Here is a 60604-nt window from a genome sequence, read left to right as displayed (position 1 = left end):
GCAGTTTGAAGATGTAGCAGAGGGACTGCATGGAAACTGCAGGGAATCATCCAGAGGCCTGTGCTCTCAGTTTATTAGGAGCACGTCTAGCAACAGCTGGAAGACAGATGAGCAAAAAGGTACTTGGTTTCATCTCCATCCAGAGGCCGTAACACTTTAACGATAGCGGAAGGGGTCAGCAGCCTGACACGGACTCGGCTACATAGGAACGTGCCGCACCTGTGGAGTTAGCACCGTGCTGGAGGGAGGATAAGCTATTTTGTATAGAAATACACTGATAAATACAATCCCATCCTGGCCGTCACAGCACGCAGGTTCGCCCCGATGAACGGTTATGTTGGTGCCAGCTGGGGATGGAGCTGCGCTGGCAGAAAACAATTCCTCCTGATACACGCTGCATCTCGGCAGGGGATGCAGCTGCGCCATCGAGCTGAGATGGCTGGAGAGCTTCTCCCTTCTTCTGCCCGAGGTCCAGGCAAGACACGTGCCAGACAGGCTCAGTTTGGTGCCGGCAGCACATCTGCAGATGGCGCATCCGTGCAGCGTGGACCACCTATGCCCACCCCATGCCCTGTATCGCAGAACATAGTAATGCCACCTACTTGCTCATGTAAAAGGGATAGGAGCACAATCCTGAGTGGGGTCTGGGGTCATTCTCAGGATAAGTCCTTAGCACACACCGTGTCTCAGCAGGCTGCCTCTGCAGTGTCTGCTCCGACTCCATCTCTGGTTCATGTGTTCGCAATTTTGCTACCCAGAGCAAGCCTGTTCATAGGCAAGTGCCCAAGGATGGCAAGGAGAAGAGGCATGGACCGATCACTTGCAAGGGGGTCAGGACACTTGGTAGCCGTAAGGGTGGTTTTTTTTAAGTAAGGCTCCTTCCTGCTTGTACCCAATTCCTGGTCCTTTTGTTTCTGAGACATGGCAGCGTCCTTTCCCTCCGCAGCCCCTGCCCAGGATGAAGACAAGGGGCCCAGCCTTGCACCAACCAACTTCAATAGGCAGGCAGGGCACTCAGCACCGCACCCACCAAGCTTCTTGGAGGATGGATGCTGGACTAATGACCTCCTGAGGTCCCTCCAACCCTCATTTCCCATGATTGTCTATGTCCTAGCTCCTTTGTGAAGGTGCTGATGGTCTACACCAAACTTTTCTTATTGCATGCCCACTTCCAGATTTACCGGCTGCTCGCACACCCCTACCAGCATATGTTTTATATTTGCACCCCATAACGGCCATTTATTATTATACTGAAAATTAAATCCACCGTTACACAATTTCTCCCCAGAGATGTCTTGTGTATACCGAGGGATATGCATACCATGGTTTGGGAACTCTGGTCTCCACCATGTGAACTAATGAGCCATCCTACTAATGAGACTGGCGACTACCCAAGACCCTCCGGCTCCGATTCCTGTAGCAGCAGTGTCAGGAAAACACGGGGCAGGAGGGAACTGCCCAAAGAAACAAAGCTTAAGAGAAGGTTTGCAGGTCGGGCTCAAGGCCTTGACCCCCTGCAATGCAACTTTGAGCATTTCAGCTGCAGACCCAGCTCTGTGCCCGAGCTGCCCTGGTTTGCACCATCCTCCTTTGGGCTGTCCAGGAGGTTGAGCCATCACCTGACACTCTCAAGTCTCCTTCCTCCCTTCTCTGCTACCTTTTCCCTACCGGGAGGGGTTCTTGAGCTCAGGCCCCTGCCACACATTACAAATATTATGCAACTAACTGGTTACTTGTGCAATACAAAACCAGCCACATGTGCAATGATCACGCCATCCAGCTATAAAAAGAGCCAACTAGCTACAAAGCCAGTGTTGGAAAATGGGTAACAACTCTATAGCTGGTTTCTACCCAGCTTTCATCTGAAGATGCGGCACAGCCCTTGGGAAGTTTCAATTAGACAATTGAGAAAATGATAAACTGCAACAAAGGAAAGATAAGGGAAAAAAAAGAGCCAAAGAGAGAGCGAGTGAGAAAGAGAAGCGTCCGCCCTTGCAAATAATTACACTGCTTTATTTGTCAGGAGCACGTCTCAGCAAGTGAAAACCGTCCAGATTTCTTCCAGGACGTGTCACAGCCCTGTCTGAACGTGGTACAATCGAGTTAAAATATAAACCACTCTTTTGCTACATCTAGTAGAACTGGAAGAACATCATTATTGGTATAATGAGCTAAGCACCCAAAAAAATAAAATCAAATTAAAAGATGAGGATGAACGGAGCTAGGATGGAGAAGCCAGCGGATGCGGTGGATAATGAGCGACTATGATTTATTGAACAAGGCGGGCGAGGCGGTGCTCCCTTTACATTCAATGGATTCAAGAAGATGAAGCAAAGCAGGCTCTACACAAGCACACAGGATGCTTTGGTTACACATCCTCCCAAAGTCCTATGTTAAACCTGATTAACATGACAGGATGAACAGTCAAAACAGAACAGGTTTGCATAGAGGGATCACAATCAGTGTGCAATATACAGTCAGCCATCGTGATGCGGGGGAACCTTGCAGCTCGGAGGAAGCGCCCACGGGATGGAGCAACCCCCATGGCACGGCTCACCCCTCCATGCACCAGGCTGGAAGTTGACCCCGGCAGGGCTACATTAGACCCCCGGTATTTCCTGGAAGGGTCGGCTGTATTGCAGTGCACGGGTACAGTCGGAGACACGCGGAGGAGTCTACTTATAGTGAACACTGATACAGTGAAAACTCGCTTTTAGCGTGAAGTAGAAAATACGAGTGAGCTGGCTGGTTGTGCCAATGTGCCTTGCTGGATTAACCTGAACTGGGTGTTGTATGGTAGTGAACAGGAACACCTTGAAAGCCAGGGCAGGGCATGAGCAGCTGTGTCCTAGGCCTGTTGGACCATCGCTACAGCCACCCTGAAGGGACCAGAAAGCCACGCACTCGGGGTGGTGTCTCTGCAAAAAATAAACCGATGGCCTGGGGATTAAAAACACCTCTTGCGAGCACCCGGCTGCCCAGTCTTGAACCTCCTGTTAAAGAATAAAACCCATCAGTGCTGCCCATGCATCTCCCTCCGCAGCAGCGACATTCAGAGAGAGCAAGAGCCGTTGCATGCTGGATGCCCCGGGGAGCTTGCAGCTCTGGGCAAAGCGGGGCCCGTCCGCAGGTCTGCGGAAACCCATCCCTGCTTGGTGCAACTCTGCTTGGAGAGAGCCAGCGGCACGCAGGGCCCATGGACCAAAGCAAAATGCAGCCCCCCATCTAATCTGGGCCGTCCTCTGCAATACTTCAGCACAGCCACAGCTGCGCTGGCTCTGCCGGCGCCCGGGGGGATGCACCGCACGAGGAGGTGGCCCTTCTTGTGAGCCAGCGATCTGCAAACCTCGATTCGACTGCCTGCAAGGTAGCCTTCGCTACGCATTGAACCCTTAATAAAATATTAACACAAGTAACAGCAGCAGCAACACGCATGTCCATCGGACGAACGCCCCGTGCTGTAACCGCTGGTCTTGTTTGGCACAAAACAAAATTCACCAAGGTCTCAGCCGGTAAAAAAAAAAAAGTCATTTGCTTTTTCCTATGAAAAGTGAAGGATATACCCGAATCCAGTGCCAGGAGGCAGGAAAGCGGCGATGGAAAAAATACTGTAGTACGAGGTCCTTTGAGAGCACTAAGCAAGCAAACAGCAGCATCTGCCGCTTCTTCCTTCCCCAGGAGAGAAATCCAGCGATAAAAAAAGAACCGAGCCATTAAAAACAGACCCCCCTGCCCCGAAAGTCCTTTAAAAGCCATGAGGTCAAACCCACAGGCCCCATCTCCTGCCGACATCCTCGGTTCCCTCTGCTCCCGGCAGCTGTGCAGCCCGTGGATCGAGACGGCAGATCCGATGCGTTTCCCAGCGAGGCGACTTGGACCGGACGGTGGAAGGAAACGGAGGACCCCTGGGTTTAAGGCACAGTTCCTCCCTCGGAGAGCGCTGGGACTGCCGTGCTTCGGCCGGGAGATGGAGAGAGCATCGCGGTGCGAGCCCTGCGAATAGCAGTCGTGGGCAGCACGGGGGACGCAGGTTGGCGATGGGCTTCTTGGTCGTGGAGCGGAGGTGGGAACCAAAAGTCATTGGCTTTTTCGAAGGGGGCACTGGCTGGCACGCTTCAATCCTGAGCAAGCCGCAAGCCCAGCGGCTCCGGCTGGGTGAGAGAAAAGGGCATCTGGTGGCTTTCCAGGAGCACACTGCTCTGGGTGCATCTTTTTTAAATCAATTAAAAATTAATAATAATAAAAACCCTAAACTTGCACACTAGGATCCCTAATGCTGGTGCTCACGTTGCCTCTGGCATCTGTGTTGTCTGCTCTGTCGGCAAAACAGAGCCAGGATGCCGAGTCCCGCAGCAAAGGAAAGCCTTGCCCCTCCATGAAATCAGGACCTACCCAACTCCTATGGACATCGGCAGGAGCAGGGCCGGGTCCTTGGACCTCAGGCAGCCTCGACTCGTGCTGGAAGGAGGAGGAAGGTGGGAAGGACTTTGGCACTTGACATTGAGCCCACGTGAAGACAGCTTTGGGCATGGACACGCTGAGTGGGGCAGGCAAAATGCGGTGTAGACCAGGCCAAAGCCCGCTGGAGGCCGTCGGGACTTGCCCACGTGCTGGAGCGCCCAGCTCTACGTTGTATTTTCTCATATATCACACTTTCCCCACCCGAGAAATCAGGCTCCCTCCAAAACTGGGCTGCGTGCATTAAGCAGGGAAGCTGATTTTCTGCCCCAGGGTTGGAAGCACCCTGATTAGATCCTGCCCCACAGCGCAGCAGGTGTGGCATTACTATTTGGACAACTGAGGAAGTCAATTTTGTTGATGGCCCGTTGTTCTCCACTCGACAGATGTTATTAATGACCATCACTTCCTTTTTAATGTTCTTGATGTTCCACGGATTGAGATAACCATTCCTGGGGCAATTTTGCTGTCCGCTATCTGCTCCCGGTTTAAATCACAGCCTCTTTAGTTCAGACTTATCAGCTCTTTTCAGGAATCATAGATCCATGCATGGAGACCGATCTTCAACAGCAACTAGAGATTCAGCCTTAGTTAAGCTGGAAAAGGAGGGTGGATCAGCCAAAGATGAGGCTCTGCCCTTGCTCTAGGCAGCTATAACTCCTGGAAAAATCTTTTTCTCTTCGTTCTGCCTTTCAAAAACAAGGCATGTGTATTATATCCAAGGGTGCGTTGTATGCAAGGAAGTATGTTCATTTGGGTCTTTGCCTCTGAGCAGCCTCAGTCCCTCCAAGCCTTTCCTAAATCGGGATGAGATCAAGTTCCAGCATCAGTTGAGGCACGGGACACAACTTCCCCCTGTCCTGGTCCATCTCACAGCCGGACGGATTATGCACGGAAACAAAAAGGCAGCAGAAATGGCCTTTCCAGAAGTAAAACTATTGCCTGTTCCACGAAGTAGAAAAATAAACATTTATAACACGCTCCTTGCAAAGGACACCGGCATGCTGGCCCAAAGGCTCAAATTAAAACGGACTGTGCGTCTTGGGATTCCTCCCCTCACCCCTGTAAAATAACACGGATGCTGCTGGATGGACAGACCTGGGGAAATTCAAGAGGATGAAGCCAGGGCAGTAAAATTGAGCCATGGGCTGGGGGATCTCCTGAGAAAAAGAAAGCAAGAAAGAGCTCATATACTTCAGAGTCCCTTCAGAGAGGCGGGGGGGGTTGCCCTGGAGGCATGCATCCGCGACTCCCTTGCACGCGGGATACCGACAATGCAGAAAACCCCACGGCGTGATGCTGCAACGAGGGGACGAGTTACGTTTTCTCGTGTGCTAGCAGGTGGGGACACCCAAGCGGAGGCAAAGACAGCCTGTAGCTCTCCCATATCGATCAACTACCCTGAATTCACGCAGCTTTTTCCCTGGGGAAGGTGCGGCCTGGGGGGCAAGGTGCAATGGAAGAGCCATAATTACGCCTTTCCCCATGGCCTAGCTCGGGGCATAGGGAAGCCAGCTTTGCAGAGCTCCTGTGGGCTGCACCCCTCAGGCAGGCGAGCGGGAGGATTGGGGAGTGAATTGAGCCTAGACTCTGCTTCCTTGATGTGCCCAGTTACCCTGGCCGTCGGGCAGTGCCGCTGGCAGGGGTTCGGTGCAGAGCACCCCTGCCTTGGACTGTAACATCAGGACCCTCCTCCAGCTGCCTGCAATGGCTGGGCTGCCCGTAAGACCCCGAAGGCTGGCCAGGGTCCGAAGTAGCGCCGAGCACCTCTGCTCAGCTTCGGAGGGATGTTGTCGCTGCCACGGCCCATTCAAAACAGTCCTTTTGGAGGTGCTGCCTTTGAAAGCCTGTCCAAACCTATGCCAATCCTGCAGTGGGTCCAAAAGAAGACTTCGCCCACCAAAACCCCAAGCTTTCTGCTCACTGAAAAACCACTGGTGAAAACACAAGTGCCAGGGAAGGTGTGTAAGGAGAGGAGGCAGGAAAGCACACTCCTTTCGGGGGCTTCATAGGCAGGGGGAAAAGCAAGTCTTGATAAGGAAGTTGTCCTCACGGGTGCCTTATATCTACACAAGACACGTCTAACCCCGGCAAGAGAAGCCGTCAGTATGTCTTGGGAGTCTTTCAGAGATGGGGTATCTCTCCGGACATGTGTTTGAGTCCAGCTGGGCTCAAGCGTCCTAGCGAGAACGAACAACTGCCCCTGTGATGGGTGACAAAGACTGGCCCGCTCTGTGCAGGGTCAGACTAGATGATCACCTTCATAGCTACAAAGGTGCCACCTTTCCGGCTCTGCCGCTCACTCCTGCACCCAGAAATGGGGAGGTCCTTCAATGCAATGTGCATGAGGCTTATAGATACCACCTCATACGCAGGCATTGCTCTTGGACCTGATACGATGTTGTGCGCTTCACCCAAACAGAGCTTAGGGCATCCAGAAGCAAGAGCAGAGCCGGGACTTAAACATAAAACAGGGGTCTCCCCAAAAGGCTCAAGCCCAAGCTTGCTGCTGGTGCATTTCCAAAACCCTGCTCTCCTTCCTGTTAATGCATATGGACAATTTCACTTGCTTTCTATAGGTTTGGCCTGGGCTTCTCACACATGCACATGGACAATTTCACTTGCTTTATAGAGGGCTGGCCTGGGCTTCTCACGCAGGGCACAGAGAGGTGATCGCTGCTTAGAAGAGAAAGCTAAAGGTCATCTTTGCCTTGCACACATCGAAAGGGCTCCTATGTGGTGGCGTTGCTGCATTGTCGTAACCCGCCTCGCACCTGGGATCTTTCCCCAGCTGCATTCGTCTCGGAAAGAGAGACCTGCAAGAGCAGCAGCTTCATGCAACGAGGGACATGAGAGACTCTGGAGAGCTAGCAGATCGGCTAGCTGAGCACAGCACGAACCGCCGGTCCATGGGGTAGCAAGTACATTGTGCTGCGGTGCTGCAGCTGGGAGCCCGGCAGGGAGAGACGCGAGATACTAATGTGATGACACGTGAGACGGAGGGATCCTGGGGACAGGGCTCTAGGGCAGCCTCCTGGGACTCCAGCCATGCTTGCTGCAGAAGGAAACCGGTACCAATGCGAAGTCACGCTCGTCACTGCCTGTGATGGGGACCTGCAAAACAAACAGAGCAGCCGGTCACTCGGGAGCAAAGCGAGGAGCGCTCGAATGACGGCCACCCGCCGGGCCCGGGGGATGCTTCCTGGAGCTGGCGTGTGCACAACCGCCGAAGCTGGAACGCACTTTATTGGGGGCAGTGAATGGGTACAGAAAGACAAAACTGGGTCCATGGCAAGGGCTTCCCTTCCTCTGCATCCCAGACTGGCATCAGCGGTCGTGTACTCACCAGCCCTGGTGTGACCAGATCATGCGGCAAGCAGCTAGGCGACTAGAAGAGTCGCCGGCACTTTCCTGCACCAAGTGTCTCAGGGGCTGTGCATTCCCACACCCTCCCTGCACCAACTCCCATCAGATGGGTACCGTCCTTGGGGCTGCTTATTCGTGCCAAGTCACCTACGCCAAGCTGAGTGCAGAAGCAGCTGCTGCAACCTCCCCTACCTTTATGAGACTGCTCGGGTTTGCAAAGCTGATGCCCGGCGCTGGGTTGGCTTGGGAAACAAGCCTGGTCGAAGTCCTCCAGGGGAGGGGGGGGCCTGCCAAGCAGGGAGAGAAAGAAATATCAGGTCAAAGGGCCGGGCATGACAAGCGTGTCGGCGTCCTTTGCAAGGAGCATGTTATACATGTTTTATTTCTATACTGCGTGGAAAAGGCAACGGTTTGACTTCTGGAAAGGGGCTAAAAGCAGCCCACAGAGTATCCGGGAGCCAGAGTTTGCCGGGTGTGGACTGGGCTGTGGAGCCCAGCTTTTGCTCTTCATCGTCTCCTTGGAAGAGGCCTGGGCAAAACTTCTGGGCGGAGAGATCCCATCACCATCCCTCAAACTCTAAATGTGGCACCAAAAAAAGCCAATGGGATAAAATTCAAGAACCGATTTTTGATTTCTGGGGTGTATTTTTTTATTGAATCTGTTTGCTGAATTGTCGTTGTAAACACTTGCCGGTGAACAAGACGTTTCACTTCAGAAGTTGGATGAAAAACAAACCAGACAGAAATCTTCCCATGAAAAAATCAGCTTTTTGGAGTCTGAACCTTGCAATACCAATGGTTTCCCTGACCGTGGCCAGCTCGGCCTTCTTAACGAGTCTTGATCAGACTCCCAGCACCAATGGGGCGAGAGCCACCAAACTCATCTCCAAACTGGCCTTTCCATCTGTGAGGGATCAGGGCATAGCATGGCTGGAGAGCGCAGACAAGCAGTGCGATACCCTCCGATGCAAAGGATTCAGGACTTGTAGAGAGAGTATGAGCAGGGGCAATGAAAGGAGGTGCTAGCGCACACGTGCCTCAGTTTACCAGCTCTTGGATGACTGCTGAACTTAGCCATTTGCAAGCAGTGACCCCGACCTTGGGAGATGTTTGGCCCCTCAAGGCTGCTCTAACAACACCAGCTCACAGAACCAGAGTCATAGAGAAGTGGGGCTGGAAGGGAGCTCCAGAGGTCACATCTGGAGCAGGATCATCATCAATGACATCACTGTGAGGTAATGTGTCGCGGGTTCATTTAAGCAAGCACTGCACGTTGCTGCACACCTTGCATGGCCTTGCACCCACCTCGGTGCTCCCCAGTCTGGTCCTACAGCGGCTAAAGTTTCTCTGTAAAGATCCAGAGTGAGCTCAAGCCTCTATGTACGTCCAACCAGGAGACCCAGCTACAGACACCTGTCTGGTCACCGCGGCTCAGCACAGATGATGCTGGCCACAGGCTGCTGGCTACATGTGCCTTGGCCGATGTGGCGGATGGGCTGCTAGGCTCCAGGTGGAGTCCGGACTCCCGGGCTTCATGCATCTGCTCCGTAGGGACACTTCGAAGGGTTTTTCTCCCTGTTCCCCTGACTCCGCATTGAGCTTACCGTGCAGTCTTGTGCCTCTGGGCTTCGTGGCCTTCTCTCGATCTTGGCCGCACAGATTCGCTGGGATCCTGTTGAGAGGAAGAAGAGAGGGAGCCGGTCACTGGAGCAGCCCAGCATAAATACTCTTCCCTTTGCAGCCACTCTATGCTACTGCAAGAGATGGGACCCTGGACTGGTGGGCTGAGCATTTCTCATGCTCGTACCACCTTTCTGGATGAAATCTAAGTTGTGCACTAACCTCAGTGCACAGAAATTCAGTAGAGATGTGCAGCCAGGGTCCCCAGCACCCATCCCCAGGCTCCCTGCACCAAACCCCCTTACCTGTAAACCTGGGCAGAGGACACCATCCGAAGCTGTAAGTGCTTTGCAGACAGGATTTCTGTCTGGCAGCTTGTGATACTATGTGATTTGCCACCTATCTTGGGCCATCGATCCCAGAACAGGGATGTTTGCTATGCGATGCCATCCTGCAACCCCTACGCTGATGGGGGAAAGCTTCTGCCCGCTCTCAGCAAGGGTTGGTTTCTGCACAGACCGAATGCAGCTGTGCCTTCCCTCCTGCCTAGCATGACTGCAGCCCCCCTTTGTCATTGCAACCCCCTCTTTCCAAACCCCTTCAGCTATATCTTCTTAGGAGCTGTGTCACTGCAGGCACGACACCATCGCTGCACATCCCCAGCCATTTGCCTGCAAACTGACTCAGGAACGCAGCAGACGCAGCGCACGGCTCGTGGAGGTCCAGTTCAATGCCAGCGAACGGGGAGGCCAGACTAACCCCTGGCTCTGCAGACCCCCTGGGTCACACTGCGATATGCTCGGAGAATCGATGAGCTTAGGCATTAACCAGCTCCTGACACCCCCCGTGCCCCTTCTGCTCATGCGGTGGAAAGGGCAGAGTCCCCATCTCACAGCACAGTGGCCAGAAGAGCCTCGTGGCTGGTGCTGATGCCAAGAAAGGCCATGAATCTCTGCAGGAGCCTGGTGACACCCTATAGGATCTTCTCAGGGCCCCGGGACCCGATCCTAAACGAGGCGCTCGGGTTTGCACTCAGCAAGAGCTCAGCAAGCTGCTAACTCGTGCTTGGCAGCTTTCAGGATCAGGTCCTTTATTTGGCCCCTACCTACATCTCCCTATTTCACCCCTCTGGATCCAGGCCTCTGCAGCCCCTCGAGCAATCAGGACATAGCAGTCCGAACAATGCTCCTTTCATCTCTGCGTGCCTCAGTTTCCCCACCTGGGAGAGGGGCGGTGATGACACCTTCTTAGCAGGCAGGGGCGATTGCAGGTTGAACCTACCTTCCAGTCTTGGTCTTGCCTTTTCTTCTCGTAAGAGGGTTTCTCTCTCTCCCTTGATTTCCTGTAGACCTTCTTCTTCTCCTCAGCCATCAGCAGACGGGCGATTTCCTAGCGGGGAAAAGACGTTGCAGCCTGTCTCCGAGAGCATCTGGGCTATTGCAGGTCAAAGGCACACCAGTGCCTTCCCACTGCAGCAATCGGAGAGCCTGGGCTCGAGACGGCGATGTACGTGTCACCGGGAGCCCATTCGTTGCCATCAAATGGCTGCAGAAGGACATAGATGCAAAGCCCATGGGTTTGGAGGTTTCCCCCTACAACACACTACCTCACCCATCTCCTTGGTCTTCTAACAGCTAGATTTAGCTGGGAACAGAGCCAGGCACAGCCTACAGCCAAGCCGCTGGTTTCTGTTAACTTTACTGACATACAGCTGTTGTCCACAGCTGGCAATGGAAGAAGCAGCCTATGGGAAAGCCACCTCCTTCCAGCAGCTGGCTTGCAACAGACTGCTTTGAGGCCTTGGAGAGAGTGAAAAGACTCGAAAGCAAACTGGAGGTCTCTGTATTGCCTTTGCAAGGCAGGGGAGTGGCACGGTGCGGGCCCCAGAGGGGGAGGGCGAAGGGTTAAACAGGTCTCCCACACTGGTTCTCCAAGGCTCACCCCTCTAAGCATTCAAACCTTTACCTTACTCACCTCATCTTGGGCTACTTGAGCTGCCCTCTGATCCACCCGGTTGGCCTGGAAAGAAGGAGAGGTACATTTGAGAAGTCTACATTCAATCCCACAACGGCACAAAACTTGCTGAAGCGACTGGCATGTGAAACTTTTGACGAATCCCTCAATGCAAAAGCAATGTCCTGTGACCAAAGAGCAAGCACAGCACCGTATTCAGCAGAGGTGACCTGGACAACAACGCTGACACTTCTTTGGCCTCCGCGCTGTATAAAGTATCAGAACAGACTTTGCAGGAAGAAGCATTTCCGAACACGAAGGTAAGCGAAAACCAGGATAAACTGTGCCGTGGCTTCATTAACGGTAGATCGCATCAAGCTAACTTAACACCTCTCCTGGATGAGACAAGCATCTATTTAGATAAGGGATCTTAATCAGTCTAGGTTTGAACCAGGCATTTGAGAGACTCAGGGTGAAGATAACGATTCATCATCTGCTCTCAGTGGCGGCAGACGACGGAAGGAGCAATGGGCTCACGTTGCAGCAAGGGAAGTTGAGGTTGGATATTAGGAAAAACTCTCTCACTAGGAGGGCAGTTAAAGGCTGAAAAATGTTACCTAGAGGGGTTGTGGACTCTCCATCCTTGGAGGTTTTCAAGACCCAGACAAAGCCTTGGCTGGGATGATGTAGTTGGGGCTGGTCCTGCTTGGAGCAAGGGGTTGGATTAGATGTGACCTCCTGAAGTCCCTTCAACCTTCATTTTCTATGATTTGATAACTGCATCTACACATGCACACCCTTAATGCACCTTAAAAAAGGTGATTTTAGGCTATTTGCACTTAAGTTTGATTTAAGTGCATCTAGTCCAGCCCCTTGCTTAAATTTTAGCAGGGATTGGACTAGATATGACCTCCTGAGGTCCCTTCCAGCCCTAATAAAAGATATCAGTTGGTCCAATAAAAGATATCAGATTCACCCAAAGATCCTTGTCTTCCAGCCCCCATTGTCTATGATCCTATATACTGGAACCACTGCAGAGATGGGCTCCTAGGATAATTAGGGGAAATGGAGAATCTATGTTGGGAAAGAATATAAAAGACTGTCTCTACCTGCCAAAAAGAAAGCTAAGATGGCTAAGACTACCCTTCCTCTACCATTACCTCAAATACATCTGGGGGGGTCAGAGCCAGGGGGAGAACAACTGTTTAATTAAAGGATGCTGATGTTGCAAGAGCAAATGGGTATAAAGTGGGCCAGGGATACACATAGGAGGGGAATGAGAAGCAGGTTCTTAGCTGTCAGGAGTGAAACAGGCTCCTGAACCAAGTCATAGGAGCAAGGACCCTCATAGGTGTAACGATGGACCCTGGGGTACCCTGGCAGACACCGCAGGGCTGACCCTGGAGCTGTCAGCGTGTTTTGGGAATTGCATTTGGAGGAGGGGCTGAAAGGACGCGAGGTCCCTGTGGGCTGCCCACAGGTCTCAATGGTCTTGACCCTGCTGAGGGTATGGCAGGGACCGGTGCAGAGGTGATACTAGAGAAACTGGTCTCAAAGAGACATGTGGTTCCTTGGTGAGAAAGGGGGGTTGCACCTGGCTGAGATGTGAACGATGGGGTGATGGGTCGTTACATCTCAGGTCCTGGAGAGAAGTACAAAGACCTTTCAAAGACGGCCTTTAGTTTCTAGACCAACCTTTTCAGACTCAAGGCACCCCTCGTTTAGCTTGAGGCCTCCATGGGACGCTGGCTCTTACCTGTCCTACTTTTTTTTTGACTATGGAAACACAGCAGAGCAAGTTTTCTGTTTCAAAAAACTCAGCTGGCCCACAACAGGGCAGATGTTTGTGATGCTCTGCATTGCTATGGGAGATCTTTGGGTTTATCTGGTGCATCGCGTCAGCACACCGAGCAGTACCAGCATTGCGTGGCAGGCTTGAAAGGATCTCAAGGCACCCCAAGTAGCCTCATCTTCCCAGCTGAGAATCGCTGCTCCTGACCCTAGCAAAGCCAATGGCTTAAGTACATAAGGAAGGCAGGCTGGGTATGCTGCCCGTGCCCATTTGTCCCCTCCTTGGAGCTCTCAATGCGTTCACACTATTAGCTGCACACTATTTATACTGCATTTAATTAACCCCATGTGGCAGGGTTCCTCCAGGGGATCTTCCCAAGCCCTCAAAGCATTACTCAGACCCTTTTTTCCTCACTTGTTTTTAAAATCCTCTGTTGCTCCAGCTTGTTTTCTCAGCTCTTCCCATCCCACCCGTGCCCGTGTCCCTTCCCCATGACCGCAAGCCTGCCCCACTGCTCGCAGCTGCCCAGCTTGTTGCATGGGTCTCATCAGCTCCCCTGCTCATCCCGTCTCATCTCTCTCCCTTTGGATGACCTGCTGTCGATGCTGCCAGATGTTCTGCGCAATAAGCTCTGCAGAGTACAGCAGACAAGGTTCCTTGGGTGAATTTGATCTTTTATTAGACCAACCCAAATGGTTGGAGAATAGTTATTAAGCAAGCTTTCGGGTTCAAAAATCCTTTGTCAAGCTAAGGAAGCTTCAGCAGAATACAGCTGCATTTACTGAGCACGCTCTGTGGCCCCAGTGCAGGTGACGATTCAAACACAGCAGATAGTTTGGAGCCCAACTACCTGCAATGGGCTCTGGGCAGAAACCACCGCTGGTTAATACCCACCCCCAGCTCTGCTCGTACCGTCAGCTCCTGCCGTCTCGACTTACCAGGAGTTCCTCTTCTTGCAGCTTCCTCGCGATCTCGGCATCGTACAGCTCCTGTTCCCTGGGATCCAGCCGGGGCTTGTCGTAGGTTGCCTGTTTCGTCCCTCTCGGCTTCATTCCTATATGAGAGGAGGGGGAAAAAAAAACCCATCAGCCTCCTGTTTGGCCAAATGCTTTGGGAAGGAAACCCCCATCCTCTTCTGAGCGTGCAGACCCTCCACTCCACCCACTGCAGACGATGCTCTGCCCCGAGTGGGCTGGAGATCTGCTGCAGGAAAGGCAGATATTGTGAACGCTGTATAAAGCCATGAGGACCCTGTGAGATGTCTGGCACTTTCTGATTCAGCAGGATCAGCTTTCACACAGGGAGCAATGAGGCAAGCCAAAATCCTGCAGCTCCCTCGAGGCTCTGCTCTTGCTTTCAGGAGGGGATGAGGGGGGGGTCTGTGTGTTTAATCCAACCGTCCTTTATCGGTGCATTTCTAGACCCAGTTGAGATTTCATCTGTGCTGGGGGATGAGGAGCCCGGTAGACGCTCTGTGGACACGTTAGAGAGGAGATAAGCGGGTTGCACGGAAGCAATTCCTTTACATGTTGATCCTGATCCGCTGAGCCGTGGAGATAATCTGCCAGTGAGATCATTTCCCTCTACCCTCAATCCAGCGGCGAGGCTGAGTTCCAAAAATTAAATATCCTCCCACCTAAACGGCTTACGCCCTTTAGAAGAGGGTGCTAAATGGGCCACATTGCAGCTTTCCTTAATCACGCAGGGCTGGGCAGCAAGGGGAGGTAGGGACTGAGCATGTACCAAACACCACGCAGAGATGCTCCAAACTACAGCAGGCCAGAGATGCACCGAAAAGCAGACACACAACTGGACCCCTTGCTCTTCAAGCTGTTGCCTACAGTGGAGTGAATTCACGACCCAATAAACTCCAAGGCGGTTACCACTTTTGTCAAGGCTGATTTCAGGACAACCAAAGAGAGGAGGACTGCAAGTCGATGGTGGCCTGGAAGGAGGGAACAGCCTACCACCGGAGGTGGTTCAAGCGCCTTCATTGAACACCTTCAAGATGAAACTGGATGCTTATCTTGCTGGGATCCTATGACCCCAGCTGACTTCCTGCCCTTTGGGCGGGGGCTGGACTCAATGATCTTCCGAGGTCTCTTCCAGCCCTAATGTCTATGAATCTATGAGGGACTGGAGAGTCCCCACACTAGCTTGGCATAGGTGTTAATTAGTGCTAAGTGGCTCTAAGAGAGACTCTCATGGACCCAGAAAAACAGATATCCATCTTCTGTGCAAACTCAAGTTTATTTTTCTACCTACGGAGACTTGTACCATCTTTAATTTTACCTAAGCCTGAGGAAGGGCGTGTGAGCCCAAAAGCATGCAAAGAAAGATATTTTTTTGGTGTGATTTCTTAGTTGGTCTAATAAAAGGTATCATCTCTGAACCAAGAGTTTTGCACATCCATTAAGGCTCCACACTCGAGCAGTGTGAGCTGGCACAGACACGCTGGTGGTGAAACCCACCATGGCTGGGGGGTTCCTTCTTTTATGCCTCCGATATACTTGTAGAGGCATCACTCTTTCCAAAGATGCCTTGATTTCCTGGCATAAAGGTGGCAGGGAACTTGGCTGGGCTGATTGTGCTCAGACAACAAAAAGGTTAGGGTTCGGGTTCATTTCTATGTTATGCCTCCCCACATGTCCAGAAGCACGGAGAACCAGCCACGGTCAAGACCCACAAGGATGAGTGCATGAGCCTCAGCGTGGCTATCAATTTAGCTGTTGTACAGTCACCCTCCAGTGAGAGAGATGCTGCACACAGATACGGACACAACCACAGTGGGCACGCCTACACGAGACACTTTACTACGCAGTAGAGCAGATTACTGTATAGTCAGCATCACTGTCTACGTGTGCAGACCCTTACTGAGCAGTAATCTGCTCTACTCAGCAGTTAATCTGCTACCTGCAAATGCAAGTAGCAGTTTAACGGCTGAGTAATTATCGTGCAGTAAGACACGTGTAGGTGGCCCACCGGAAGAAAATTTGCTTCTAGGCAGCAGGGGGTGGGAGATTGCTCCTGGCCTCTGGGGAGCTGCCTGCGGCAGGTCCTAGCCCCGCAGCTTTCTCCCAGTCCCATGCCCAACGGGGTGATCGAGGTATGGGGCTTGGAAAGAGCTGTGGGGGAGGTCCCAGTGGGAGCAAATCGGCTCCCAAATGCATGTGTGTTGTAGACACCTGCTCAGGGTGGGCTTACTCCAGAGTAAATTACTCTGGAGTAAACCCATCCTGCAGCATGTGCACGTGTGGACGCACCCAGTATCTTTTAGGTATCTCAGGGTGCGTTTACACATCACCCTATGGCAACATAGCAGCACACTACAGTGACGTAGAGATCATGTGGGTCTACACGTGATCGCCAGCTATGCTGCCATAGCGGCGCTCTCCCCAGATGTAGCGTGCCACTATGGCAACACAGCTGGGAAATGTAAGCGTGCACCACCGCATGGCGCAGCGATTGCCCAAAAGGAAGTATTATAGCACAGTGCTGTAGCAACATCACACCCTTGAGGTACATCACTTGCCTCTGAGACCCCCCCGTGCTATTATGCTCATATTCTAAATCTCTTCTCCTGGTTACTTATAACAAAGACCTGTACAAATAAAAAAAGACTACACGACTAACTGAATACACACCAAAAAATGGTGAGATTACCTCTATACCTACTCCTACTAAATGCACCAAATAAACAAACTGGACCCTAGTTATTATTTGTATAATAACTATATTATACATATATTCTCTCTCATACTTAGATCAATAGGAAATAAAAGGAACAGCCACTTACCAAGGTCTTTCTCTTAGGTTGGGAGACATTGTTTAAAAATGTCAGGAAGAGCACACCAACTGCTGAAACTTCCTTAGCCTGACGAAGGGTTTTTGAACTCGAAAGCTTGCTTAATAACTATTCTCCAACTATTTAGGTTGGTCTAATAAAAGATATCAAATTCACCCAAGGAACCTTGTCTGCCTAACACCTCTTGAAGCACTTGAACATCTCTGCTACGGGGCATGTGAATAGACTTTAACAATAGTGGGTGGAAAACTTTCAAAGTCCCCTATGGAAAGATGCCAGATTCCAGGCCCACTTCTGAACTGTTTCAGACAGCTTCAAATTGGTTTAACAGGCTTGTCTGTCTGCCCACTCAGGTATAAACTATGTTTAAACCAGTCTAATAACATATGGGAGTATTGTCAAAGAGTCTAAGACTCACAACTACAGCTGTGAGACGGGCACCCATTACCATCTCCTTTTTAATGGGTGGGGGATGCACTTAGCAAGCACTTATTCAGGATTATCTCAGTCTGTGGCAGCCCTGCATACAGACCCCAACTCCTAGCTGCACTCTATAACCACAAGATTATTGTTCCTCCTTGCATGCCAGGCACTGCATTAGACTAAACTGTAAAGCCCAAGGGCATATCTGGATTTTAAAATGCCCTGAGTCCATGCATTGACAGTGATGTATAATTATACATACCGGTGAAATTTCTAAATTCTCTCTCATTGGCAAAACCTTCAGGGGACATGGTTTCATGCCAGTTCATTGCAAAATCCCATTTAGATACTCAAACAAATGGAGTATTAATAAAAAAGATCTCTGCTGCCCTTTTAGACACTTAAATGGACTGGCTAGATTCCCACAAACAGTCGGGCCCATCTGAAAGCAATGGGAACTGCTGCTTCGACCATGCTTTAGACCCTATGCAGAAATCACCCCTTGCACTGGGACAAACCTTGTCCTCAGTTGTGCCCAGGCCAGCCCAGGAGGACCCCGAGGGCTTGCTCAGTGCAGATTCCCTCCCTGGTCCTACTGTGCTGCGGTGCAAGGTGACTGCTGTGACTGTCACACCGCGATCAGCAAAAGGCCAATGCTGACAGAGGCGGGAGAGCCGTTCACAGCAGCCCCTCCACTCATACCCACATGTGGATGTGTCAGGTCTGGGTCATCACATGAAGCTAGCAGGTAGAAAGTTTAAAACTAACAAAAAGCAGTTCTTTTCCCCCAGCATATCACTGAAGTGTGGGACTCGCTGCCCCCAGATGCAGCTTAGCCAGGATCCAAAAGGGTTTGGACATATTTTTGGAGAAAAAGAGCATCCGGTTGCTATTGAGCAAAGGGCACAGCCTCTGAATCAGACTTTTAATGCTAGAGACTGCAAGTGGGAGAGGAAGAGCGGAGCAAAAACCCTGCTCAGACCCAGTCGCTCTCCCTTCCAGCCTCCGTTCTCTGTCCCGGTGTGACACAGGGCAAGATGGACTTACGACCCAATGCACAGCAGTTTTTATCTTTTTGAAAACAAGCAAGGAGCGTCGGACTGAGGAAGGGAGCAGTCCTGGTACCATCCAAACCCTGCTCTGCACACCTCCCAGTCATCAAGGCATCAACGATGGGAGCATCGTCCAGCCCTGCTGCAATAGCCGGAGTTTAGGAACTTCCCGGTGCTCATAACACAGACCCGGCAAACCCGCCGGTGGTCTGGAGAGGACGCCGTATGCATGATAAGCATGGCTTTAAAAGACACGGTGCAGGATAAATGACAGGACCCCTCACCAGCCACCCCCGCCCCTCACGCTGCCCTGCTTTACCTGGGTCTCGGCAGCGGTCTCTACCCCGCTCCCGGGTCTCGGCATGGGGAGAAGGGGATGCCCTGGGCCTCCGCCCGGCTTTCCTCTGCTCCCTCTCCTCGCCCCTCCTGCGATCGTGCTGCTGAGACTCCTCGGAGTCGCCGAGCCTCGTGTCGCGAGGAGCCGTGAGCCCCTGGCGCTGGGCCCGGCGGCTTTCCGGGCGCGGGGAATGCTTGCTCCCGTGTTTCCACGCTCCCTGCTCCGCTTCCAAGTCGACGTCGAAGCTGGGTAGCCTCTTCTCTCTGTCCGGCCGCGACGGCTTCCTTTCTCGCGGCTCCCGGTTCGGGGGCTCAGCCTCTGCGTCCAGGTTCAGGCTATGCGGCCTGGAGGTCTTCTCCTCCCTGCGTCCCTTCCTGTCTGAGGGCTCCCAGCTCCTGCTGTGCCCCAGGGATGCGTATTCAGCCTCTCTGTCCTGGCCAGGGCTGCGAGGTCGTCTGGACCTCTCCTGGCTCCCCGGTTTCCTTTCCCGCATCTCTCTGCTGCACGGCTGGCTGTCCCACGTCCTTCCCGGGTGAGGGTCCTCCAAGGACGGATGCTCGAGCTCGGCACCGTCGCCCGGCAGAGCCCGAGTTTCCCTGGGATGCTCTCTGTGCTGGTGCCTATTGCCACTGCGGGGTCTGCGGGGCCTCGCGGGCTCGGAGGCTGGCCCTCGGGGGGTGTCCCGCGTGCAATCTGGGTGGCAAGCGGGGGGACAAAGAAGGAAGCAGGTTAGTGACACGAAGGTTAATTTTAACAGACAGGGGCCAGCTCATGCAGCAAAGGCAATGGGTAACATGGGCAGGGTCAGTACGGGAATAGGGGGGTGCAGGATGAGGCTCAGAGCTAATGCTGTGCAGCGGTGACCCCAGGAGCAGCACCCTTGGGGGCAAGGAGGGGTAAGACCAAGTGATGGGCCAGCAGCTAATGCATGGCAGGTTTTTTATGAAGTGCCCAGGAATCTGGACTCCATGTGCCTGCAAAGGGAGGCTGGGAAGCTGCAAAGATTTACTGCTTGGAAAAAAATATCATGGGAACAGCTCACTCCATGGCGTGCCCTTGCTTTTGCCTGCTCCTGGGAGCTGGCTGGAGGCAATGAGAAGCCAGAAGGTATCAGGGAGAGGTTTGGTTTTGCTCTCAGCTCTGAACAGAGGCTCAAAATGAGTCCTGGTCTAATTGGAAACTGGTTTCCCAAGCCCTAGATTTAGGTTTCACTCCATGGGGGAAAATATCAGCACTATGCACCGGGAGATACGGCGCTGCACAAAGCAGCTGGGAGATGAGCCAGATCTCTTTGTAAGGTCACTGAGGACTTTCTCCAATGTGGGCAAAGGTTAAGAAATATCCCTCCTAGGGATCAAGCCTTGGGGCCCTTGAGGGCTCAAAACTAGACTTTGTCTAAATTTGCAGCTGAGGAAACATCAGGGCAGGAAACAACACACCCCGACCGAGCCCAGAGAACGGGCCCCGACCTCAGCCGCGTGCTCCCTGCACACAGAGGATGCTTCATTTCTGCTCTCTGGGAAGCAAGTGGAAATCCCCTTTGGTTTCCATTGCACGGCGGTACCGAGCCGCGACTGTGGCAGGGGGGATCCAGTCCGCCGGCTTACGGGCGTCTGATCCGTTTACTTCCTCAAAGCAATTTCAGGGCCCGGGGAAGTGTTTGCACCGGAGCATAGGGGGATTTTGCAAGTGAAGACATGTATTCAGGTTAAGGAAATACTTGTCTGGGAGGAGATGAGCAGGGGGCTGGACTAGATGTGACTTTTAGAGGGCCCTGACAGCCTGTTTATCATGATTTCAGAGAAACCCAATTCACGCTAAGCAAGGGACGGGCTGCACGCAGAACTGCGATACAAGGAAACAGCGCAGGATTTCTCTGCGGCTCTGTGATCTCTAAGGTGGTTGCACTTTCCCTTGGGTGTCTTCTGCCCCATCCAAACTGCTATCCAAGTTTGGTGATATTTACGAGCCAGCCAAAAAAACGAACAGGGCATCCTAAAAAACACCCCAGGAAACATATGCAATCGATATACATTGAACCCCCCTCCCCGTGAAAGGAGGGCCAGTTTGAACTTGTGAGGAACAGCTGTTCAAAGCATCTGGATGACTTACTGAGCAATAATTAGCAATGGAAAAACAAAGCCCAAGTGAAAGACAGGTTTTGGCACGACGGGAACAGCCACCTCCGACCCAGCTTCCCCTGTAATTAGTTTTAATTTGGTCTGCAAAGCTTTGCAAGGAAAAGCAAAACAGGCCAGCCAAGACTGACGGGGAGAAGCGTAATGAGAAGGCAAAGCGTGGCGAGAAATGCTGAAGCAGCGTCAGGAAAGGCCGTGTCTGTGCTGAGGCAGGCAGCGCGGTCGTGCCAGACAACCTGAGCAGGAAATCGGGCTTCATGGAAGTTCAGGGCGGCTTGTTTCCAAGCATGGGGCCTGAAGGGGTGTTTTTCTTCCTCTGTCTTTATTTTTCCCTTTAAAAGGAGAGACGGGTCTTTCCCTGGATCCACATGCACTCTGAGCACAGATCCCAGAGCTTCCTGGTGAGGACTCACAGGCACGATGCAAACGGAAATGCTGCAGCCCTCTCAGGTCGTGCTCAAGCCCCGAGTAGATCCTCATCCGACGTCCCGGGTGCTCAACACGCTCCAAACTGCAGTGCTAGCCGGGCGCTAAAACCAGGGACCAAAAGCAACACCGCGGCTGCAGACTCATTAAGGACTTCTACCCTGGCTGCAGTGTTTCCAGACTATAGGAGACACCAAATGTCACCTTGCTTTTCAAAACCCTGTAAGACTCCCAAATGCATGCCAGAATCGGCTGCATTCAGGTTTGGCGTTCATTCGTCTTCATCCTCCCTGCCTCAGCTCCTGCAAGACCTTTCCCTGCCACGTGTTTTCCAGTGATTTGCCAAGACTAATTCGATCAGACTGTCACTGGTTTTACCGAGAGGCTCTTCCACAGTACCGTGGACCGTGGCATTGTGAAGCTCCCGTTCAGTTGCTGCTCTTTGTTGTTTGCAGTGAAAACTTTTTGGCTGCCCTAGACCTGATTCCCAATTGGACTTCAAATATCTGACTTGCAAAAGAAAATGCCTAATGATCAGAAACGGGGATGTTCAGAGCGCTGTCCTTCCTCTCTACGGCTCTTTAACTGAAAGCAAGGCCTTTCCCACCATATAGTTTCAGCAGGACTTTGGAAAGACTGGACTGGAAAGCAGGACCTCAGCAGAGCATCAGAAAGAGCCACCACCAGCACCAAAGCAAAGTGATCCTCAGACTTCAATACACACCCGCCGATTCTCCCCTTCTGATCTGGAAGGAGTTTGTGTGATCGTACAAAGCAGGTTCCCAGGAGAAAGCAAAACCACCTGGAAGACTGTAGCCGGTCCATGATTTTCAGCACAGAGAGATCACCCCAGTGGCAATAGTCTTCGAGGATGCCTCCGGTATTCAGTAAGTCATACAAACCAATGCAAGGTACATACCTCTATTGGAAAGGCCACCCCCTGGACCAGGATGTGCTGCAATTACACCGCTGCCAAGGTTTCAGGCACCCACGTGGATTAGAAATGGAAACACTTCCCATAACATTTTATCCCAAATCACCTCCTTTTTAACACGCCCATAATGTTGTGCATTAGCAAACTAAACCCATATAACACCAGCCATGTATCTTCTTGTAACCAGAAGCAGGATTGAAATGGGCCCACCAGCCCTACGCTGTGGCCCTTTTCTAGGGCACTCTAATTAAAAAAAAGAGAAATGAAATCTCCTATTTTTTGGCACAGGGACTGATCCTGCTTGAATTAAAGTCAGGGGCAAAACTCTATTTGCGGCTGCTGGGTGACGGTCCAGTGCACAACTCAGGCTTTGCAACAGAAGTATAAACTGGGCACGTCTACATGTACATTTACACTGGCTTAAATTTACTGTGCAGTAAGCAGGAATAGGCCGGCGACTATATGTGCAGGTGTTAAACAGCATTAACGCTGTGTGGTCTTGAGGCTAAAGTTAGTCTCAAGTCAGTCCACAAATACAAGCTGCTGCACAATAAGGCATCTACATGTGCATTACTGCGCAGTAACTAATCGGGTCTCAATTTGATACCTGCATCATGCAGGTATCAAATTTACGCCCAAGTTGGCATAAGTCACCATAGGTACTGCGCAGTACAGGTGAGCCAGTGTAGACGTGTGCCCATACTGCTCAGTAATTTTAGGTTACTGTGCAGTAAATGTGCACGTGCAGATGCTCCCACTGTCTAGGTCGGGACAATCCCTATTACAAAGCTCGTCAGCCCCAGACTACAGGAAAGGTTACCTCCGTTCTCTGCATAGTAGCTGTTCTCGTAAGCCTTGTGTCCCTGCGGCTCTGGCTTTTTCCGCTTCTTGTCTTCCAGCAGCAACTTCTCCTGCAGGATGCGGGCAATGTCCTGGTGGAGGAGGAGACACAACAGTCACATTTCCTAAGGAAGCCCTTTTCTCATTCATGTCTTACTGCCACCTTCTCATGTCTCCGCCATGAGCCACAGATGCTGTGGACAAACTCTAAAGACCTACAAACCCTGCACGTCTCTGGGAGTGCATCACCCTCAGTTTTCATGATGAAGGAGCAGGGCAGAGAAGGATCAGAGGAGAGACCTCATCCCACCTTCCCTGACCAGATCAAGAGATGCTGGGTGGATCTACAGAAATAAATACACCAGCTCCTTCCCGGGGAGAGGAGAGGATCTGAGCACACGTGCAATTAATAAGGGCTCAGCCTTCCCTTCCTTTGCATTGGACACCACCCTCGTCCCCCTCAAATGCCCAGTGCAGAAACCAGCAACAACACGCAGCCTTAAGTAAGTCACCGTTTGCTGTGCCATGCTGTTTTGCTCCTCTGATGCATTTGGAAATACTCAAATGGGAAATAACAGGTCAACTTTGACTGCTGCATGGAGCGGATGCTGGGTTCTGCTGCAGGCGTGGTTTGACCAAGGGTGGTGGATGGAGATAGCAATCAACACTACCAGCCCCCAAATTTCCAAGCCCCAAATGGCTGGATTGGTGCCACAGACTGGATCTGGCCTGCCGATGACCTGGTGCCATTCATCTGTCCTGCAGGCCAAGAAGGTCAGGTGCCACTGGTATAGGCTACTGCTTAGAAAGTGGGTTTTGACTGGGTAAGGCTTAGCACCCAGTGCAAAGCCCTGTGTGACTGTGTGGATCCATCCGGGCACAGAGCATCTGCAATGAGACAATGTGGGCCTCCCTATGCCTGGAGAGGGGTGATTACACCTGAAAGCTTGCACAGAACAATTTTTCCAACTATAATTGGTCTAATAAAAGAGATCACATCTAGCCAAAGACCCGTGCCTGCCTATGTCCTTAGATCAACACGGCTACAACCAAAAACCCTGCTGCAATTGGACAACAGTCACTGGACACTATCAGCTCTGGTGAAACCAGATATAATTAGCAAACAATACACCCTTGCAAGCAGACTCTGGCACACCCACCCCACAGCTGCGATAGTGAAAGCCGGCGGGCAGCATGTGCATACACACTCCCAGATTCACAGCAGCGCAGGCCCAGCAGGGCCTCTCAGGAGGGCACATCCAGCCCAACTCCCTGCCTAAGGCAGGATCAGGCCCATCGAAGCCAGCTCAGGCAGGTGTTTGCCTAACCTTCGCTCATGATACGGGATGCACCAGAAGTGCTAGCTAGGGACTGATCCTGCATGAAGACCTCCAAGCCCCCATGTACATCACTGGTGCCATAAACTGAACATGTAGCACATAAAGGATCTTTATCCTTGGAAGTTTTACACAGCAAGTTGAGTCAGACATGATCCGGCCTTGAGCAAGGGGCTGAACTAGATGAGCTTGTAAGGTCCCTTCCAGCCCTATTCTCCTATGATCCTATATGGAGCGCTGCATGCCCCGGGAAGGGTTTTGCATATACGGATCAGCACGTAGGAACTTGTGGCCACCAAATGCGGTGGAAGCTGACAACTTAGTCAGATTCGAAAAAGGGACTGCACACATGCTTGGAGGAAAGGGGCATCAGCTGCTACTGAGCACGGACGTGAAGGGCACGGCCTCTGCATCAGACCTTCCTGCATCTTCAAAGCTGGAGGCTGCAAGGGAGAGAGGAACAGGGGAAACCCTGCTCAGACCCTGTTCACTCTCCCTTCAGCCTCCGCTCTGCCCTTGCGTGTGTGACACAAGAGACTGGGCAGGATGGACTCGGTCTAACCCAGTCAGTGGCAGCTCTCATGTTTTTAGGACAGGGGCCAAAATTTCAGAATCACTTCCAAAAGACAAATCCCTAAGGCCAAATCCTTGTGCAACTGAGCTCCGACCTCTTCGATTTGGAGTGGGAAGGGGCAGAAATACTCTAAGACAAGCACTTTCAAGGACTGCTAAGGCACTGCTCAGCTGTATCTTAGGTTTTTCTCTTTCTCTCTGTCCTTTAAAACCTGGCTCAAGGAGACGAGCGGCTGATTTACAACCAGAACCCCAGGCTGACCCAGGGCTCTGTTAATGGCACGGGTGCTCAGGTCCTCTCCTCTCCCTCAGAGCGGGGAGCTGGCGTATATTTCTGTAGATCCACCCAGCATCTTGGATGCACCTTGGTGCATTTGGAGCCTGCTGTCATTTAAATTGCAACGCAGCTCCACAGCAGCATTCACCCCGGGGCTCTCAGCTGCTTCCTTATTGCTGAAGAGGCAGCTTGTTCTCAGCAATGACTGTTTCTCAGGGGCTTCCCTCCCCGCTTCGCTGGAAAGCTGCTGCTGTCAGCTGTCTTGCTTGCAAAGAGGACAGAGAGGAAGTGATGGCTGCACCGACAGACCCAGGGCCCTGTCTCTCCTTGAGCCCACACTGAATGCACAAGCCCTTTGGCTAGGGATGCATTCTCTAGGCACACGTGCATGTCAACTCAGCTTTCTGGCGTGTGCTGGGTTTGCCCCAAGGGTCATCACTAGGCTTTACAGTCCAGTAAAGTGGCAAGAGCCTCCCCCAATAACCTAACGGTAAAAGGCAGGGTAGAGACACACCTTAATGACTAACTGAATCAGAGATGCAAAAGCTTTCATGAGCAAAAGCTCACTGGAGCAAATGCAATGTAGTCCAAGATAAGGGAGAGATCTTTATTCCTTAAGCCCTCCTAGAAACAAGCCAGAGTCCGAGGCAGCAGGACAACTACCGATGCAGGAAAGCCACCACCTCTCGCCTCTTTACAGTCCTCACTCCACAGTGATTTATAAGCCGGTAATCAGATGCTTTTGCAACCCAAGTCAGAAGAGCAGAGGCACATTTGTTATTCTGCCTGTCTTAGGCTACAGACAGATGTTCACTTAAAGGCACAGTGGGATCTGACCTGCACTCCCAGCTGTTATGCCTGCTGACACACCACGTGTGCAAGGCAGGAGGCACGATGGCGATTGCGGGTCACATCCCAATCATGCCCTAATGCCGGTGCAGGGAGTGTCTGGGACCACACTTATGATCCCAGGCTCCCCCTGCACTGGGGGCTGCAGAGGTACACTGGGGCCTTGGAGTCTCCGATACTTCGATTGAGGTTCCCAGGCCCAGGAGATCATTAGCCACATGCTCAATTTATAGCACAGCGAGAACTAACCACAAAATCGTATACACATATCTTGTGCAAAAACTTTATGGCTTATTCCCTCTTCTGTGGCACCATGAATGGCCTGAACATGCAGCTGGGTTACTCTTTAAGATGCGATTAGTTGTTTAATTGTGTGTTAAGTGTAATGCCAGGGGCCTAAGAGAGAACTTGCTGGATAGATAATTCTGCCAATTCCTGGTCCAGCTGTCCCTCAGTGCCTTGGCTGCCTGGCAGAGATGCTAAGATCTCGCTAAGGCTACATATCAAGCAATAGTATTGAACTATATATTATATATTTGTCATATGTTAGTTCAATAGTATTGAACTACTCAATACTATTGAACTATTGACTACACTATACAAATTAGTATTTGAACTGGGACGTGGGAGCAGGGAACCCGTGGCAGAAGTCATGCACGGTCCTTGCAGTCCTGGGGCATCAGGAGTGCAACTCATCTTTCACAAGAAGTCTCCCTGCACCCTTCCTCCCATCGTGCACGTCCACACAGGGCCAGGCGCGATCCCACCCCCTCCTGTGCCCACACGCTCTTTGACCGACGGCTGCAAGACACCTGCATGCAAAGGGTTGACCGAAACCAGTGACTCTGGGGGTTACCTCATCTTTCTCCTCCTGCCTGCGCCGCTGCTCGGCTTCGATGACCAGTTTCACTTGGATTTCCTGGGCAATCTCACAATCTTGCCGTTCTCTGGAAAGAAGAAAGAAGAAGTGATGATGCACAATGCATGCCGCAGACCTCAGCCAGAAAGAAGCCAAAAAAACCACTAGACACGCTCTCTGGCACGGTCACGTACTAGGCAGGGATTTTCATCCTGAGTCTGGATCGGGACCCTGTACAAACACAGGAGGGAAAGACTGCCCTAGAGAGCCCATGATCTGAGCAGGAGACAGCCGCTGGATGCAGGCAGGGCGAAGAAACAACGGGATGACCCTGGCTGGTATAAAGGGCAGAGGTCTCAATGCATCAGCAGCTTGCTCAGTGTCAAGGTTTGGGGAGAAAATAGCATGAAGGAGGTGGACGAGAGTAGACACGAGGAGCAGCACAAGGGACAAGCGGGAAGGGGCCTGCTTGAGAGCGTAGCAAGAGGGAAATGAAGCAAGGGCAGACAGGAGCTGAATCGGAGACAAGGTCCGAGGAGGGCAGTCTGGGGCCAGCGGCTTATCTGGGAAAGGTCGATGGGGGAGAGATCCTTGCAGCCAGGCTCAAGAGCTGCAGGAGACCGTGAGAAACCAGGAAAGGGGACACTGAGGCAAGGAGAGGGACAGCCAGGAAACATGCGTATGCCACAGGGCAGGCCAGGAGAAGAGGGCAACTATCTAGGTTGTACAGCCTGCATCCCAGCACCCTGCCCACGCACGCTTAGTGACACCCACATGCAGAGCCCTGCTGCAGCTCGGCACATGCGTGTGCACTTGCAGGATGGGGTCTAGAATAAGACCAGGGATTTCAAGCCTCTCATTTATATCAGGCCATTAGCAAAGTGTGCTTGCCTTTCTCTCTGCGGGGGCAGGGGCACTTCCTTTACTCTCGGCTCACACTGCCTGCCCAGGTCGCCACTTCTGGCAGCGTTTGAATGCACGATGGAGCAGTGAGCACCTTTACCTTTCTTTCTGCAGCCCCCGAGGCAGGTATGCTCACCTGGCTGCACACCGGGAACCTGGGTGTGGTGTACACACAGACCATGGGCAAATTGGACCTGAGTAGGGTTTGGTCTGGGGTGCGTCCTGTGTACACCTGAGCAGCCAGGCAGCAAAATGGAAGAGCAGCTGACGGTCTAACCCCCGAGCTCAAAGGGGAGCCTCAGAGGATGTGAATCCGGATGGTGAGCGAGCAAAGGAAGCAGAGTCTGAAAAGTGCAAAGAGTTGGGAGCTCCTCTCATTGAAATCTGCAAGCAGATCGAAGCAATTCAATCCATCAATGCCGAGCAGCTGGCGAGCGGTTCAAAACGCCCCACTCCAGCAAAGACAGAGGGGACACTAGAGCAAGCTCAGCCTGTTTCAAAGGAAAAGGGTCAGTTCATTGCCTCTCTGCTCCCAGCCCTCTGCAGCCCCGTCAGGGGGTGGGTGCTTCGAATAATGGCATGGAAGTTGCAGCAAGGGAGGTTGAGGTTGGATATTAGGGAGAACTTCTCAGTAGGAGGGTGGTGAAGCACTGCAACAGGTTACCCAAAGAGGTGGTGGCAGCTCCATCCGTGGAGGTTTTGAAGACCCGGGTAGACAAAGCCTTGTCTGGGATGATGTAGTTGGGGCTGGTCCTGCTTGGAGCAGGGGCTGGACTAGGTGCAACTCCCAGAGGTCCCTTGCAACCTGAATTTTCTGTGATACTAGGAAAGCAAAAGCCTCTTCCTGGCCCTGAGGCAACATTCAGGGAACTGGGAAGAAGTTCTGGCCGAACAGTAATGAAGTGATATGTTGCCTTTCACTGTTGAGCTGACAGTAATATATTGGAGCCTGGTTTAACAGTCTAGGAGAGGCAAGTCTTTTAATAGGAAGAATCATCAGAAAAAAATAAAAATAAAATAAATAAATAAAGGGGCATTTTAAATTTTAAAGCTTCCACTTTAAATTTTAAATCTTTCCATTAATTTTAAAGGTACTGAGGTCCCTTCAGTTTGAATAGAAACAACCTGCAGCCCCTACAAGTCAGCCAGGCAGATGTCAGGGCCTCTGAGGAACATGCCCAAATGTCCTTCCACCCCTGGGGAGCCAGAACAGCTGGACTTTTCTCTAAAAATTGTTGCATAGGAAGATCTGAATTTATGCTTCGCTCTTCTTTGCAATGCTTAAAAAACATCTGAGTCATCTCTGTTCACATTGGACCTGGTAGGTCCCTCGTTGGGGGTAAGGGAGTGGCATATAAAGGGGAAGGGGCTAAGAGAAACTGAAATGGTCCCTTTAAAATCATCCTGCTGCATCAGAAAGCAAGGCAGTGAAGGAGCAAGTTTCCACACCAGCTCAGCTCGCTTGTGCGGGCACGTGTGTTAAGAGGGAATTTAGCAGCTTGGGCGCTATTATGAAGTCGAGATGTGGTCGTTGGACTAGTTTCAAAGGAGATAGGATGCTGCACTGCCATCTTGAAAAAACAAGACCCATTTGGAAAGGTTTCTGTTATGACATTTTTCTCCTCCCAAGTGCTTCCTTGCTAAGGAAATCCTCACAAACCTTGGGGGTTGAGATACTTATTTCTTTAGAGACAGTCTAATCCTGCTTCCTTATCCCCTGGGGTTTTGCAATGTCAAATCACGCTAGACAACCCAGCCAGCAGCAGCAGAAAGGATCCTTCTGCAGACATGGCAAAATCCTGCCTCAAATCAGAGAGGCAGCCAGAGTGGAGAGGGATAAGGAACAAGCAGCTCCCGATGTACCAAGCACTCCCAGCCTTGCACATCCTCCGTGCAGAGATGCGTGCAAGCAGGAGCCCAACTGCTGCTGACATGCTGCTTTTCAAGGCTTTTGCTGGATGGTAGCCTGGCTCGCTGGGAAAATGATTCGCAGTGTGCAAAGGCTCACAGCAGTGAGCAAGGACAACCAGCTATATAAGGATCACTGCAGGATGCAATGCAAAATCTAGCCTACATGGGAGTTACCAGCACATTTAGGCCCGCAGCCACGATGGAGACAGGTCTTTGAAAAATAACGAAGTAAAGGCTTCACACACATGCATGCAAACATACCACTGCCTCCCTTGCAGAGGGCCCTCTAAAACCAGAGGATAAGAGCATAGATGGTTAGCACAGAGCAGCCGACGTCAGTCCAGACCCAGGGAGCATTTCTTTGGGAACACCAAGACACCAGATCGAACACAAAAGGTCCGGGCAGGTGGGTGCAATGTGCATCTTCTTTGCAACTTGCCACACCAATTTTGCACGGCAAAATAGCAGGTACCTCTACGGGCTGCTGGAAAGGTGGAGAGGCAGCACAGGCATATGCGACAGAGCTGCCCACGCTACACGGTCACAGAGGGCTGCTCACTTGGGAACCTGGCAGCAGTGGCTGTTTTGGCAGGATACTTGGTGTTTTATAAAGTGCTTTATGCATTCACAGGTCTCTCCCTGCACTGGGCAGTTACTGACCCCTCACAGTCCCCCTGCACTTGGGGGACTGTGTGAAGTGCCTTGCCTGAGGCCAGGCAGTAAGGCAAGGGGCAGAGGAAAAGCCAGCATCACTTGCTTGTGCTCACGTATCCAGGCCGCCTTGCCTGTCACTTAACGAGCAAGACAGAGGAGCACAATTGAGGTGTAACTTCTACTGTGAGGAGAGGGGGAGGGATGGAGACAGAGACGCACGTACAGGCAGGGAATGAAAAGGCTGGTCCTGGACTTTGTCATATGAAAAAGGAAGCAGCCGCCCCGAGTGCAGAGACCCAGGAGCAGGCAGCTGCATCCCCCTCCCCAGCCCCAGCCCCAGACTCACATGTCTTTCCGGTGCTTCTGGATCTGAGCGCGCGCTTTCAGATCCTCCTCCTCTTGCAGCTGCTTGGCCACCTGCAAGTCGTGTTTGACCAGGCGGTTGCGCTGGATGTTCGTCGCCAAGTGATGCTCGACTGCAACAAGACACAGGAGGAAGGTCAGAATCAAGCCATGCTATCGAAGGGCCGGGAAGGAGGGAGTCGCCGTCGGAGGTGATGGGGACAGGTAGCACAGCCAAGCTCTCGAGTGCTTTACTGCGCAGCACCCTCATTGAAACAAAGGGGACGGCTTCGAGCGGAGACCACCGAGCTTTTATGTCTCTGTTGAAGTAATGTCCAACTCCAAAGCAAGACGGCAGATGCTAGGTTTCCCCATGGTGTGATACTCTCTAGATCAGTCTCTTTGTTTTCAGGACGTAACAAGTTACACAGGGGAGTCAAAAGATCTTAAAAGGCATCATTCCTGCATCGTGAGCAAAGCTCGAGCAAGTTGCTCTGTGCACACCCACACTGGCTTCAACCTGGGGAGCTGGGGCACCGATAGCCATGGAGAGGAAGCAGAACAGACTTTAGCGTTGCCCGTGTACAAATGCAAGAGGTTGGGGGGGTCCTGGCACAACCCAGGCAGTTGTGGGCCAAGTCGGTCCCCAATCTATCGGGACTAACACTGCATCATGCCCCTGCCTGCAATGCAGGTATGCCTTAAAGTACAGGCAAAGCCACTGGGCATCGTGGAGGTAAAAAGGGGGCTCAGAGGTTTGGCGATTTTGTGCACCTCTTAGAAACACCTTAAAGGAGCCCGTGAGGAAGTGCTCAGCCCCTCCAGGGCTTGGTACGGGGTGGCAGGTGGGCAGAGGATAGCTGTGTGCCGGCCTGGGACACGGGGGGCAGCTGCAACAGATGACCGGTTAATGAGGATAGACTTACAAAGAGCATTAAGACCCCAGAAGGGACGTGCTATGGCAAAGCCAGAGCTACACGGTCCTCTCCTAATGCCCGCAGAAGGTTTGGTCTGGTTATGAGTTCGGCTGTGGAAACCACCAGCTTCCACAGCCCGGGTTTCAAAGGACAGGCAGCTCCGAAAAGGCAGGATGTTAGGCTGGACGCCTCATACTTACCACGTTCAACCTCACAAGGTGTTTTTAAAAATCATGGCTAACACCACAGGCTCACGGCTTTGCTGGCAAACCTCTCCACCGGGTTTAGCCCCATGAAGACACTTTACTGCAGCCCCCAAAGCACCTATTTGTATCCCTTTTCCTTAGGGACAGTGACAGCAGCAGGGACCCAGTTTAAAGTCCTTGGAGAAAACCACTGCTGCTCCAGCATCCTTTCTGCCCCCGCTGGCTTTCCTGCCTCTGCCCTTGAGATGCTGCAGGGACAGACTCAGGGGAAAAGGGGCAGAGGACAGCGACTTACTCTCCTGCTCCTGCAGACTGTGGGCCAGGGTGTGATCCTCTAGCACCGCGAAGTCTCGGCACACTGCATGGGGGAGACAGAGAGCACACGGGGGTTAATTCCAGGAGCCAAGAGACCGTGGGTAGAGGAAGAGGAGAAAACAAATATTTGCAAATAAATCTGACAGTGAATAAATTTTCACCATCTGCTGCCTCTCGGATCATTTCCTCCCCGCTCCCATCCAGCTATGCTGCCAGGCATGTGTTGGTCCTTTCTTTCCCCTACAGCCCTTCCCCATCCTCCCCCTGCCGGCATCTCTGCCACCTCCGTCGGTGCCGAGTTCAAGGCCGAGGGGCTGCTCACATCACCGCTGCCCCGCGTGCTTTCCCATGCAGCTCCCCTGGCACCGCGCTCCCCCGCGTCGGGCACACCTGCCACAAAAGCATCTTCCAGTCTCGATCTAAAGACCCCGAGACACGGCAAATCTGCTGTTTCCCTTGGCGTCTGCTCCATGCTCCACACCCCCCCCGTCTTTAAACCTTGGTTTCTTATTTTCTAAGTCCAAGCAATCAGCTGTTTTTCTTGGGCTCTTCTCTGCCAGCCCAGTCGGGTACCACGCAGTATTTCCCTCCCCCCAGGGAAGGGAAGGGAAGGGAAGTACATGCTGCGGACAAGTCATTCACCCGCGAGGCATCTTCACGGGCCCTGAAATGCTATTTTCTGCCACCTCAACAAAGGTTTCCAACATTTTTCCTTTTAAAACGTGAACGCCATTGGTCTCAAGCGTGCTACATACAGAGATACAGCCACCTCTCTACATCCTTGCTTATGCATCCAGGCATCTCAGTCCTTCCCTCCTGCAGCACTGCCCCAGAGAGAGACAGATATATCTATATATATTATATATCTATATATATATGAGAGAGAGAGAGAGAGAGAGAGATCTAGATGGATAGATAATGGTGTTTCATATCTCTCTCTCTCTCTATATATATATATCTATATCTATAATTTAAATGAAACACCACTAATATATATATATATAGAGAGAGAGAGAGATCCATAGATCTCTCTCTGTCTGTATATATATCTAGCTATCCATAGAGATATATACCTGTATCTATATAACTATATATGTATATAGTTATAGATATATATAGATATATATATAGGAATATATAGCTATATAGAAAGAGAGACAGACAGACAGACAGATATCCATCTATAGTGGCATCTTATTTTAATCATGGAAAAATGTGGATTTATTACTTTTTTTAACCCAAAATTAAGGATTTTTTTTTAAATCAGAGAAAACCAGGATCCCTGCTGATAAATCCCACAGGCCCATCTATCACCAATCCCTTTCAAACCCCAAGGGAAGCACCTTCGTTTCCTAAGGACTGCCCACGGGTGGCAACTTTGCGAGATTTCTCATTCACTGGGTGTTTTTAGCCATTTAACGTGCGCTTTATCAATATTACGCGGCACTGAAGTTTTAGCTGGGATTTCACCTAATAGTAAGTCTAGCAAAAGTCTCTCACCTCCACAGAGCTATCTTGAAGCAGTCATGTCTGTGATTGCCAGGGCTGGTATTCATTAGCATTTCTCTCCCTTTAACTCTTTACTGACTGAAGCTTTTGCCCTCTTATGACATCCAACCCCATCGATACTGGTTCAGCAACCATGAGTCAGGTGTAAGACAAACAAAAGCCATGAGATAAGTTTAAAAAAAAAAATTTAAAAAAATCAAGAGAGTTTAAAAATTAACTCAATCATGCTCTCTTCCTCGGCCTCCTGGCTGTTGCAGATGTCAGCAGGTTACAACCTCAAGCTTTTCTCTATTACCATGAGAAATAAAAGCTTACTTTAGTATGATTATTACTGCTATGATTATCATCCGAAGCTGCAATTCTCCAGCATTCACCTCCCTTTCGGCAGCAGACAATTGGTTTCGGGCCAACCCTTGTCCGTGGCTTTACTCCCGGGCAGGGGGAAGTCAGACTTCTCCACGTGAGCTTTTTCTGGGGCTTTATTTGTTTTTTACATTTTCAGAAGAAAAAAAAAATCCCACTGCTGACTCTTCCAGCATCTTGCCACACTGGACCCTGCAAGACCTGCTCCCGGCAAAAACCAAAGGGCCCGGAGAGGGGGATCAGGTCGGCAGCTATGTCCTTGGAGGTGTTTAAGACCCAGCTGGACAAATATTTGGCTGGGGTGATGCAGTTGGGGCTGGTCCTGCTTGGAGCAGGGGGTTGGACTAGATGTGACCTCCTGAGGGCCCTTCAACCCTCGTTTTCCAGGATAAAATATGACTATAGCATAAGGAAGTGGTAAGAACAAATTCTTAAAGAAACCAAGTAGAAATGGCCCCGAGACAAGCCGCACAGGAAGAGGCTCCCCATGCTCCCCCGGCTCCCGTCTGGAAGGAGCAGTGCTTGGGAGCAAAGCTATTTCCACACTGGTTTATATTTGACTTGTTATGCCAGCCGGTCGCACGCCCGTCACGCACACGTGGGACAGGCACACACACACATGCACATGCCTGTAGGATGTCTGCTCCTTCTTTCTCCAGTGTGCACATGAAACATCGGCACTAACTAAAAATAACCCAGGACCTTCCTTCGCCCTCCGCGGCACAGAGCAGACCCGCAAGCCGCGCTGGCACTGGGCTTCCAGCCACGGTACCAGGAGCTGCACGTGGGGGAATCGGCCAGAGGATGGACATAAGCATTGCCATGGAATAGGTCAGACCCTAAGTCCGATGTCCTGCGTGACACGGGGGCAGAGAGCACAGGATGGATGGGAGCAGGGTCTGACCAGGGTTTTTCCACTGTTCCTCTCTCGCTTGCCGCCGTGCTTTGATTTTTCCCAGCGCGATGGAGAACAACCTGCAACCAGGGACCCAGCAGAGGGGTCTCGCATGTGGGCACGGGGGTGCTCACTGCAAAGAAATCACAGCATTGCTGTCTGCCAGCGTCACCCTGCGCTGAGACGCCTCCTCCTCCTCCTCCTCCGGAGCAGACCGCGCGCGCTCACGGCCCGTGCTCCAACGGCCCCGAGGAGAAAGGGCAAAGGGAGAAGAAAATCTTGCTAGTGGAGGAAGAGGAATCTAAGGGTGATAAGGTTGGATATTAGGAAAAACTCTCCCTACGAGGGTGGTGAAGCACTGAAACAGGCTCCCCAGAGAGGTGGTGCAGTCTCCATCCTCGGAGGTGTTGGAGACCCGGGTGGACAAAGCCCTCGTTGGGATGATGTGGATGGGGCTGGTCCTGCTTGGAGCAGGGGGTTGGACTAGAAGTGAATGTTTTCTGTGATTCTCAGCCTGGGATCCATCCAGGGCTGTTTTCCAAGAGGATGGGGCTGCACGTTTTGCCTGACAAGCAAACCCAGATGCCTTGTGCTTTCTCTCCTGCTCGCCCATGCCGCAGACAGGCTGCCCTGTACGGGAGGGCCTGCATGGGATGCTCCCGGGTGCTTCCCCTGCGCAGCGTTCAGAGAAGCCAAGCGGAAGAGCTGCTCTTTGGTCCTGCCTCGAAGGAAGCAGCAAAGGGGCTTCCCAGACAACCTGGGAGGACGGAGCTGCTGCTCCAAAGAGAGTAACTCGAGAGAAGAAATGAGAGGAGCCTTGCTGCTGCGTGCAGAGCTGAGCAAGAGGGACACGCAGCGGGGCGGAGATGGGGACAAAGGTGGCAGCGGCTGCCTCACGATGACTCATGTCAAGCATGGATGTCCCAGCTCGCACATTTGCTTGCAGCTGTCAGAGGGGAAGAGGACACAAAAACACAGGGAGGTGTTAAGTTGCTGCTTCTGGGCGCTCACCTATAAATAAACTACACACTTCCTCCAGCCTGGGCCTCGGCCGCCAAAACCACCGTGCAGCTGCAGGGAGTGGTGGATGTAAGGGGGGAGCCGGGACTGCAACAGCAGGGGCTGTGCGTGTGTCACACATGCCCATGTGCTTAGGAGGAACTGTGTATGTCCATGTGCGTGCATGCCTGTGTGTGGGGAGAGACAGACACATGCCTATGCATGTAGGAGAAAGTGTGCAGGGGTGTGTATGTGTGTGTGCACATCACACACGCCAATGCATGTAGGAGAGTCTGTGTGTGTGTGCACGCATGTTACATACATGTCCATGCATGTAGGAGAAAGTGTGCAGGGGTGTGTATGTGTGTGTGCACATCACACACGCCAATGCATGTAGGAGAAAGTGTGTGTGTGTGCATGCATGTTACATACATGTCCATGCATGTAGGAGAAAGTGTGCAGGGGTGTGTATGTGTGTGTGCACATCACACACGCCAATGCATGTAGGAGAATGTGTGTGTGTGTGCACGCATATTACATACATGTCCATGCATGGAGAAAGCGTGCATGTGTGTTTGCACATTGCCCATGCCCATGCATGTAGGAGAAAGTGGGTGTATATGCATGTGTCATGTGCACGCACATGCACACTTCTACATGCATGGGCACATGTCACATGCATACCTGAGCATGTAGGAGGAAGAGAGAGAGAGAAAGTGTGTGTGTGTGTGTGCACGCACACACACACACACATGTATGTGTGAAATACGACCTTCTACATGCACAGGCACAGGCACAGGCATGCATCTCATACATACACACACACACCTAATTTTGTCCTACATGAATGCCCACGCATGTGACATGCACTTGCACACTCTCCTAGATGCATGAGCATGTGTGACATGTGCAAACACACACACACGTGCACACTTTCTCCTACATGCTTGGGCATGCATGTGACATGCACACACACACACACACACTCTCCTACATGCATTTGCATGTGCCATTCAGATACACACATACCTGCACACTTTCTCCTACATGCACAGGCATGCGTATGTGTGCATGTGTGTATTCATGTGTCACACATGCCAGTGCATGTAGGACATGTGTACACGTGTGTGTGTGTGTGTGTGTGCTTACTCATGTGCCCTGCATGCAGAAAAGAGTGGTGTCTCACACATGCCCTTGCATGTAGGAGAGAGAGAGAGAGAGAGAGAGAGAGAGTGTGTGTGTTTGCACATCACACACATGCCCATGCACGTAGGAGAGTGTGCATGTGTCAAACACATACCAGCACATGTAGGAGGAAGTGTGTGTGCATTCATGTGTGTGTGTACATGTGTTGTGCCAGTTCATGTAGGAGGACATGTGACTGTGTGCATGTGTGTGTGCTTGCACATATGCCCTGCATACAGAACAGAGTGGTGTCTCACATGTGCCTGGGTGTGTAGGAGGAAGTGTGGCACATGCAGGCCTGTGCAAGGAGGAGGAAGCTACCCCAAAAGTCTGCCAGCCAAGCCTCTCGATCCCACACGTGCTACAACGCCAGCAGCCTGTGCACAACACACAGCCGTCGCCCACGGCGCGGCTGACATCACTCTGCCTTCTGCCAGAGGATCCCAAAGCACTTGGCACCTGCCAGGGAGCTGGCGCCTCGTCCTTCCGCTCTTCCACCCATTGCACAGCTGGGAACACAGTGACACAGAGTGATTAGGCTGCACGCCCTCCCATCCCATTCCCTTCCCCCTCGGCACTCCCACCACTCAGGCGACCGCAGTATCCGAGCCCCTGCATGGGGAGAGGATACTGCCAGGCCCTCCAGACGTGCCGACACAAGCAGGAACCAGGAGCTGGGCTAGGGGCCGGGTTGCTGAAAGCGGGGTGGGGGGAGTTGGCTCGTGGGAATCTGTCATGAAAGGAGATGCTGCGGAGAGCTGCAGGTGATCCCCCGAGCCAGCCTTGGATGTGCTTGGGAGGCATCTGTGCAGCCCTGGAGACCCGCATGGCTGCACACACCAGGGCACACTCCTCTGCCTGGGCACAGCGCTCGCTTGGAGCTCCTGGCGAGGCATCAGGAGGGCTTTTTGCAAGCCCAGACTCTTGGCCAGCTGCAGCAAGGCCCTGAGGGCAAAGATGAGATCGTCCCAATGCAAAGAAGGAGCCTTGTCAGCGGGCCAGGCCGAGCACCTGGCATCTCCTAGCAAAGCTAAGGGCAACCGCAGGCAGGATGTGGCCAAGTGTTAAGTGGCAACCAGTCAGGCAAACCAAGCAAACCGAGCTCTTTGCTCGGGGTGCCTGTCACCAACTGAACGACGGCCAGTTTCTGTTCTCCATCCGCGCGCAGAAACGAGCTCAGTCTGTGCAAAGCACCAAACCCCCCCTTTCTTTTGGCCGATTCGTACGGTGCAGGGCAGCGAGCTCTGGCAGCCTGACGGATGAAGTAGGCTCTCCAGCAGACGGTTCGGGTCCCTGAAACGAGGCACACGAGGAGGCTAAAGATAACAGATGAATGCACAAGAAAGACTCGCTTCCCCTCTCCCGGCCTGGCTGCGAGCTGGGCAGGGGAAGAGAGAGGCTATAATTGGCGAGGCCCACGAAGCATGAACAACAGGTTTCGCCCGGTGTGGTTAAGCCAATGTGCCTCGCTGCGGCAGGGTGTGTGCTTGGGCTCAGCTGGGAGAGGAAGCCACGCCACTGCTGGCATCCCAGACGCTTCCTTCCTCTCTCAGACACCTCCACAAAGAAAGCAGCAGCCCAGCGGGGTCCCTGCTTCTACCCCTGTCCCGGGGGCGCTCGGAGCCCCAGACGCCTTGCACAGCACATGCAGATAGACGGCTGCAAGGCCTCTGCACTCAGCCTTCCCGGCGTGCGGGGAATAAAGGCATGAAACTCCCTTTGCCTTAAACACTTGGTTCTTCACTGCAGGGCTCTGCCGGTTATCACAGCCTCCCTCCGTCAGCGTTTCCAGCACGGAGGCAGGGCAGGGAAAGTGAGCTAACCACAACGGCAGAGCAGCACAGAGGCACGCACAGCCTGAGCTCTTCTTATCTTGCTGCATCGCAGCCAAGAAAGCGGAGGCAAAGTTTCTGCGAGAGAGTCACGTGCTTCTGGAGCAGGCTGGAGCCTGGCCAGAGCAGACCCTGGACGCCGGCAAACCCATAGACCGTAGCTTTCCTCTTAAGGACCCATGCACATGGAGAGCATCTTTCTTGTTGATGACTGGCTCCCTTAGGTACGGGCACTTGGAGGCCGATGTTCAAACTCTGACACGCTGTGCAAAAGCCTGACACATGGGGGGGGGTGCTGCTTCACTTGCACACCCGCCTCCAAAGCGTGCAAGGGCATTCGGAGGCCGATGTCCAGATCCTGACGCCCCATGCAAAAAGCCTGACACATGGGGGGGGGTACTGCTTCACTTGCACACCCGGGTCCAAAGCGTGCAAGAGCACTCGGAGGCCAATGTCCAGATCCTGACACCCCGTGCAAAAAGCCTGACACATGGGGGGGGGGTGCTGCTTCACTCGCACACCCACCTCTGAAGCGTGCAAACTATCTCATGGGTTGGACAGACCGTGCTGCCCCGACCTCGGAGGACAGACAAAGGAGGCAGGAGGGGCCGTGCCGCAGTGGCTGTGCAACACAGACCAGGGCTTTCACGGGGCCGGGATACGTGCAACGTTCACTGGGGAAGAGACACCGCTGACAGAGAAAGAGGCTCTGTTGAAACCCAGCGGTGCGTGCAGCCCTGACGTACACAATTTTTGTGCAGGGCTAATATATTTTCAATAGTATTTGGCTGAGGTAAAAAAAGTGTGTGTGTGTGGGGGGGGGGTTAGTATCTGCCTGAGCCTGGCTTACACACCGCTCCACACGCTGCTCGTGCAATCTCCTACCCTGCATTCACGTCCGCCTGGGTCAGGCTTCCCATCTGCCATGCCCCTTTCAGCAATGCACGGATGGCACAAACCGGACCCTTTCTTTGGGAAATGCTCAAAACCCCCCCAAGGTTTGCCCCGCTCCCACCTCCTGTTCTCCGTCAGCCTCAAGCACCGCAGGATCTGCAAAGCAAAGGACATGGAGTTCAAAAGCAGCCGGAAGGTGTGAGTCAGGCCCAGCTCAGAGCTGCTGCACTTCCAGATACTCCAGGTGGGGTGCATGAAAGGTCCACCAGCTCAAGCCACACGCACAAAAACAGCCCCCTAACAAGCTGTCAAAAAGATGACAAATGTAGCCGGGAGCATCAGGTACCGCTGGCCCCAGCCCAGCGGGCTTGGGAGGATGATGAGTTATTAAAATCCTCCGACTGGAGAGAAGTCGAAACCCCGCGCTGGCTCTTAACAGCTGGGGCTGGCCAAGCGCCTCCAAATTAGGTCACTTCTCAGAGCGAAGCTGGCTGCTGGCTTGACTCACGCGGTTCAATCTGACTGCAAAGTCACCCGCTCCGAGATAACGGGCAAGCCAGATGTTTCCAGAGGAAACAGGGGGTCTCGCCGATGCTTCCTCCTTCTCTCGAGAAAACAATGAGCAAATCAGCCCGGTAAGGGCCTGGCTCTGGCTTTGCGGCATCCAACTTCCTGTCCTGCCGCACGGAGAAGAGGTCCCAGGACTTGTGCTGGCCCCAATCGGGCCCGTCTGGAGCGGGGCAGTGCCATGCACACCCCTTCTGCACTCGCTTTGCCCCAACAAGGGGGTAACACCAATGTTTTTGCAGCGCCCACCACACGCACAAGCGGGCTCTCTCCAGGGTCAGCTCATTAACACGTGCCCTACAAAGGGAGATTCAATCCCAGCCCTTTTGGCGCATGCAGAGCAGGCGCGCCGAGCTTCCCTGCAACCATCATCTACAGCCGAGACGGGCCCGGGTTAGGCACATCGTGCCTGAGACCTCGCTCATCTTGTGCAGTCCGTGCCCAGCTGCAAACTGCCAGGAGCAGGGGACCAGCTTGGAGATCCCCGAGCTGAAGATGCTTGTCGATCCCAGCACACACCGAGTTCGGGGGTCTATACCCCACCCTGGGGTGCAGAATAAAACATGCTTGCACAAGGCCAGCACGCTCCCTGGCCATCCTTGCAGAGAGCAGGGGAGAGGCAGGACTATGGAGAGCAAAGGCTGCCTCTGCCTCAGCACTCAGGACCTCGGGTCCTGGGCAGGGGCCCAGGCCCTGCTCCATCTGCCGCTCTGTCAAGCAGGCGCCTGCCACCATCAGCACAACCACTTCAAAAAGGAAAAACAGTCTGTCGCCAGCGCTCGGGAACAAAAGTCTGGTTTTTTAACCCCTAGCATAATGGAAACAGGACCCACCCCGCTTTGCAAACCCTCTTTCCCTTGTGGGGGCTGGTTTGCACTCTCACTTCTGTCACCAGGCTGGGTCGGGAGCTGCAAAAAATAGCCCTGGGCTAAATTAGCATCTGGTGGGGGCAGAGGTGTGCTTTCATACTTTCGTGACAGCGCCCGACCCATGGGAGACGAGATCAGCTGCTTGTTCCTAACACTTTGCAGCCAGCGACTCCAGGTGCCGCAGTGCAAGAGGCTCGCTCAGCTTGCAAACCCAGGGAGGGGAGGATGTCCGGAGGCTCAGTCCCTGCTGGAAAAAAAATAAAAATCAGGCCCCTTTACAATGGGTTCAAGGTGTTCCCTAATATCTGAAGTCACCAGACCCTTTTGAAATGCCAGGCTCCATGCCTGCTGTTTAGCTGGGGCTGCCACCCCAGAAGCAGCTGCATGTCTAAGGCTGACCCATATGCCTCTACCGTGTCTTTCTCGGGCCCTACAGCAGCAGCTAGCAGGAACAGATTCGCACCCCCAAGTGCTTCCACGTGCGCGTAATGCAATGGAGAGGTTGCAAAGCACGGGTGGGATGGAAAAGGAGAGGATACAGCACCTGGAGCGCGAAGTCCTCCATACGGAGCGGTTGGGAAGGGGACGACAGTCAGGCACTTCTCCAGCCCTCTCACTCCCCTCCACACCCCGTTTGGCTTGCCTCGTTATCGTATCAAAGCCCTTAGGGCAAATATTTCCTTCTGTGTCATCTCCTCCCTGCACCTGGCACTCAGTCCCCCACCCACCTCCCAGGGCTTTTCCAGCAAGGCATCACCAGGATTCAGCTCTTAATGCCTTAGGCCGCTGCTGCTCAATCTTTCTAGCCTGGAGGTAACCCTCAATGGGCACCAGGCCCCGCTCAGAAAATGCCACCTCTTAAGTTTTTCCCTCATCTTTTGACTATGGGAAAAAATAATAGAAGGATTTTTTTGGTTGCAAAGAAGTCAGGAAGCCGGTCAGGATGCCTTTAGCAACCTGGATCCTATTGAAACCTCTGGGTTTATCTTGTGAATTGTGTTTGCACACCTCTGTGCAGCCCTGCTTGAGAATCACTGCCTTAGGCAACGAAAGCAGCAAGGTGGGCAGACAACGGGGACGCTCGCATTGGAAGGGCCCGATGCATTGCTGCCGGGCCCTTCCCGAGGCTGCTCACACCTGCCCGTGTGCACCGTGCGACACTCCCACGTCACAACGGGAGCAGGAGTTGCCCACCTGCGCCAGCCAGGGGTGCTGCTTCCAGCTGCACCCCTAAGAGATGAAGGGGCAGGTCACACGCTGCAGGGAAAGCGCCGGTCTCCAGAAGCGCTCCAGGGACTGGCTCGGTCTCCGTTCTTATTTCACATCTGGGATGCACGTGACGCCGTGTTCGTGGCTTCGTTCTCAGACTGCCCGGGCCCGTTTCTATTAACTCCCCGCGGGGTTGCAAAGAGGATGGAGCTGGGCTGGTCTCAGCGGGGGCAGATGACAGAAGGAGCAATGGGCTCAAGTTGCAGAAAGGGGCGTTGAGGCTGGATATTAGGAAAAACTCTCTCACCAGGAGGGTAGTAAAACACTGGAACAGGTAACCTAGAGAGGTGGTGCAGTCTCCATCCTTGCAGGTGTTTAAGACCCAGGTAGACAAAGCCCTGTCTGGGATGATGGAGTTGAGGCTGGTCCTGCTTGGAGCAGGGGTTGGACTAGATGTGACCTCCTGACGTCCCTCCCAAACCTCATTTTCTATGATCCTGTAAATGTTTCTATTCTCGCTGAAACCCATGCAAGCAAGAGCAGAATCCGTCCCACTACAAAGGGGATCGGGGCCCAGCGCGCACAGCTGCACGCTCCCCGCGCCAGCATTTCACACAGCGCTTGCTCCGCTCGGGGGATTCTTTCCCCCGACATCTGGGCGCCAGGCAAATTATTCCCGCTGGATTTTGGTGCGCTTGCTTTGATCCAGCCGAGAGCGTCCCCATCCGCTCTTCTGCCACACGCGCACAGGCAAGCGCTCCCAGATGGACGATGCGTCTCGTCTCCACAGTCGTGCTCCTCCATCGAGCCAGCCCTTCCTTCCCCCCCCGGTTTAAAGTGAATCCAGGGGCCCCCTCTGCTCCTCTGCTGGGGAGCGCAGCTCCGATCGCATCAGCCGCTCCGTGCCCGATGGCACCGTGCCCGAGTCCTGCCGGGTGCTGAGCCCCCATGGGAAGTGCTGAGCACCGCTTCTCACAAGTGCGCTGGTGCTCTTGCACCCTCCTTTCATTCCTGCTCCATCCAAGCGGTATTTCTAGTGGGAGTCAGTTGTCTTCCTCATTGGCATCTACCCAATTCCTGCTAAACTCTTCATCCCTCGGGTGTTAACCACCCTCTCTCCTTCTGAATGGGCCTGATGTCTCACCAATCCAGCTTGCCTTTCTTCTGCCATGCCACTGTCTGTTGGCTGCTCCTGGTCATGAAGCTCCTGCAGACGCACTCCAATCAAGCGCTATTCGATTTTGCTTCCATCTTCAAGCCTAGGCCCCTCGCATGTTAGTAAAGCTTCTGGGTGATTTTGAATAGGAGAAAAATGTGTGTTGTGTTATATGAGATGATGCACCTCACCGTGGGCACCCCCCTTTTCAAAATCCTCGATCCGCCCCTGGCTCCGATGCTCGAGAATGTGGCGTCGTACCGGAGGAAAGCAACGGTGGCCTAGAAGGATGCACGTCTCTGGGGGTGGACTCTGAAAAAGCACCCAGCTTGCTTTTTGGGGGTTGCTGTCTGTATATGCCTTTGCATAGTCCTTCCAAGACCATGGAGAACCAAACCAGGCCTGCTCCACGTGGCTGGCACCAGGCTTTCCATACAGCTGCCCCAATAAGACCACTGCCCAGGAGCACTTTACCCAGTCGTGATAGGGTCCAGCTCAGCAGATCATCCTCTTTTTTCCAAAATAGCCCCTGGGCGTCCATCTCCATCCCACCTGGCGTGAATGCAATGTGCACAGCGCTGCCCGCTCTGGTTTGCACAGCTGCAAAGGGGTGCTAAGGCACTGGCAGCTGGGATTTCCACGGCGGGAGTGGGTGCATGTAGGGCAGGGGGACCCTGGTCTGGCTCTGTGGATGATGTGGCTCCGTGGACCTTATTTCTGACACCCGTGACTTAGCTGAAATCCCCACGTTTCACCCCAATCATAAGCTAGATCACTGGAGCCCCATTCAGAGACGCTGCTGGGAGAGCTGGGGGAGGAAGGCAGCATGAAGGAGCATGGTTTTCCCTGCAGCCTCGAAAGGGGAAGCTGACTCGCTCCCTCTCAATCCTGAACAGCAGCAACCGCAGGGGAAGAGAGACGCCAAACCACGGCCGTGGTGCACCGGAGCCAAAAAGGTCAAGCAAGACTGTTTGGCTTGGCCGGGGACGAGGCGTCTCAGTGGCACAGTGGGTTAGCGGGCAAAGCAAGCCATCCTCGATGGCACTTCCAGGGCCTCACGCGGCGCCTGCCGAAAGGAGCAGAAAGATGCCACTGAGCTTCGGATGGGTCCCCTGAAGGGCATCTCTCCTAGCCCGGTTCAGCGCTGTGCAGGGAGGCCAGGACACAAATGATCACAGCAGACAGTCTGGCAGCAGGCGCTGTGCAAACACGCCCAGGGGACTCAGCTCCTAGCTAAGCAGACAAGGGTGGGAGAAAGGGAGGAGGGTGCTGAGCCCCTTCTACAGAGAACTGAAAGGGTGAGTCCCCAGGCCGGCAGCAAGCGACTGAGCTGCAATATCGGAGGGGAGCGACCGACACCTCCGAACAGCATAAAAGGATCGAGCAAGCGCTTGGAGGGTAGCACGGGGTGCCCTGGCCCTGCCCGATTCCTCTCCCTGGCTCCCAGCACCTCGTACTGCGAAGGACGACGCTCCTACAACAAGAGCCATGCAGGACTCTCCCACGCAGGTCGGATCACACGTGCAACGAGCCCCGCGGCCTCAGCCCATCTCTCGCTGTGTCCTTTCCCAGGCAAAAGGCTGCTCCGCCTCGGCGGCGCTGGAGGCAACTCGCTGACCCGCGTACCGGGCTTGTGACTCGGGCGCTCTGCCCTCCACCCCCAAGGCTGCCCAAATCCAACTAGCAGAAGGCCAAATCCCAAATTTCCCCGGACATCAGTGAAAAGTCATCATACGACCACAGCAGGTATTATTTTTTCCTCCAGGACATGCCTGAGAAGACCCCCCTTTGCACTGAACATGGTGCCGACAAGCTAGCTTGTATAACCCCTTTGCAATTCGGGCAGCCGTCAAGGGCTTTTCCTCCATCCTGGGTTAGCTGTGGGCACACATACCACAGCATGGGACAGTCACTGAAAAGCCCATCATGCAATCAATTAATTTGGACAGCAGTGTTTTGCCCGATTCCCTCTGGTAACCCACTGGTCACTAGAGGTGGCATTCAGATCTCGATGGCACCTTGGCATCCTGGTTCCCTATCCGGGCCGTGCAGTCTCCACGACTGGAAGTTTTTTAGGAGCAGGTTAGCTGGGATACTTTAGACAAGGATGACCCTGCCTGGAGCAGGAGGCTGGCCTAGACGGCCTCCTGAGAGGCTCACCAGGCCTATTTTTCCCCCTGCGATGTTAAATTCTCCATGCATTTATTGCGAGGTCTCCGTGACGTTCAAGCAAAGCTGCAGAGAAGCAAAAAGGGGAAGGCAGAGCCTGCTGCTCAGCGCCCACGAGTGTGAACGGGAGCCTGCCAGCCCCGGGGAAACCTGTGCCAAGGAGGAAAATAAAAACACAAGCCCTTCCTGTTCCCCGCAGCTGCGTCTGCCACGACCACGCACGAGGAACCAGTCAAGCTGGCCTCCGAGCAGAAACCGCGGCTTTCACTAGTGCAGCTCGTTAGTTTAATGAAGTCAAATGAGACACGGCAATGAGCGTGAACCCAGAATGGAGCCATTGTCACCACCACCCATGCACGGAGAGACCCAGGAACAATGAGGTCCTGTCTACTCGGAGCAGACAGCCGTGTCTCCTGAATTTAACCTCTGAGTCTATCAAGTCACAACAGACTGGATCAGCCTTGGTTTCCCAAGACACTTTCTCTCACTTCCTTCCTACATAACTGAAGAGGAACATTGGTCTTCCCTTTCCAGAGGGCTCTTGTCCCACCTCTCTGGCTCTTTTCACTGCTGCAATGCAGCCACCTCTGGGGTGGAGCGTGACAGCTCTCAAGCAGCACACAGAGGCTCTTCCCAGCCACTTCGGCTAGCAAGGGAAGAAAAGCCACATCCACTCACCACTGCAAATATGGACAGAGGCAGGGAGCTGCTTAAGGTGAAACCTGGCCAGGAGGCTGTGGCTCATGCGAATAAACATTACACAACCTTGACTGACCACAGTGGTCAGAAATGCTCGCTTCGCTTCCCGTCCGAGATGCAGCACGGCCCGCTGCCAAGTGGCCTCGAACAGCCGGCACAAGCCCGGAGGTCTGCTGCTATAGCTCTGCAGGTCGACCTGGACCAGCAAATGCTCCCGGTGGAAAGACTGCCTCTCCCACAAAAAGCAGCTTTTGCAGGCAGAGCTTATGAAAATGAGCTTATCTTGCTGGGATCCTTTTATCTTGCTGGGATCCTTTGATTATCTTGCTAGGATCCTTTGACCCTAGCTGACTTCCTGCCCCTGGGGCAGGGGCCTGGACTTGATGATCTCCCAGGTCCTTTCCAACCCTAACGTCTATGAAAATGATTGAAAAAAGCCTTTTTTTTTTTTGCTTACCAGTATCCCCACTGGTATAAGAGCATCATTTAAAAAGCCCTGTCACACCTCTGACCCAAAGTTTGAAGTAGAAGGGTAGATTTGCACCTTCGAGACTAACCAAAGTGTGTGTGTATACAAGCTACTTTAATTAGTGTATAAGGTGCACATCCACCCTGCTTTCTACATGACTTCAGACTAATGCAGCTAACTACATCTCCCCAAAGTTTAAAGACCCGGCCTCAGCAAGAAGTGCATCGATTTGAACAACCAGCACAGGTTCCCGCAGCCTCAGGCTGCGCTTCGCTGGCCTCTCTCAGCTGATGCAAAACCTGGCAAGGCTGCAGCAGAAAGGCAGCAGGATAACACCTGCTGTCCTCCCAAAAAGCACCTGGCATCTTCAGTTGGCACCCAGCACTGAATCGCTGCCACAGGGGAGTTTATGAGTAACTAAACCAAAGGAAGCAGAAGAAAGGATTTTCAACCCATTAATGAATCACTAAAATGACCTTTACCCAAACCAAAGAATGTGAACGCTCCCCTAAAAAGGATCGACAGCGATTGTCTGTATTTGGAGCACTATTACCTCCTCGGATATGAAGCTGCTAAGGGCAGAAATGATGAGTAGCTGGTAAACCCACGTCCAAGCGAGGCCCAAATGCAGTGCAGTACTTTAGATGTGTTGTCATGCAAAGCACCAGAAGCAACTGGGGCTGTCCAGAACACAATTTAGATCCCATCACATCAACTTCACAAATTTTAGCCACGTGCAAAGGGTTTTCCAGTCAAATTTGCCTATGTAGGGACACCCAGGAAAACTGATCCCAATTAACACAGGGTGAGAATTTAAGGTGGACTGATTAGACTGCACTGAACTGCCTGGATACTCATTCCCAATGAAGGCAGCCTTCATTTAGCTTAAGTAGCATTAGTTTATTTTACTCTGGAATTGGCTAGAAGTGAATTAAACTGGTGTTACTTAAAGCCACTGCGAGTCTGAATGAGCATGCAGGCAGGAGTTAAATCAGTCTAATCAAACTGCCGTAGACATTAATTCAGATTCATAGTCTTGGGTATCCATGTGTAGACGTAACCGGAGGGTGAAAACCCGGCACGACTGAACAAACAGGGCCAAGATTCATACTCGGATTGAGACATCTGAACACTGACCTTCTTCCTAAGTGAGACACAATAGAAGAAAACTTCATAAAGTCTGCCAGCTCCCTCATCCCCACATGCCATCTACTCAAAAAGTGTTGAGACAACTTGCATGTTCAGACACATACATGCTGCTATGTGGCATTCGCTTTGCAAAACCCCTGATTGAGCCACAACGTGGATGTAGACTGTGATCACGATATTAGACTCCTACAACTTCCTTCGACTTTGGTGAAGTTATTGCACATTTTCATGGCTGGAAAAAGCTACCAATCCTGTCCCCTTCAGTACCCGTTTTTGCCCCAAGAGCTGGGTATGATGAAGGCTGCTGACTTTGAAATAGTGCTGCTCAAGCAGGCAGGCAACACACATCCTCGTCCCTGCTTTACATCTGGGGAAAGTAAGGCACAGACTGGGAAAGACCCAGCAAACCTATAGATGAACCAGGGACTGCTCCCAGCATCTGAGTTAGTCCTAAGATTTTACTCCCTTGAGCAGCATTTGGGCTTTAATGCCCAAGAACGCCCCCACGCCCAGCAGTTTTTCCTTATGGAAGAACGCAGACATCAGAAAGCTCGCAGCCCAGCTAAGTAGTTACGATGCACGCAAAATCAATGAATCCGGGTGACAGCCGCGCTATTCCCACCCGTACGGACCGTGCCTACGAACCGCGATGCTCCCGCGCAGTCTGGATGGCACCGATGCCGCGTTTTAATGCCACCCTGGGCACCGTGGCATTTACAGTGTCGCTAGCCCAAAGGAGGAGCCGTGAGCCGTCCGGAGCTGTGCAAGGCGCACACGCACGCTACTCTCTGTACCTAGCCCTCAGCCTCTCACCCTGCAAGAGCTGGGAAGAGCATATTTGCATGTCAATGGCTGAAATAGTCTCCCAGATACTTATTGTGTGAGCCAGCCCTGGAAACAAACCTCGACTCGAGACATGTACAGATGTGCAGGGCTCCCCTCCCCCCGGCTCTTGCCGGGGAACAATGCAGAAAGCAGAGCCCGGCTCGGGAGCAAGGAGGAACAAAGCGCCCGAGCTCTGCCCATCGCTTCGGATTAGAGACAAGGGCAAATCACCGCGTCCTCCTCTGCCTCTGGCTCGGGGAAGTTCCCATTGCACACGGCATCCCCTGAGCCGAAGCCGGATCTCTGCCCTCCGCCCCCAGCCCTTTGAGGATCTCTCTGGCCCATCTGCAAGGATTTAAAACAGCTGCGGATTAAAGGCAGGCTTAAAAAAGCAGCTGTCCCTGAGCTGCCACCCCTCCCCGGGCGCCGATCTCCCCCCACGCTGCAATACGAGAGATTCACGGCACAAATGGCCGTGGAAAGACGCGGGTCACCCAGAAAACGGAGCCCCGGCAGGACCCGCGCCGCAGGCTGCACCGTGCAGAAATGCCACGGATCCCGCTGCGGTTGGATGCGCGCCCGGGCTGTGGTGGAGGCCGAGGTGGCTTAACTAGCCCACAGCTCGCCCGCCGGCCAAGCCCAGCGGGCAATGCACGGGCTCCACAGGGCACACGCGGACTGTCCGGACACAGCGTGGGTGGTGTGCCCCCAACATGCGTGTGCACACATGATGCCAAGTACACCTCCAGGTGCAGGACCCACCCCATGCACTGCACATACACACACCCCTACAGAGCACACTTCCTGTGCACAGCACGCACAGAGGATATACAACCCCTGTACAGCGCGCACGCACACACACACACACACTCTCCATACAGAACACCCCCATGCACAGAACACGCACCCCATACAGAGCACATCCCCCATATAGGACATGTGCACACCTCAAACAGAACACACCCGTGTGCACAGAAGACACACACATCCCATACAGAACACACACCCTCTCCAATATAGAACACAAGCACACTTTACACAAACACCCCCTCATGTACAGAGCACACTCACATACATGTCCCATACAGAACACACACCCTGTGCACAGAACACACATACGCACCCTCCATAACAGCACCCATCATACACAGAACACACACATTCACATTCACACACGTACAGCGTGCAACCCCCCTGTGCACAGAACACAAACCCCATATGGCACGCACCGTACAGAACACACTCCACTGTGCATAGCACATACACACCCATACAGCACACACACATATGTATGCACATGCACACACCCCCATACAAAACAGCCCACCGTGCACACACCCCCATACACCCCAAACCATAAAGAACACAGCCTACTGTGCACAACACACACACCCTCCCCTCACAGCACACACCATACAGCAGACACCCCACTGTGCAGAGAACACACACCCATACAGATATGTGTGCACACACACACACCCTTACAGAACAGTCCCCATGCACACACACACACATGCACACCTTCCATACAGCCCACACCATATAGAACACACCCCACTGTGCATAGCACATACACACCCATACAGCACATGCCATACAGCACACACCCCACTGTGCACAGAACACACACACACACATCTGCACGTGCACACACATCCCCCATGCAGAAAGGCCCCCCCATGCACACACACCCCCTACACACAGCATACACACACACACATGCACACACACACCTCCCCAAGCAGAAGGCCCCCCTATGCACACCCCCCCTCCATACACACACTGTACTGTGCACAGCACATGCACACATCTGCACATGCACACCCCCCATACAGAAGAGCCCCCCACGCACACACACATACCCCTCCACACACACACACACACACACGTATGCACATGCACCCCCACTGTACACAGCACACACACAACACACACCCATACAGCACAGCACACAACCTGTCTCCCGTACGCACACACACACATGCACACCCCCCATACAGAAGAGCCCCCCATACACACACACATACCCCCTCCACACACACACACACATGCACCCCCCACACTGTACACAGCACACACACAACCATACAGCACATCACAGCACACAACCCCTCTCCCGTACGCACACATATGCACACCCCCCATACAGAAGAGCCCTCCATGCACACACACATACCCCCTCCACACACACACACACATATGCACATACATCCCCCCAATGTACACAGTACACACACACACAACACACACCCATGCAGCACAGCACAGCACACAACCCCTCTCCCGTACGCACACACATGCACACCCCCCATACAGAAGAGCCCTCCATGCACACACACATACCCCCTCCACACACACACACACATATATGCACATACATCCCCCCAATGTACACAGTACACACACACACAACACACACCCATACAGCACAGCACAGCACACAACCCCTCTCCCGTACGCACACACATGCACACCCCCCATACAGAAGAGCCCTCCATGCACACACACATACCCCCTCCACACACACACACACATATGCACATACATCCCCCCAATGTACACAGTACACACACACACAACACACACCCATACAGCACAGCACAGCACACAACCCCTCTCCCGTGCGCACACACACACACACACACACACACACACACAACCCCCCCCCTGCACACACACACACACGCGCGCGCGCGCGCACCCCCGCGGGTGCTCACCCTCCTTGACGCCGGGCAGCTTGGACTGGTCGATGTGTGTCTCGGCCATGGCCGGGCCGGGCCGGGCCGGGCCGGGACACAATGTAGCAGTGCCCAGGAAGCGGAAGCGGCGGCGGGAGGGGCCGGAGCCGGGGCCGGGGCCGGGGCAGCCCACGCCCACGAGCAGCCTGCAGCTCCCCGCAGAGGGGCCGGGGCCGGGGCCGGGAGCAAGGGTGTAGAGCTGCAGCGAGGCGGGTGTCGGAAAAGCTTGCTCCGGCGGCAGGCGGGCGGGGAGCCCTGGAGCAGGCTGCCCGGGAGGCTCCGCGCCTGGAGGTGCTAAGACACAAAGCCCTGGCTGGGAGGAGGCGGCGGGGCTGCACGTGGTGCTGGAGCTGGAGCCGGAGCTGGCCCCTGCGCGAGCCGTGGCCGGTGGAGGCGCTCAGGGGTGGCTCCAGGGGGCACTGGGGCCCGGGCTTGCACCCCTGTGCTTCCCTGCTCCACCCAGGAGAGCCCAGCACGGCATGGCTGGAGAGGGCGCGCAAACCGGCTGATGTGGGTGCAGCCCTGCCTCTGGCCCCTGCCCCACGTTACATGTATTACGCAGTAGCCCCACCGGCGGTGCTCCAAGGGAAGCTGGACACCCTCGGACAGGGATGATGTAGGCACACCCGTGCTTCTTCACACGTTACATTTATTACACAGCGGCCTGGTGGATCGCACAATCATGGGAGATGTTCCAGGAGAGGCTGGACAGCTGCTGGAGGGGGATGAGGGAGGTGCAGCTATGCTCTGGCCTCTGTCACACATTACATATATTACGCATTGGACTGGTTGGTGCAATCCACGTAAACTGGACAAGTCATAAATGTGACCGTCCAGCTAGAAAAAAAGCAATCGGCTACAACAGGAGTGTTTGGAAAGGTGTAATGTCTCTATGGCTGGTTTCTTATCCAGCTTTAATTGCAACCTGTAGCAGGGCCTTCGGTTCTACTATGGGAACTTCCCAGGTTTCTGGGCGTTGCTGGTTCCCCCCACCTTTCCGCTGCATGCATCCGGGTTTTAAGCCCTTTCAGAGGCCGTGGGTGTTGGCTGCAGCCCGGGTTAGGGATGGGGATGGGGCTGTGCCAGTGCTCCTGCTGGCGCCAAAGCTGGACGGTCCTTGCCTCCTGCTCGGGGTCAGACCGATGCCACATTTGGGGTCAGGAAGGAATTTCACCCCATGGTCAGATAGATATGGACTGGGGGGATGCCTTCCTCTGGGATCTCTTGAGTGTTTATAGCAGGACATTGGCTGCCATGGTCCCGAGCTTTACCTGGGGCAGGTTGGGGTGTGATGTTTTCTCTCACGTCGGGGATGATGGTAATTTTGCAGAGGTTAGATGATGGATTGTCTGGGGCGGTTTGATCCTGCCTCGGGTTGTTTTATATGTGATGATGATGCGCCTCACCCTTTGCACCCTATGCTACCTCTGCCCATGGCTGCACTTCTCCTGAGGGGGGGAGAAGACAGCACCTCACCCCAGGCTGGGTGTCCCTTACTGGGCTTTTCTCCACGCAGGGAAGCCCATGCATGGGCTTAGACATCCCTTGCTGGGTGCAGATTAGGCTTTTCTCCATGCACGGACTTTGACAGCGACAAAGTTTGGTGTAGGGTCCAGGTGGTGGGTGCAAGGGAATCTCTTGACCCCTCCAAAGAAACCTCAAATACACGTTCTGCGTTTCCCCACTCAGATCTGCATGTAAAGGAGCTGCACAGCCCAGGGGAGCTTCCTATTGCCCCGGAGCCCAAATGGGGTCCCATGTGGGGCAAGTACCAGCCCCGAGCTCAGCAGATGTCTGTTTGCATGCTACCGTGCACGGCTGGGGGAGGCAGTGGGGCTGGGGGTAGGGTCTGAATGCAGCAAGCCTGTGTTCGGGTCCCTATGCCCCAAGTGGGAGTGTGGCTTCCTGGGGGGAGAGACAGAAGTTTCTTTGTGACTTGAGTAAGGCTTCGACTTTCTCTTCCAGGACGTCCTCCTAGGCAGCAGAGGAAACAGCATTTAGAAAAAAGCGGCTGTCAGATGGTTATGAAAAGGGGTTGGAAACCAGCCCTGAGAGCCGTTTCCAGCAATGCGCTCCAGCTGGAAGACTGCATCAAGCGGGGCTCCGTCAGGGGTCTGTGCTCAGGCTGGTGCCACGCGGTGTCTTCCTTAGTGACTGGGCTGATGGGAGAGAGAGCAGAGCTGCTAGATCTGCGGGTGCTGGCGGGATGGCAGGGACAGCCAGATGTGTCAGAAAGCAGGACTTCAATTCATAATAATCTCAACACATGGGAGAAAGGGTCAAAAAAAAAATCTATGGGGCTATTTGGCATGCGCAAGTGCCAAGTCCTGCATCCCTGTAAGACTCACCGGTAGCATCAGTGCAAATGAAGGAAACAACTGGGAAGCCACTGGTCTTACAGGCAAGGATCCAAGGATGATAGCAGCTATTAAAGGATCCAAGGATGGTAGCAGCTATCAAAGGATCCAAGGATGATAGCAGCTATCAAACCAACCCTTGATCAACAACATCATGCCTTTGCCAAATGTGTGTGCCATGATCCCTCAGGACAGTCTCAGCTCTTCTCCTTTCATCACTTCTTTTAAAGAGAAGGATTTCAGGGGAGGGCTCTGAAACAAGAGAAACAGGACCCTTGCCAAGCCAGGAAATGCAGAGTTAAAGGATGCAACACCCCTGGCCAGGATGGAGGAGCCAGCCAGTGTAGGGGGAGTAGGTTGGCTTGCGATATTGGGGAGAGACCCAAAGCAGGGTGGGGAGCAGATGCATCATGAGAGAGCACGGAGCAGCTGGTCATATGCTAACAGCACCTGCTTCTCCAAGGACAACTTCCATGCCCAGTCCTTGGGTGCAGCGTGCAGGAGCAGGGAGGATCACGTGGCATTTCCCCTTCAGCTGACTAAAGCAAGGGCTCTGTTTCAGCACAGCATTTGCTAGGAGGGCCTCAGGGAGCTCCAGCAAACCAAAAGATGGACACTAAGGGGAAAGTTGTCACTGGTGGCCAGTGAATCACCCAGCTGACCCCGCTCTAGCCCTGCTTGCTAAGTGTGACCAAGATGCTTAAAAGCAAAACTGCAACAGGCACGTTATCTGCCATGTGGCTTGTGTCTAATAGTGCCATATGGCACAGGGATAAAGGGCCACGTGGCAAGAACATGCCCATCAGGAGGAAAGTGCAGGGTGGAAGTGGAGGCATCTAGGCTTGGTGTGAGGCTCACCGCCCGACAAGGGCGAAGGACATAGGAACCAAGAAGGAAAGCAGTGCTGTACATAATCGGCAAGGGGACAGCAAGAAAACCTGGTCTCGCAACCGTGTAAGGTTCAACCTGAGAACAAGCATAATTTCCAGACTCCTGACGAAGGCAAGGCAGAAGGGTTTGCCTACATCCTGACGACTCAGGCATGTGGCTGCAGTTACCATGCTTGCCTATATGAATCAGGCATTTGCGTAGGCTATCATCAAGGCTGCATGTGCTAATTAGCTGCAAAATCATGTTTGCGGCTTTACCTACATGGTTTGGGGCTGATTTTGAAAGCAGGCCCCTGGGAGCACCCAGTGTTCAAAGGGTTATGTTTCTCATTAATAAAAGCACCTGGATACCTTGCCAAGATGGTCTTTATTAATGGAAATGGGCACTAGGGGTTGAGATGGTGCATCTGTCACGGACTGCATTTTCTCTTCTTTCGTCTCCTATGAATCTTGCCGGTTCATTTGTGGAGCAGAAGGACAGAAATGCGGGGGAAGGGATGTTGGTCACGTCACTTAAAGTGTAGTGGAAAGTGCTGAGGTGCCAGGGAGACAGGTGTGGCCTGCCCGTCACCTGAATTTGGTTACAGGGAGTGATATTTGGTCTGGCTCAGATGGCTCCAAACTCTACCTTGGCCTGGATGAAACATCAATATAATCTGGGTCTTTTATAGCAAGTCCAGGCGGACGACAATCCATGCAGCGGCCTCAGACTTATTCCCTGGCTCTCACCGTATTTCAGCCTGAATTGTCTGTCTACATCTTAGACTCAGAGAATCGTAGAAAACGAGGGTTGAAGGGACCTCAGGAGGTCACATCTAGTCCAACCCCTGCTCCAAGCAGGACCAGCCCCGACTGGACTACAGCATCCCAGACAAGGCTTTGTCTACCTGGGTCTTAGAAACCTCCAAGGATGGAGACTGCACCTCCCTGGATAACCTGCTCCAGTGTTTTACTACCCCCAGGTGAGAGAGTTTTTCCTAATATCCAACCTCAACTTCTCTTGCTGCAACCTGTGCCCATTGCTCCTTGTCTTGACACCACTGAGACCAGTCCAGCTCCATCCTCTTTGAGAACAGCCTTGGATCCAGTGGCTCTCATGCCCAGGGCATGGGGCAGCCCATTGCAGATTTATGACCTATTGCCACATGCAGGAGAAGACACAGACCACATTTTTGGGGCAGAGATGTGCTCAGGCCGAGATGTTGGCTCGGGGCTTTCTGCATCTACCTGTGTGACTGTTTATAAGCCAATGTGGACCTTGCGTTTCCTGCTCTAGAGTCAAGATAGAAATCCAGCTGGGAATGAAATGCACTGAAGGTATCCCTGCCTGAGGCATTGGTAGCCCCCAGTGCATCCCCACAGCTGGGTCTGTGCAGGGGATTTCATCTGGAGCCTGACAGAGGGAAAGAGCCCTCCGATGCGGAGCACAGACCTGGCCTTGGCAATGGGACGCTGAGCAGGGTTTGTTAGACTAGAGCAATCTGCAGGCAGCAGCAGAGATCCTCTGAGCTCAGCTGGGGGGAAGGCAGCTGGCAGGATGTGGCATTAGCAAACAGGAGGAAAGATTTTCAAGGGCTGGCATGGTGCAAAGGGGACAGGGGTGAGGCTTGGCATGCATGGTCAAGTGAGCGATGGCACATCTTGCTGGCAGTTCCACCAAAAGATGCCCCTGGGGGAAGGTCTCGCCTTGCCCGTGAGCAGCAATTCTCAGCTGAGATGTCCCAGCACCCTGGGGTGCCTCAGGAGCCTTTAGTAAGGTTAGGTGTGCATGCAGCCGTTGCAAAATCCTAGATCCACCCATAGACTCATTGAGGAACCAGGAGAAGAACCCCTCTCCCCTTCCCGCCCCTCCTTTGCTATAAGCACTAGGCTTTGCTCCACTCCAGACAGAGCCCGGGATGGGGAGACCCCCTCGTGGCACTGCACGGCATGGTGTTGGGGACCGGCCCCCTTCCCCTCCTCCTGGCAGAGCCCGCAAGGATTCGGTGCATGCCAAGCGCCTCACTTCAGAGCCGCCGTGGGCTGAGCAACAGCTGTGGCCAGAAGACAGGCACGTAGATGATGGGGCGCGGGGAGAATAAATTGCATGAGTCAGACTAAAAGCTTCATAAATATTGACTGGCTTTAACCGTCCCCCAGGGACGAGACTACCTCACTTTATAGCCACGGCCTCTCCCTGCTCGTTAAGCACTGCTCTCCAGAAAGCACGGGCAGGCCCGGGGGGAGACCGGGGAGACGTCTGCAGGCCTGTGCGCGTGTGATGCTCGTGCCCTCTCGGTGCTCCCCAGCTACATCCCTTACCCCCGGCTCTGATGGCTTTGCCTATGGCTGGGTGGGAAGAAGGTCGTTCCCTGCTGGGGTTTCTACCCAGGTTCCTCCGGGGAGGAAAGGCAGCCAAGTCAGGGAAAGAAACCCTGGCCAAGGGGCATGAAGGGGTGGGAGGGATAGTTCAGGGGGTGGAGATGGTACCGGCATAGGCAGAGAGGTAGGAGATGAACTCTGTGGACCAAGGGGAGGAGAGTCTGGCCCTGAAGCGAGGAAGGAGAAAGCCCGAGGGTGTGATTGTGCCCCTGGGAGCTGACCCAGAGTTGCAGCACAAGTGACTTCCCCTGCACCCTCCTCTCACACCTGCAGACGCTATTGGCAAGCAAACCACGGGGCAGGGTGATGGCAATGTCCCCTGCATGGCCTGGGTGCTCCTTCCTCTGCTGGCCTGTGTCCACAGCCAGGCACCACCATTAGCAACGGTCCATTGCTAACCCTAGCCCTAAGTCCTCGCTACGGAGGACAACAAAACTCCCCCAGTTCATACCAATCAGACTAGGGGGTAAAATGCCTTCCTGACCCCAAATCTGGTGTCGGTCTGACCCTGTAGCCAGGTCAGCTTTGGTCCTGGCAGGAGCACTGGCACAGCCCAGTGCCCATCCCCAGCCTGGGCTGCACCCAGCACCTCTGGAGGAGGCTTAAAAAGCCCCTGGCACATGGAGCAGAAAGTGGGGGCAGAGCCAACCAGCAAAGCCCAGAAGCCTGGAAAAAACCCATAAAAGAAAATAGGCCTGGCTACCCCTATAGGTGTCTGCCTGTCCCTCTGCCAGGGACACGGGGAGACCAAATAACCTAATGGAAATATAGAGCTGCAATTGCATCCTCAGCCGGGGCAGCTCCCCTGGGCTCGCTGCAATCCAGCCAACACGGCCCAAGGCTTCCTGATACCCAGGAGTCTGCTCACAAGAGGAGGCCGAGGTGATTTAGGACCAAAGAAGTGAGATGGAGACCTCCTATACTAGACCCCAGCTCTTGAAAGCTTCAGGCTGTAGTCTCTCAAGGGGCTGTGAGCAAATGAGGCACAGATCCACCACAATTTTCCAGCCACTTCCTCCTTTCATACCAGCCTGAGGTCTAGGGAGGATGGCAGCCCTGAGCACCTCCATCTAGGTCCTTAACATGGCCCGCCCTGGGGAGAAAAGAGTGCGTGTGCATTGAGAAGGTGATGTAGAGTTGCGTTTGCTCATCCCGGCAGAGCTGGGGGTGATGCTAGGGGTGCAACGTCCCTTTGACCAGTTGCACTGGGCCACATGTCCACTCTGGGATTTCTCAGCCGTGAAGGAGACAATCTTCAAAGAGATGCCAGCACTGGGGATCACGAGCTAGAAAACCTAACCCTAAAGTGCTAGTGCCTGTTGGCCAAAGCAGGTCACAGGTGCAATCAGGTGGCGTTATAGGAGGAATATGGCATAACGGGGTGGCTATCCCAGCAGGGAATATCCACAGACCAGCTGTTTGCAAACTGCCAGTGACTCAGCTCTGCGGCTCATCCCCGCCGTCACGCCAGGGAAGAGACAGGAGCCAAGAACAAAGTTGACTGTCGTTGTCATTGCTTTGTCTCTCGGTATCATTAAGTCATAACAGCAAATTAATGACTGGTCCTGGCTCTGCTGTGATGAGGAGACTGTAAATAGCCCAGCACAATGAAGTCAGCCCCCTGAAACAGAGGTGGAAATGATGCTTCTTGCACACCACTGTGTTTTGTCTGAATAAAATACAAGCTTGACGCAATCAAATGTATCAGCACAACCACCCCTGTCCCCAAGCAAACCAAGGGGATCTGGCCCCACTTGGGGTAACTTTGGACCTGATGTCAAAGCTGACTCGCCGGCCTGGAATAGGCTGCAACCTGCTGCCTGCCGAGCTGGGGGGAGTCAGGAGAGGGGGAAGACCCCCGCACGCCAGCAATCAGCTAAATGAAATGCATGTCCATCTCTTCCCCAGCACCATTCTGGCACTCACTCCATCTCGGGCTAATTAAGACAGGGAAGGGCCGTGATAAATGACCCAACTCCATTACCCTGATCGGCCCCGCACCGGTGGCACGCGGTAACGTGCGTGCGAGAGAAGCACTTCCACGCCAATGCAGAAGTCACCGGGGCTGAGCCGTCGGAAAGACACCTCACAGGATACACGCTGTCGCCACATCCCAGGCGTGTGTGCGCGGACGTGAGCGCGATGCACAATTCGGGAACGCTGGCGCACCCGGGATCAGCTGGATTGGAAAGATGTTGACCGAGTTCCTCTGACGTCCGCGACGGGGTTGATCTGTCCATTTCCCAAGGAGTGAATCATATTGACAGGTTGAATTATATTTCAAGAAGGGTTTTTTTTTTTCCCTTCTCCCCCCTTCTCCCTCCCTCCAAAGACCATTTGTAATCGCGGCACATTCCCTGCCTTTTAAAAGCGAGCTCAGCCAGCGCTGGTCACATTGAAGCCCTCCATCCTGTGCAAAAGAAGGAGTCTCCTGAGCGGTGGGGACATGGGCAGGATCGGTTCAGCCCAGCTTTGCTTTGGGATGCTTGCAGTCTTGGCCATCGTGGTCTACATCCCTTCCACACATGGGAAGCCTTTTTTACTGCAAGGTAAGCTGAAAGGCCGGCATGCATTGCTCACACAGGTGGGCGCTCGCCTCTGTTGGTCATCTATCTGCTTCGCTTTCCTGCTTGCAACCATCAGAGTGCATTGATTATCATTTGCAAGGTCATAAGGTGACCTAGGCTCACCATCTGACTCACCTGAGACCTGCCCAGGGACCGGTAGACCTGTCCCTCTGCCCCATTGCTGGGTTTTAAACATGTTGCATTAAACTATCAGATCAGAAGCAACCTGCAGGATGGGTCTATACCTTCCTGGTCTTCAAGAGAAAAAAAATGTCTAGTGTTAGACAGCTATGGCCTCAGCATGTACCATGTTAGGTCTGACAAGTTTTAAGAGTCAGTAGTAGACGGGGGTTAAATGTTTTCTTTTCTTTTTCTCCACCACGGAGGAACCGGCTTGTTAGATGCTCTTCTTCACTAATTTAAGTTCATCTTTTCTGGGACTGACCCTGCAGGGAAATGCTGGTCATTAATCTTCCTTATTCAAGAGCCGATGCAGGGAAAATAACAACAGCTTTCTATAGGCTAGAGAGCCATGTATCCCTTTGGAAATGACTTTTCCTCCAGCACAACCTATTTGCCTTTTTGTAGCAGCCCCCAAAGCATTCGCAAGGTCCC

General features: G+C 53.2%; 2 protein-coding genes and 1 long non-coding RNA gene across 4 annotated transcripts in view; 2 read left to right on the top strand and 1 right to left on the bottom strand.

The window, feature by feature from the left end:
- Positions 1–1992: 1992 nt before the first annotated feature.
- On the bottom strand, positions 1993–51931 carry CCDC50 (coiled-coil domain containing 50). Of its 2 annotated transcripts, none has more exons than XM_014607109.3 (12): positions 51794–51931; positions 32268–32330; positions 30854–30983; positions 27037–27127; positions 23125–23236; positions 18789–19499; positions 14128–14243; positions 11419–11463; positions 10726–10833; positions 9429–9496; positions 8017–8111; positions 1993–7572 (listed from the first exon to the last, which is right to left on the bottom strand). In XM_014607109.3, exons 1-12 carry the CDS (start codon positions 51840–51842, stop codon positions 7553–7555), a joined length of 1608 nt encoding a protein of 535 aa, XP_014462595.2. In that variant the 5' UTR covers positions 51843–51931; the 3' UTR covers positions 1993–7552. The 2 variants fall into 2 exon arrangements, with proteins under 2 accessions (XP_014462595.2, XP_019354589.2); XM_019499044.2 differs by lacking the exon at positions 51794–51931 and adding an exon at positions 41501–41520.
- Positions 51932–52029: 98 nt separating this feature from the next.
- On the top strand, positions 52030–55416 carry LOC109286057 (uncharacterized). Its single transcript, XR_002093979.2, has 2 exons — positions 52030–52105; positions 53780–55416. It is a non-coding gene; the product is annotated as an uncharacterized LOC109286057 (long non-coding RNA).
- A 2593-nt stretch (positions 55417–58009) lies between these two features.
- UTS2B (urotensin 2B) overlaps positions 58010–60604 on the top strand; it is a 9569-nt gene continuing 6974 nt past the window's right edge. The window contains exon 1 of the mRNA XM_059731875.1: positions 58010–59983. Within this exon, the coding sequence (XP_059587858.1) occupies positions 59869–59983 (115 nt within the window). The 5' untranslated portion in view covers positions 58010–59868. The remainder of the gene's footprint in view (positions 59984–60604) is intronic.

Source organism: Alligator mississippiensis, chromosome 7, assembly GCF_030867095.1.
Source record: "Alligator mississippiensis isolate rAllMis1 chromosome 7, rAllMis1, whole genome shotgun sequence".
Classification (NCBI taxonomy): Eukaryota; Metazoa; Chordata; order Crocodylia; family Alligatoridae; genus Alligator; species Alligator mississippiensis.
Note: the sequence above shows the minus strand (reverse complement) of the source record. Positions and strands in the feature narration are given on the sequence as shown.

Bases quoted from the DNA above. Each gene is read 5' to 3' on its own strand.
- CCDC50 (XM_014607109.3), bottom strand. From the start codon at position 51,842: ATGGCCGAGACACACATCGACCAGTCCAAGCTGCCCGGCGTCAAGGAG. The intron at 14,244-18,788 runs GTAAAGCAGGGC...CCTCTCATATAG, and splicing joins AGACCGCTGCCGAGACCCAG to GAATGAAGCCGAGAGGGACG. The intron at 8,112-9,428 runs GTAAGCTCAATG...CCTGCTTGGCAG, and splicing joins CAGAGGCACAAGACTGCACG to GCCCCCCCCTCCCCTGGAGG.